We start from the raw sequence: 57,093 nt of genomic DNA on the forward strand, positions 1-57,093 counted from the left end.
GGGTCATTCAGATGAAATTTAGTTGGTAACCCTTATTTTGAAAAACAAACAAACAAACAAACAAAAAAAACCCCTCAATTTAGATTTTTCTATGTAGTTGAGGGAGTGGTAAAATTTCTCTTTAGCTTGCAGGGTCTCAATTGCCTTTAGCTCACAACAGTCTGCATCCCAGGGGCACTTGGTTGACTCAGTCAGTAGAAGATACGACTTTTTTTTTTAACTTGTTTTAATGTTTATTTATTTTTGAGAAAGAGAGAGACAGAGAGAGAGAGAGAGAGAGAGAGAGAGAGACAGTGTGAGTGGGGGAGGGGTGGAGAAAGAGGGACACACAGGATCCCCAGTAGAACACGTGGCTCTTAATCTCAGGGTTGTGAGTTCGAGCCCCACATTGGGGATAGAGTTTACTTAAGAAAAATAGATACAATAAAAAATTTTGGGGGCGCCTGGGTGGCTCAGTCGGTTGAGCGGCCGACTTGGGCTCAGGTCATGATCTCACGGTCCGTGAGTTCGAGCCCCGCGTCGGCTCTGTGCTGACAGCTCAGAGCCTGGAGCCTGTTTTGGATTCTGTGTCTCCCTCTCTCTGACCCTCCCCCGTTCATGCTCTGTCTCTCTCTGTCTCAAGAATAAATAAACGTTAAAAAAATAAAATAAAATAAAATAAAATAAAATAAAATAAAATAAAATAAAATAAAATAAAAAATTTTAAAAACCCAGACTTTAAAAAATAGTCTGCATGCCAAAGCAGTCCATTTTGAGGTGGTCTGCCCTTGATCCTACAAGAGTAATATATTGTTTCTGCAAATGCCACTTAGTCTACTTGTGACCATATTCCTATGTTTCCTTGTCAGCAGTGGCAACAATGGATAGGGTGTTGCAGAAGTAGAGGGACCTCCTCTTGGGCTCCTCTATGGCTTGTGGGCACTCCCTTCTCCCCGAACATCATATCCTTTGCAGTATCTTCTGGACCAAACAGAAACTGGCAAAGATTTAGTGGACAGAACTTCCTTTGGATTCAGAGTGAATATAAGACAATTAGAACACAGAACAGAAAATATATTAACAAATGCGGATAGGTGTTGGATAGAAGGGCAATAAGTGCAAAAAGTTATCAGACAGAAAGAGCAATGATGGGGGAAGTTTGAACTTCAGAGAGAGAAGAAAGTCGATAGGGATGCTCATCCTTCATTTCATCTCATATCTTTCTCCTGGTAGACTTTTGTCATTTTTCATAATTAGCAAGCAGTTTCCTTTCCCTATCTTCTACTTACAAAAAGTCTATGGTAGAGGACACCACAGCACACTCCAGACTGAGACGCAGCAGGGGTGTACTGCTGGTCAAAAGAGGATAGGTCGACGTAGGGCCAAAATTCTTTTTAACAGGTTAAAAAATTGTTACATCTTCATAGAAAAATATCAATGGGTACAGAAGGTCATAATACAAATTGCAAGAGTCGTGGTGTCTCCAGCCACTGGTTCCAATAGAAGAAAATAGACATATCGAAACCTTCCTATGCACCTTCCCAAAGATTATGCTTATAGCAATGTGTGTGTGTGTGTGTGTGTGTGTGTGTGTGTGTGTTTTCTTATTAACCAAATAGCATTTTATTCTATATAACCATTAAAAAATTGAGGCTAATTACATTCATATGTCAGTTGTTTATTGAACAACATATTATTCTGTATTGTTATGTATCTTTTTCCAGAGTTGTAGAGAGTAATAGGCTATTTCAATGGTTAAAAATCAATAGTTAATACTAAATAATGGCTTTGTATTTTAATTATGGTATAAAGTGTTCCATTGTATAAAAGACTCTAATTATTCTATCCTTTCATCATTGATAAAATCAGTGTTTTTATAAGTTATTTGTTGTTTTGTTAGTTTTCTATATAAGTATTTCTTTATCAATTACACTTCAGCATAGGTCTCTGGGTACCAATCCCAGTACAGTTTTATTGCTTTGGCATTTTCTCTAATGGTATTGAGATTGTTCTCACAGTAAACTGTTCACATTATAGAATAGTGTCCTGGCTTCTCAGGTCCACTTGAGACTGGTGACCTAGAAGCAATGCTTGCTTTTCCTTCCTCACTTTTGACCTAACACTAGTTAACCATATCCATGCACATCAGGCACAGAGTTTTAATCAACAGACAGTTCCTGTTCCTCTCATCTTTTCTCTGCGGTGGGGCTCAGAATATTAACTAACCTGAGTGCCTGGTAGAATGTAGACTGGGAGATAGATTAATTCAAACATTGCTCATTTTGTACTGGGCTTTTTCCAGTTCATGTGTTACCTTTCAGAAAGAGGAGGAAAATTCAATTCTGGACGGTTAAAAACTCCCTGGAGTCATGGATACCGCCTATGGGGTGGGGTCAGGTGTCCCATCAGGATCAAACACAGAACACTGAATCTTGTAGGGATGTTTAGTAATGGGCAGAGTTGGGTTTGACACAATGTTCACCAAACTGTATTATTATGCTCACCAAACTCATTATTTTAGCTGGCTCACTCAACTAGTCTCATTAACTACAAATAATATGTGTTAAGCTCAGTACTATTAGCTTTCAGTTTGCCAACAGCTGTTGAGGGATCAAGCCACAAAGGAAATTCTTATCTGCAAAACAAGGATGAACACGAGGATGCTGACTATGGGGCGTATTCCTTTTTAGGGCTTGACCATTGCAACACACACACACACACACACACACACACACACACACCCTTAGTTTTTGTTACCCCTGAAGGCAAGTCTTTGCGTAAGAATACATTTGGTGCGACCACAACAGCTGCAATCTTCCTCACCCAGAATTCATGCAAGAAGCAAGACTGGAGCTTCTCCGTCGTCATTGTAATGGCCTCAAATAAAAAAACCTTGTCACCAGGGCGGGGGTTGGAAGGCACTGGAGCGCAGCAGCCCTGCGAGCAACCGAATTCCCTCCTCTGTCGCTGATTGGTTGAAAACTGGGAGGCAATGACCAGCCTCCAGCGGCTCGACTCCTCATTGGCTGCGAGGAGGTGGCAATCAGGGCCGGCCCAGGCGGCTGCGCCGCTTCCAGCTCTATGCTGCCGCCGCGGTCCTGTTGCGCTGTCGCTGCTGCAGCCGCCACCCGGGTCCCTTCGGCCGTGCCTCTGCGTGGGGGCTGCCTCTTCGGCTCCGGTCGCAGACACCATGGTGAGTGCTTCCAGCCGGGTCGGGCTGGAACATCACACCGCGCTGCGCCGGGCCTGGTCGCCCAAGGGAGCCGGCCGCGCCACCGGAGCTCGGCGCGGGGGCCGGGGAAGCGCACCGTGGGTCGCAGGAGCCGTCTCGCCTTTTTGCCTGTGTCCAGGGCGGGGGGTGGGGGGTGGGGTGGGTAGTGGAACGCTGGGGGTCGCGACAGGGGCGGTGAGTGCCTTTGCTTCTTAGGGGAGGGTCCGCCACTCTGCATCGCGCAGCGACTCCCCAGACTCGGGAAGGGAACGTGCGGCTGAGGCGCGAGGGCTTCTCGGCTCAGGCTGACCCCATCAGTGTGAGTGGCTGAGGGCCAGTGGCGGGGAGGTGCCGGGTTCGCGTCCCCCTCGCCACATTTTCCCGGATGCCCGACTTGCCTCGGACTGGTGACAGGTGAGTGGAGGGGTAAGAAGGTGTCCAGGCGGTGGGGCGGCCGGGGACGGAGAGGATCTGCCCTTTATTGGGGCGGAGGTGGCGCGCCTCGGATGCCCCTCTTTAACACCGAGTGCTTCGAACCGAGCGGAGCCACGGGGTAGGGCACAAGGTTAAACCAGAGCCGTGGCCGCTGAGGCTGCAGCCTCGCCCTCAAGCCCCTGCCCACCTACTGAGGGTCCCTGACGCTCAGGTTTCCCCTGTCCCTGCAGTACGGATTTGTGAATCACGCGCTGGAGCTGCTGGTGATCCGCAATTACGGCCCGGAGGTGTGGGAAGACATCAAGTAAGTGACTGGCTCCCCTAGCACGGGCTCTGCGCGCGCGCTTGCTCGCGTGTGTGGGGCGGCGGGGGCGGGGGGTGGGGGCAGGGTCGGCGGGGGTCCCGGGGCGGCCCCGGCGCTGCACCGCGCGCCTCGCTGCGTCCTCCGCTTCCTGCCTGGGTCGTGGGCGCGCATCCTCGGAGATGCCTCCGGCCGCCGCTCCCGGCTGCAGCTGCGCTCCCACGCTCCGGAGCTGGGACCCGGAGAGGAGGGGCGGCCGGGGCGGGGCTGCGAGGGCGAAAACCAGGCGGAGGAGCCCCTGGGGTCACCGCGGCCTCCCGACCCGGCCTGAGCGTGGGAATGCTCTGCCAGCGCCGGGGCGGTTCCGGAGCTCTGCAGGCTGGGCGACTCCCACGCGGAGTGGGGCCCGGGGGACCACTAAGGCTTCCGCGACGTTCAAAGAGCCGGAGGCCTTAGGAACTGACGGCAAACCTGGACTCCTTTATGATTGACACACCTCGCAGACCCATAAAACAGCTGAGCCTTTTTAGTGTGCAAAAACTCAACTTATCTTGAGACAATTTCTTGAGCAATTGAATCAAGTGCATTTATTCATTTGAAATGAAGTAAAATTGGAATGTTTTTTTTTTCTTTCATTTTCTCAAAATTTTGGTGTCTACTGTGGCGAAGGCTGCCTCGCAGGAGAGCATCCTAGCGCGGGGAGCCCAGTACTTTGGCTGTGGACCGAAATACCACAGCCACCTGAGACTTTAAACCTTTTGGAACGATGGGTCATCTCTGCAGGCACGTTGAGCATTTTGATCTAACAAAATTCTCTCCCTTTTTCTTCTCTCTTATTCTGGTGAAATTTGCATTTAACTTGTATGGATGGGCACAACCAACTAGATAAAGCAAAGCCATATACTGTATATGGGTTTTCATACTGGAACACCAATCTGTCACGTCGAAATGGAGATACAGGGAGTGATTACCTGGGTGGGCAGAAGAGAAGAAACACATTGTTATTCTCTGCTTTCATTTCCTAACCTCACTGATTTCATTTTGTTATATCAAGTGGGTGATGCTTTCATGCTCCCCCCCCCCAATATATTCCAATCATTAGCATTCAATCCTAACAGGTCTTATTATGCAGTCACATGATAATGATTTCTTTTAAATATCTTTTTCCATGGAAATGGTCAGGGTTAAATATTAAGCACTAGAAATAACTTTTCCCTTCCTTGGGTTTGTATGGTTGAGCATGGTTTCATGTTCCATGAGCCATTTCTGTTACTCACAGGGCTCATTTACATATTAAGAAGAGAAGTGGAGATTTGGAAATTATGGCTTAAATCAAATGAGTATTTAGGCACTAAAGCTTACTTTGGGATTTGAATCTGTCTGCCTTATTAATACCTTCGTAATTTTTATTTTGCCTGGTAGAGTTACAGAGAAGGCAGACATCAAAAGCAAGATTTTAAACAGTGTAACTTAGTATAGGGTTATTTTTAAGCCACTTGCTTTGTGAATTTATGAAAGCATCATGCATGTCCCCACAGGTTTTCCCATCCATAATATAGAAATCCCCAAATTTCTGGATGAAAATCCTATGACAATAAGTTTAAAATTTTGAGAGCACAGTAAAATCTATCATGGCTAAATAGTCATTATGTGTTTTAACCAGATTTAGAGTGTATGTCCTAGCCATTATCAATTTAAATCACTGCTAAATACAAAGATGAAAAATTACACTTTAAGAGGAGTGTATCAGCAGTTTTCAAAAATTAAATTATCAAGTGATTTGTTTGGATTGGCCATATTTTCCCCAGAGAAGGTCAAACTATCTAAAAATATTCAAACTCCACTGGTGTGAGAACTTTGTCAAAGTAGGCTAAGAATATTGTTACATTCTACTTTACGAAACAATGCATTTTTAATTACACATCAGTATCCTTTGACTCACTAATTTATCTTTATTTCTGAACAGTATTCTTAACCCATTCAAGTGTTAATAACTTAAATCATTCAAAATGTTTTTTTCCTGGTAACATGAAACAAACCATATGGGTGTGTGTGTATATATATACATATATATGTTTACATCAAGAATTATGTACCTCTGCAAGAAGAATACTATTAGTTAAACTAGTGTTGTAGTGCAGGTGTTAACTTTGATTCTTTTTTTGTCTGAGCATCCCTTTTGTTGGAGACCATATTGTCTTGGGTACCATTTAGTATCTGGAATAGAGAACATTGTTCAGTTTTCTGTGTTGAGAGGGATTAAAGCAGCTCATTGGTTTCCAACCCAGTCAGCACCTCTGAGGGGTTACTATGCTCTCCCTGGAAGAGTATTTGCTTAGCACAGCAAAGAGATCTCACTTCCTGGGGGCTGGAGAGGAAAATTCGGAGGAGCTTAACTTTAAAATGCTCCTTGGGAGATTCTGATGCCTCCTCTCAACTTCATCCTCTAGTCCAGGGAGGATCACTGCAACCAATGGTACAAGACACTTCCTGTTTTAACTTTTTATGAAAAACTAAATCTGTGATTTGTTGTGTGTGTGTGTGTCTCAGTAAGTACCAAACATCTCTATCTTCCTCTTTGGTCTTTTTGAGAAACTACATAAATTGTTGTTTATAGAAGTTATATATAACACTTTTTGTTTGTTTGTTTAGTAGGAAATGGCCATATATCCTCCATGAGAAGGAATACCAAACATTTAATGACAAATAAAACTCTAAGTAACAGATTCCAGACAGAAAATTTTCAGCGGTAGGAGCCAAAAATGCTTCACTGTAAACTCCATATACAATTACACTCTTACCAATCATGTAACCATTTCACACAAGCTTTAAGTTCCTCTTTTTAAGAAAAAAAAATCATCTAAACTAAGGATCAGCAAATGTTCTCTTAAAGGGCCAGATAGTACATAATTCAGGTGCTGTAGGCCAAGAGTCAATAATGAGGATATTATGTAGGTAGCTATATAACTGTTAAAATGTAACCATCTAAAATGTAAAAATTATTCCTTGCTCTCAGACCAGACAATCCAAGGGGCAGTGGGCTGGATTTAACCCATTTACTAACCTCTGATCTAGACCCTAAATATATATGAAAAAGCAAAAGAGACCTCTGAATCTACCTCAAATCTTGTTTTGTTGGTTTTTCAATCTTCAGATGGTCTTTTCTAGAAGCCATGGTTCCAAAGTGATGAAAAAAAAATAATCATGATTTCAGAGAAAACAAAGTCAGGATATACATAATAGAAGAGCACCTAAGCACTGGGTTTAATTATCTCTGTTATCCTTCCGTCATCCCTGGCAAAACAGATAATTGCATCAAGTTAATGGGTGCAAATTTAGATTGACCTAACTTCACTGAAGCATAAGGATGGATTCAAAACACTGAAAAAAATCTAAGATGGTTGAAAGTTTATAAAAAAACAAACCAAAAAAGTACCTAACAACTAATTATTTTGCCTAGAGTTGAGTGGTCCAAGAAACGAATTAAAAATAGATGTGAAATTCTCAAGTGCTATTTGGTACATGTCTTATCCCTTCTCTGTTTCACTAAAAGGTATGAGATAAATACTTGGATCAAAATTTTGGTATGAGATTTGAAAATAATGTAATCGCATTGTTAGTTGATAACATGTTGGAGCAAATTCCTCTAGAAGGCTGTTGATCATCTTGAGTAAAGAATTTATGTATGTTTAGTATGGTTTTATTTGATGTACCTACAGCAGGGCAGCATACTTTTTCATTCATTGATTTATTCCTTTTTTCATTCTTTAGTTAAGCTTGTTTTTAATGAGCATAGTGTAGTCCTTCAGCCACTGAGGGTAGAAAAGTAAGATGTGCTCCTTTGCTTCAAATAAAGTCTTATCATACTACTAACTCTTATCAGAGTTATCAGGATATTTTCTGCCTGTAACTCAAACATAGAAACATTTGGACCTTCCAGTTTTGAAATTAATGTATCTAGTTGAATTTGCTAGTCACAAATCAGTCATTATTGTTCATATTCCCACGTTGTCTCAACTATCCAAGCCTCCCTGCGTAAGAAAACATTATACCTACTGTATACAGTTGTTGTTATAATATGTCGAAAACTGTCTGAAAATGTTTAACACAGATTTTGAAAAGTAACTGCTTAATAATAAATGGTAGCTATTATTAATTTTACTCTAGAGTCAGAGTTTTTTGACTCTTCTCTTCCCCAACCCACCTGAAAGATAATGAAGTTCTCTTTTGAGTAATAGTAGGTCATTGAAGTCTACATAGACTAAATGTTCCCTCATTGGTGTAGATGAGTCACTTCACTGTCACTGTCACTTGTTTTTCTCTTTTGTCCATTCTGTGCAACTGAGACCAGTTCTTTAAATTTGAAGTGCCTCTTAGACTCTCTTCTTCTTTCATTCTGGTTCTTAGCACTTTCTTTTGTGCTGCTCAAACAGCACCCTGGTTGGGTTCTGTGTGTCAGGCTTGTCCCAGTCTCTCTATTTTGCGGATCAAGGGAAGACTGTTACTTTCATTATGCTGGTTTTCTGCTCACGTCCCACTTTGGAATCAAACTTACATTATACTTTTCTGGTTCCCTCTCCCCTCATCCCTATGCATTGTTTGAAAGAGTAGCAGCAGTTTCTCCTTATCTATTTTATGAAAATAAATGAGAACAAACAAAAGAATGCACCATGTTTTGCCATGTTTTAATAGATTTTCATATTCATTGAGGCCATATAACTAAATTTCTATATCATTCTGACCCTTGTTCAAGTAGGTTGTTATCTATTAATGGTACTCGATATTATAAAAATTGTTTAAAACTTCCAAAGTCCTTTCCTCTATGCACTTTCAGTTGAGTGCTGAGATAGGAAAAGTCATTTCCAGCTCATTTTTTCCCTGCTTTATTGAGATATAATTGATACATAACACTGTGTAAGTTTAAGGTGTGCCAGTGTGTTGATTAGACACATTGATCAAGTGTGAAATGATTGCCACCATAGCATTAGCTACCACTTCTCTCCTATCACACAGTTACCCTTTCTTTGTTCTGGTAAGAACATTTAAGATCTACTCTCTTAGATCTTCAAGTATATGACCCAGTGTTATTAGTTATAATCAACTTGTTAATCTTACAACTGACTGTCTTACCCTTTGCACAATAACTCCCCATTTCCCCCACCCTCACATCCTGGGAACCACCACTCTGCTCTGTTTCTCTGAGTTTGCCCTTTGTAGACCCCACATATAAGTGAGCTCAATGTTGTTTGAGGCTTGTTTTTAATGATCGAGCTGAGTTTCCAGAGGTGAAATGACTGTCCTGGGGGATTATATGTAGGAAGCTGAAAGGTCAGGGCTCCAATCCTGCTCTTCTGGTGTCAGTTTACTGTTTTTTTTTTAAGATGGAAATAGGGGCAAATATAATATACGTATAAAAAGGAAACCATATTGTCATACCTAGAAACTTCTTCAGTACAAATAAACAAATTAATATGCAGATAAAAATGGGTAAATTTGATCATTGTTAGGATTGAGACCTTCTTCTGTAGAAAGACCTGCCAGTCACCCCGAAAGATAGAGGTAGGCATAGTGCATGAGCTGATAAGCTCACTAGCATTTGAAGTTATTCTTGCAGGTGGCAGTAGATGTCCGTGTGTGAACCCCCTCGCATGCCTGCCAGTGAGCTCTTTCCATAGGGCTCTCCCAGAACCTGGACCATGTCTGCTGAGCAGCCAGGTGATAGGCCAGGTCCTAGCCTTATCTTGGGGTTTTTCTTTGATGATTTGAAGCATCCCCCTGAAATCAAGCCAGGTTTTTGTTTTACTTGAGATACTTGCAAATACTTTCTGTAATTTTCGAGAATGAAGACGAAGCATAGAGACAAATTATTTAATTGGGTGTCTCAGAGAAGGAGCTTCGCACGGTAAAATCAGAGCCAGAGGCGACATTAGAAAATCTGTATTCTCCCTTTTAGCACACCCAGACCTAGTTGGGGCAGATGTTAGCTAGACATTGCTGCTGTTCGCAAGGAACGATGTCCTTTTGGCTCTCTCTCCTGTCCACAGGATAAGGGACTTGAACACATGCTTCTCTTCAGTGTGCTGGAAAGCAGTAGGTATGAACTGATGGTGTGTGCACATCAACAGGAAAACACACTTTAGGAAATCTGTACAACTGGCCCAGTTCAGAGGGTGACAACTCAGAAGACATGAGTACTTGCAGCTTCTCCATCTGCTTCTTTTCCTCCCTGTTCATTAAAGAGGAAATGGTGGGAAAACGGTGTTTTCGTGTCTAGTAAAACGGAGCACCTTTTTTATGTCAAAAGATACTGAGGTCTGCTCAGCAGACATGATCCAGGTTCCGGGAGAGCCGTACGAAAAGAGCTCACTGGTAGGTATGTGAAGGAGTTTACACACCGACATCTATGTCCGCCTGCAAGATCTTTCTATTCCAGGCACAGGCAAATATTCTGCAGTATTTTTTGTATCTCCTTGTCGCTGTGGCTATGGGTCCATTGCCTGTTCTGATCTGCTTGCCATTCATTGTCGAATCCTGAAATATTAAATTGTTGCCTTCTTGGAATTCTTTGTGATCAGTTTTCAAATCACTCAAACATAGGGACCTTTCGGTCCACAGCTCCCGCTTTCTCTCAGCGCTCAGCCTCAATGGGCCAGTTTTCAGTTCCTGAAAACTTTGAATTTTATGTGTGAGAATAACACCTGTGCTTAGCAGTTCTCATCTTCCCTCTCCCTATCCCCTACCCATAAAAGGAAACATCTTTCAGCCTTGAGATGGCAAAACAAATGTTACCTCTTTTTTATTTCTTTTTTAAATTTTTTTAATGTTTATTTTTGAGAGAGAGACAAGAGGATGAGTGGGGGAGGGGCGGAGAGAGAGGGAGACACAGAACCCACAGCCGGCTCCACGCTCTGAGCCGTCAGCACAGAGCCCGATACGGGGCTCAAACTCATGAACTGTGAGATCATGACCTGAGCTGAACTCAGACGCCCAACCAACTGAGCCACCCAGGCACCCCAGAACAAGAGTTACTTCTTAAAGGAAAGCTTCTCTCACCTCCAAAGCTGATTTTTCTTCATAGTACATACCAGGGTTTATGATCATGTATTTCTACTATTGGTTAATGTTCGTTTTGTCTTAGTAGATTCTAGCCTTTGTAAAAATTTCCTAGGGAAGAGCCTGGTAGATTGTTGTCCTTTTCTTCTCTCTCTTTCCCTCAGTGTATGTGTGTACGTGTATGTATATATATGTATATTTATAATCCTTCACATTTTTAATTTCTAAAGAGTAGAACACATACATATTCACAGACTTTTTTTCTGTAACCAGTATTTATTATGTCAGAATTTATGTAACCAGAATTTATTACGTCACTATTTTTTATGTCACCATTTAACACAATATAAGCTCTGTTGAAATGGACTTTTTTTTTTTTTACATATCAGCAAAGGCAGAAGATAGAGCAGTATATTATAGCATCTCCTTTTGGAAGAGTCAGAGTTCTTTTATGTCATTTCTCTGTGTACATGGATATAATGAAACAATTAAAAACACTGCTGTTGGATTACCAGTTTCATATACCAAAAACAGTTACTGGATTGGATTCAGGACAAGGTTGAATCCTTTCGCAAGTGTCTAAAAGTCGGGTAGATGTGGCGCTGTTTAAAGTCAGTGCTATAGGGGCGCCTGGGTGGCTCAGTCGGTTGAGCGTCCGACTTCAGCTCAGGTCACGATCTCGCGATCGGTGAGTTCGAGCCCCGCGTCAGGCTCTGGGCTGATGGCTCAGAGCCTGGAGCCTGCTTCGGATTCTGTGTCTCCCTCTCGCTCTGCCCCTCCCCTGTTCATGCTCCATCTCTCTCTGTCTCAAAAATAAATAAATGTTAAAAAAAATAATAATAAAAAAAATAAAGTCAGTGCTATAAACTGTAGATAAATGTTTGTAATGCCAAAATTAAATGTAAAAACCAGATGAGAATGCTCATCAGGTCGTTCAGTTGTGAATGTAACAGCTCATATATATTGCACACTTACCATTGGTTCCTCAGTCACAGTCCTAAGTGCTTTATACTCATTGTTTCCCCTAATCCTTACAGCCACTGTAGACAATAGATTTGTTCATTGTCCTGATTTTATAAACAAGGGAAATAAATGAGTCTTCAAGACTTTAAAACGCTGTCTCAAATCCCTCAGTTGTTAATCATCAGAGCAGGGACGTGAACGCAGGTAGGCTTGCAAGAATCACATTACGTGCTTTTCCCTAAAGAGAAGGACCTATGACCTTCTTTCCAAAGGAAGCCAGTTTAGCATCGTCATTGGCAAGATGCATGTGTATTAGTACTGCTCATTTTTTGTTTTGTTTTCCTGGACTTTTCAAGCACTTTCACAGGTGATTTTAGCTATGACTTTCTTAAAGGTGGTTTTATTCACCAACTCGCACATCTATTGCAGAAACTCAGAGCCTCAGAAATTTTGAGCAACCTATTTATCTTAAAAGAGCTGTGACTCTGCTTACAAGGTGAGTTAATGTTGAAGGGCACACAGAGGGATCTAAGTGAATTCATGTGTCTGATGAAGCTACTGAAAAGGGTTCATGTGAGACGTTTGTGGACGTGTCTTCAGAATTCAGGCAGTTACTAATGAGACTCTCATTAGACTCTCATGGCAACTTGTACAAAGGAAAAAAATTGCAATTATATATTAAGAATGATGTCACTTTGCTGCCATCTGTGTCACTCTTGACAGCATTTACTGTTACTGTTTACAGTACTCAGATGAGCAAACACCTTGACTTCAGGAGGAACCTTTACTAACTGCAAGAGACTCCAAGCAGAGAGCTGTCACTGCATTTAAAGGGTCTGTCTCTCCCTGCGGTAGCTGCCTCAAACCAGTTTCTCTGGAGATTCAGACTTAGTGGGAATCAACTATTGAAAATTGAGAGGTCATTAATACTTCACAGCCACTCAGAAAAAAGAAAAAAACAATGTGAATTTTTAACTGTTTAGATATTATATATAGTTATCTGTGTTTTATAGTGGGAGATTTCAATTTTAGTAATGGTTGGACACCATTCAGCATTTATGATGTGCTTACAGTGCACTAAAATAGACCACCTTGGGGTTCATTGTCAAGACAACATCTACGGTCTGTCTTTTAATTAAGCATGTTCTGTCATGATGGTTTTTAAAGGTTCAGTACCCCTTTAAACTGCCACTGGTCAGTTTGATTGTATCATGTATGCTGGCCTTTTCCTTCTGATTTTGAGGCTTTATTTTCAAAATGCCTGTAATCAGGGTCTATCATCACAGAACACCCGTTTCCATACCTCTCTGGGAAACTTCTTTACCTGAAAGCCAGGTCCCTCTGGCATACAGCAGGAATTCAGTGACCAAATATGGATTCAGGTTTTGTATGTTCCCATTTTACAGTTAAGGAATATCTCCTCAACTCTGCTGTCAGAGCAGAGCCCGCTCGGATCCTCTGTCTCCCTCTCTCTCTCCCCCCCCCCCCCCCACCGCTTGCACGTGCTCTCTCTCTCTCTCAAAAATAAATAAACATTTTTTTTTAAAAAAAAGGAATATCTCTTTAAGTATGGAACTATGAAAAATGCTGCCTGGATATTTCTGACAAATTGTGTGCCTACTCTTTAAAAATTAAATAGTAGTTTGAAAACAAACTGTTTACTTTTGCCAGTAATGTTTGATTGTTTGATTTTTAGTAGGCAGTTTAGAAACATGTGAGGGAAATGTGTTTAATTACTCCATTCACCTCTTTTATTTTATTTATTTAAAAAAATTTTTTTAACGTTTATTGAGACAGAGAGAGACAGAGCGTGAACAGGGGAGGGGCAGAGAGAGAGAGGGAGACACAGAATCTGAAACAGGCTCCAGGCTCTGAGCTGTCAGCACAGAGCCCGACGCGGGGCTCAAACTCAGGGACGGTGAGATCATGACCTGAGCCGAAGTCGGACGCTCAACGGACCAAGCCACTTAGGCGCCCCTCACCTCTTTTAAAACATGTACAAATTTATTGAGCACAATGCTCTATTCCAGGCATGTGGGTTAAGCCCCAGTGATTAAAAAAGCAAAAGGTGAAAACCAAAACCACAAAACATCATAATAAAAATACCTACTATTCTTTTGGGGAAAGGCAATTAGTGTAAATAAATGATCAATTTAAATTCCAACAAATAGGGGCGCCTGGGTGGCTCAGTCGGTTAAGCGTCCGACTTCGGCTCAGGTCATGATCTTGCGGTCTGTCAGTTCGAGCCCCGCGTCAGGTTCTGTGCTGACAGCTCAGAGCCTGGAGCCTGTTTCAGATTCTGTGTCTCCCTCTCTCTGACCCTCCCCCGTTCATGCTCTGTCTCTCTCTGTCTCAAAAATAAATAAACATTAAAAAAAAATTAAAAAAATAAATAAATAAATTCCAACAAATAGCCATTTTTAAAATTAAGTGGGAAATTACTACTGGGAAAATTTTTCATGTACACCTACTTAATTTTTAAACAATTATTGTGGCTACAGATACATAGAATAGGATGATTTCTTATTTCATCTCCAGGTGAGAAGAGATAGGACTTATTTGTTTTCAGCTATTTGAATTAAGAAAACTTACCATCTAGGGGTGCCTGGGTGGCTCAGTCGGTTAAGCCCACAACTTTGGCTCAGGTCATGATCTCACGGTTTGTGGGTTCAAGACCCGCGTCAGGCTCTGTGCTGACAGATCAGAGCCTGGAGCCTGCTTCAGATTCCTTCTCTACCTCTCTCTCTGCTCCTGCCCTGCTTGAAGTCTGCCTCTCTCTCAAAAATAAATAAACATTTAAAAATTTTACAAAAAATAAAAAATGAAAGAAAACTCACCATCGAATCAACAACAAATTAAGTGTACCTTTAGTTTGACTCTTTTGATGCTAAATCAAAATTCCCAACATTTGGTTGTCATTTCTTTCCTTCTCTTCTTCCACCTGCCATTTTGTCTCCCTCCTTCAGCCCTCCTCCCTCATCATCTTCAACAACTAGACCTCTGTTAGCTGGGTGTATTGGGCATTAAGTCGGTGGGAAACACTATTCTAAGCTCAGTACATAGGTTAACTTTGCCAACCAACACAACTCCATGTAAGTACTGCTGTTCCTCTGTTTCCCAGATGAGGAAACCAAAACCCCAGAGGTGAACTTGGCCCAGGTTAGTGCAATTGCATGTGGGAGTAGCTTAGCTGGTGCTTTTGCGCACCATGTGAGAAAACGCCATGACTTACCATACAGATGGAGCCAAATGGGCTTCTCTCTATCTAGGTTTACTTGTTAACCAAAGAAAATACCTTTTTTTTTTTTTTTAACTTCATCAAACCTCATTTAAGCCATTTAAAAAATGAGCCTCTAAATATGTCTTACTATCAGCTGACTTCTTTTGTTGAGTAATACACTACTAAGTAGAAAAATTTAATGCTTAATCCAAACACAGTTCTTGCATATACAGGTAAAGATAACACGAATGCCTGCAAGGTATACTATTTGGAAATAGGGGAAGACTATATTCTTTTGGGGTCATCCAAGCAATATTTAAAATAATAGGAAGCAGGAGGATGTAATAATACAAACGAGGATATATGATGATAATAGTTCTGTTGGTTGCCATTTGATAGATGAGCACTACCGAATAAATTTTAATTCAATTTACTTCTGGTTTTATATGATAGTTGCTGTGATCTAAAAGTTATTGGGAAAAAAATACTTAATTTTTGAGAAAATTTTAAATTATGTTTCCCAGGGAAGCCTGTGTTTTTTTCACATGTAAACTAAATATAATTTTTAAACTAAATATAATTTAAATAACAGAGAATTACATAATTGCTTTGTGTATGCAGCAGTTTAAACAAAATTAAGGCTCAGAAAATATATTCTGAAAGATAAGTGAGTCTAGAAAATTTGGTTAGTGTACTTGGCTGAATTTGGATAATGTAGGCACAAAAGAAACTCTATCCAGAAAATAAGCCTTAAATATTGTTAAATGTCATATCTATATACTTGATGCATCCTTTACTTTTGCTTTTATGAAAAAAGCTAGAAACTTATGGAGATTTATGAGGTGAGGTCATATTACTTGAATTGTATAAATCATTTATGTAATCTGAATATCCTCTTACTTCCCAGCTTTTCTCACGTTTGCTGGTTACCCTCTGTGGTTGTAGGTAGCTAGTGAAAAAACATCTCCAAAACCAAGGAGATAAGGTCAGAAGGAAGCCCATTGAAGCTTCCTTCAAAAAAATAGTGGCAGACATATCTTGAAGATGTTTCTGAGATATATTATTGTCACATCTCTGCATCCTCTGGAGGTTAAATCATTTGACGGTATAAAGTCTGAACAAATATAAATTTGTCCAGAAGTTAGAAGAAAAATAGTACTGAGAATGGAGACACACTGAGTAAGCATTTCTAGTAGCTTCAGTGACCCTATTGCCTGAAATTAATTCCTTTGCGTATTATTCCTTTTGCACTGTAAATTCTCCTGCTCAGTCTAATGTATTAAACCATTTTGCACTAAAGTGTCTGTGATATCCCCAATTCACTTTTCCCCCAAAGAAGGAAAAAAAAAATGAAGAATGAGCTCCAGAAGGAAAGAAAATGGGTCCAGAAAGATTAGGTCATGGAGATCAATTTTACCTGCTAAAATTTTGCTTGGAAATTAACTTCTCCAAGGAAACTCCTCATAATCACTATATTTAACAGTGCATCCTTCCTCTTCTTCCTACATCCTTACTCTTATCCTTTTATCCTAATCTACTTTCTTTTGTAACATTTATCACCTCATGATAGATTATAAAATTTGAGGATACGTTTATTGCTCATTGTTTCTGCCAGTTAAAATGTAAGGTCTGTGAGGGCAGGAATCTTTATTTCCTTCATTGATATATCAAAAGTACCTAAGAAAATGCCTGGGGAGTAATAGGTGCTCAAATATTTGTGGCAAAATACCTCCTCCTGGGGCTGGGGGTGGGGAGAGTAATTAAAGGGCCACCCAAAATTCCAAAAGATTTCTAAAATAAATGTAAATAAGGAATTCTAAGTATTTTAAATAATTAATTAGAATTTAGTGTAACATTTTTCAAAGAAGATGATGATTTCCTTCCATGTACTACTGTTTAATTTATAGTTCAGCCTCCCTCTAGGGAACATGTGGGTCTGATCACTTCAGGAAGTAAAACTTAAAAGATAAGGGAGCTTATTTTATTAAAACAAGAGAAAGGAAAGAAGGAATGCATTGACTCATGGTTAGGGGATTTCTAGGGAAATGGCCATTCTTCTATTTTATGAAGAGAGATTGAGTATACTGCTTATACTTCATTCATTTAACTCTTGTTATAGATTGGTGAGTGTTTCCGAGAAAGTGAGTTTATTACAGAAATTTAGGTCATTTGATTTACCCCATTGGAAGAGGGCACAATGAAAATAAATTAATTTATATTTTATTATATTGTATTTAATTAAAACATATCTATATTTTATTAGAATGCCCTAAGTTAGAGGCTTCAAAATTCTTTTTTTAAACATTTTTTTTTTTTTTAGATTTTTTAATGTTTATTTTTGAGAGAGAGACAGAGTGCAAACTGGGGAGGGGCAGAGAGAGAGAGGGAGACACAGAAACCAAAGCAGAAGTAGGCTCCAGACTCTGAGCTGTCAGCACAGAGACCAAAGCGGGGCTCGAACTCATGGGACTGCAAGATCATGACCTGAGCCGAAGTGGGATGCTTAACCGACTGAGCCACCCAGGCGCCTCTACATTTTTATTTTTTTTTTTGAGAGACAGAGAGAGACAGAGCAGGGGTGGGGAAGGGGCAGAGAGAGAGACACACACAGAATCAGAAGCAGGCTCCAGGCTCCGAGCTGTTAGCACAGAGCCCAGCGTGGGGCTGGAACCCATGAACCGTGAGATCATGACCTGAGCCGGTAGGATGCTCAACCAACTGAGCCACCCAGTCACCTCAGAGGCTTCAGAATTCTAATCTGTTGAGCAATGCTATTTTGTAATAAAATGTCAGTGGCAAAATGAGAAAAATTAGGCCATCCATATCCTTCAAATCAGCAATTCCGTTTCTAGGAATGTATTCTATTTTTACACAGAAATATAATCAATTAGCTACAAAGGTACGCATCAAAACATTGTTTATACTTGCAAAAAATGGAAGCAATCTAAATACATACTAAAACTTCAGTGTGCCTACACGTGCAATTTTATGCAAAGTATAGAAATATATTTTTTGACATGAAGAGATATCCATCAAATACTAAGTCTAAAAAGGAGATTTTAAAGCAGTTTAATCTGGTCCGTGATATACATACAAGTGTATTGAAACATGAACCACTCTAATATAATATTAACAGTAGTTCTCTCGGAATAATGAAGGATTTTTAAAAAGTTTTTCCTTTCCTTATTTTATATTTTTACACAATTAAAAATTATAATGTGCAAGACACATAATAGCATTTATCAAAAGGTAAGTCAGTGTTTGTACATTATATCTTCATAATTTGGGGATATTTCACTGACTTCTGGTATTAAAAACACTTACGGTTTGGAACATGTGTTTCTTTTATTTAATAGCTGTGCATGTTCAGTAAAAGGAAGATTTCCACATCTTATGTACAGCTGTGTAATTTTTTGAATATGTAGACATAGGAAGCCCTATTGTCATTAATTATATATATATATATATATATATATATATATATAATATGTATGTATAATAATATGTGTATATATGTGTGTGTGTATATATATAATAATGTGTGTATATATGTGTGTGTGTATATATATAATGTGTGTATATATGTGTGTGTGTATATATATAATAATGTGTGTATATATGTGTGTGTGTGTATATATATATATATATAAAATAATGTGTGTATATATGTGTGTGTGTGTATATATATATATATATATATATATATATATATAATACTGTGTGTGTATATATATATATACACACAGACTCCTCAACAACTTAGAACATACTTTTGCATACTGTCTCTCTTACAGTGTAGGTGTTGGGTTATATTATTGCTCTTGTTTTTAAAAAGTGAGGGTTTAATACTCAAGTGCTTTGTGTGATTTGTCCACGTTTATTCAGCTGGTGAATTCCAGGCTCTGAAAGTCAGATTTTCATACCTACCGAAATCAGGCTCTCTTGTTTCGTTTTGTCTTTTACATGCACTGTTATGCATAACTGTAAGGAAACATGTAGTATACTATGAAGAACACAGGGTACTTTTTAAGAATAGCTACATCCCACCTGGACCTGAGACATGCCACCATTTGGAGCTTTTCCCCTGAGCAGACACTGGTATTCCAACCATGAACAGCAGCTGTGATACAGATTACAGCAGCTTCCAGAGAGAGAGAGAAGGCACTGTGGCCTGCCTTGGCAGCGTTTCAAAAGGAGCTATTTGAGCTACAGTGTTTCACGTTCCCCCGATGACAGTGGCTAGTTGGTCTTGCATTCTTCTGGCAGCACACAGGGATTTAGAGGAATTGGATTGGGAGTCACATTGATACCCAAGCTCCACGTACTTTTGTGAATTTAGCATTGGAAAAGATATCTGCAAACTTGTCAGCTCTCTTCTACAGCTGGCAATGTTGTGAATAATAGATTTCTCCTTTGGACATGTGTTTGAGAAAATAATCCAAATCCTATCAAAATACATATATTTATATATGACAACTATTAAAAATGAATGAATACTCTATATATTTTGAGCTACTGCATGTAATAAGCTAAGGATCTGTTAGCAGATTTTATCAGTCCACTTGGCACCTCAAACGTGTTTAAAACGTAACTCTTGATCTTACCTCCCCTCACCCACACCCCTCCAGTCCACCTCCAACGGCCTGGCCTTTCCCAGTTTCCTGTTGGTGACAACACCCTTCCAGTTTCTCAGGCTACAACCTCGGTGTCATCTGTGTGCCCTGCCCTTCTCTCACACCCTGGATCCAATCCATCCGTAGATCATGTTGGATTTGCCTGCAGAATATATTTCATCTCGACCACTTCCTCTATTCACTGCTTCCACTCTGAATCAAGTTACCAGCCTTTCTCGCCTGGGTTTTGACAGTTGCCTCCTAGCTGGTCTCCTCACTTTGTCCTAGACCCTTCTGGTCTGGTCTCAATGCAGCAGCACGATTAAGTCCTTTAACCTACGCCAGTTTGTCTCACTGCTCGTATCACAAGGGCCAGAATTATCCATCTCTTTCAAGTAAATGTCCACCCGGCCTCCTTGTTACCACTCTGATTCATTCTCTTACAGCTACTCTGCCCCCCACCTCTGTTCCAGGCACGCTGGGCTCTGCTCCAGTCTGCTGGTCCTCAGACACCCAGACTGCTCCTGCCTAGCCTGCCCCACCTTGCTCGTGGCTCAGTCCCAAAGCTTCTTCAGACTCTGCTCAATTGCCAGTATCTCAGTGAGGCTTCCTGGCTTTTGTACTCAAGCTCCCTCCCCCTCTACCTGTCTTTATTTTTCTTCACACTGCTTGCCATTATATGTTACGTATTAGTTTTATTCCTGTCTGTCTCCCCTCCTAGAATGCATATGTTGCAAGAGGTCATGTATTTTTGTTTAACTTGCTAAAGGTTCTATGCCTAATCCCTGGAACAATGCCTGGTACATATAGGGACTCAACAAATATTTGCCAACCATTTGTTAAACCAAAACTTATTTCTTGATTCTGTTTACTATCAGGTATTGCATTGGGCATTACTATATACATGTAAGTCTTGCTAAAATATGCTTAAATATATCATTTTAATTTGAGGAGGGGAATGTGAAATAATCCCTTCTTGAGCACTAGACTTTTAGGCAAATGACATTGATTTCAACAAACTTGCCAAAAATATCCTAGTTCAGGTATAAAACCATGGTTTATGCAATCATTGTAACTGTGGTAGCTACTCTTTTGTTTCAACATTTTTCCCATCTCTTGTTTTTGTTTTCCAGAAAAGAGGCACAGTTAGATGAAGAAGGACAGTTTCTTGTCAGAATAATATATGATGATTCTAAAACTTACGATTTGGTTGCTGCTGCAAGCAAAGTCCTCAGTAAGTTGAATGTGACGTTCCTTCTTTGTCTAAGTTACACGTAGAAGCCCAAAGGAATACACGAACCAACATCCCATTGTATAGTTATGCAGGTTGTACACTGCACAATGGTGGAGGGAAGGCCCAGGCTACACTGAGTCCTAGTTTTCCTTTACAAGCCCTTTGGAGAATGGAGAAGCTCTCTGCACCCCCTCACAGAAAGCCATCTGTTGGGGGAGGAAAAAAATTATTACACTTAATGTCATAATAACTTTAGTTTTGGTGTCAACAACATAGTAATTACAAAAGGGTAGCATGCGGAAACTGTCCTCAAATCTCTCTTGCGATCATGGATTCTGTGAACTCTTGGTAAAGGAAACAAGAAACTGAGGTCTATGTCAGGGAAAGCTCATACAAAGTAGACAAAATTTAAAAACAGCTTCACGGAAAAAAAAAAAAAAAAGTTGATCTCAAAGTTATTGACACAGTGCTTAATTTACAACCAGGCTACAGTTTGGGTAGAATAAAAAGATGCTTTTTAGCTCTGCCAACTGTAAGTAGAAGAGCAAATGTCTATTGCAGAATACAAGAATTACAAAGAAAGTACAGTAAATTGTTAATAATAAAAATATTCAGCCTCATTAGTAATCAAAACTGAAAAAAATCTGAAATAAGTTTTTCATACAAATTTGGCAAGTTTTAAAAAATTAAATGTTTAGTGTAGTCAAAAGTAGAGATAAAGGGGAAATTGCACACATTTTTCATCTGATGGTAAATTAACACATTGTAGAGAATAATTTTGCATCATTGGTCAAAGTCTCTTAAATAAATCTACAAATCCTTTGGGAATTTTTCATAATTATTATGTTTATTTGCGTTAAGATTTATGTATGTTTTCACTTCAGGATTACTTGTATTATCAAAATTGGAAAAGTCTGCATTTTCCATTAAGAGTAGACTGATTAAATAAATTGTTGTGTCCCTGTGTTAATGAGATAGCAATTAAAATTGATGTTATAGAAAAAAATTGAAGATTTTAGGAAATATTAATAATTGAACATTAAGAAAGAAGAGAATATTGGGGGACACACTATATGCAACCAACTTATTAAATATGTGTATTTACCTGAAGAAAACCATTTTTCACCATAGTATTAAGTCATGTGCATTCTTGATGATTTTCCTTCTGTACTTTGCAGAACAAATAAGTTAATACATTAAATATCTGTTTTAAAAAGCTAGAAATTAATTTAGTAGTTTTTCGTGAAAGCTGAGAAACTGATTATTTTACATATAAGTACAAATTGACACTGCTTACATGTTAATGTGTTGTCTTCAAAGATTTCATTGTATTGTTCAGGCGATTATTTTCTCTTGTAATCTATGTCTACTTGCACAAAAATTGAGGATGTTTTGACTTTACATTACGCATCTATTTTCATTCTTCCCACTAACAATATTCTAGCTATAATATATTTTATTGTTGTTCTCTCAAACCTATAAAATAGATCTCAATGCTGGAGAAATCCTCCAAATGTTTGGGAAGATGTTTTTTGTCTTTTGTCAAGAATCTGGTTATGATACAATCTTGCGTGTCCTGGGATCTAATGTCAGAGAATTTCTACAGGTAAGCGATTTGAGGTCCTGTAGTTAAAAGTTCTGAGTTAGGGATTCTTAAGCAGAGGCTTTAGAATACTTTTGCTCAGCCAACTAGATGAGAGTTGTCTTCCTACCAAAATGGAATCATAGTGACTTTTTCTAATTCATATAAAATTATGGTTATTGGGTAGTCTTGAATACATTTTAGCATTTTTGTTTCATATTTTTTCTTTAACTTTTGATTGCTGATCTTGAATATTCAAGTTGTAAATTAATGATCTCTGAAAATCTCAACATGGTCTGTTGTGATCTGTTTCACTGCCTCCTTTTTAATGGTTTGTATGTACTGGTAATTGTGGTTTTATGTTTTAAATGTATATAATGTGGTCTTATTTTCTTTTTCAAGGCATTCTAGTTTGTATAGCATAATTAAATAGTACATCAGTATCTGTGAAGTTTGACCTGGGCTCAACGTTGAGGAGAAAGCACCGGAGAAAGCACGGTGACTTTCGGGAGCTTTCAAAACAAGTGTGAGAAACATTGCTCCCAGTCACATATTAATTAGCCTACTGTAGAAAGGAAAGTAGGAACGCTCTTCCAAAGTTGGTTTCAGGTGAAATGAAAGAACTAATGTCCCCAGAGGCCTTTGTCTTCTATTCTTGTTTAAATTACTTTAAAAATTTTTACCAGTAAATTACACATTAGATGAGAGACTATTTTTGGATTGACCGCCCTATTTTAAGCACAGGAATTTGTAAGACCCTCTTCTTGAAATGTGTTAAGGTTGAAAATTATGTGGTTGTTTGTAAAGGATATTTCTACACCAGCTGCTGAAGGCAGCCAGATCTTGCTGGAAAATGATGTCAGTGCAATACTAGCTGAACCAAAGCCCAGTTTTGAGGGAATGTAAACTACTTTCAATCCAGCTGCATTATTGATTTAACAGCCAAAATAAGAACTTTCGTGTTTAATCAAAATGTCTGCTGTTTACATAGTGACATTTTTCTTACAAACTTAAAACAGCATTAAATCAAGATGGAAACTGGTTTGCAATCCCCTGCCATGGATTTACAGAACTACTGGTGTCAAAAAAAAAACCAAAAAAAAAAAAACCTGCCACTTCCAAATGAAGTCGCTGCCAGGAGATTTTTAAATTAAACTTTAAAAGGCTGTATGTAAATGAGTTATTTTAAATGGATTAAAGTTTGGTATTTAAAGTTTATTGGGATTTTGGATTTTTGAATACATAATTCCATTTTTTAATACTTTTGTTGCCTTTTGGCACCTTACTAGCAAAGTTTCAATTTGTGATTCCTCTGTCTTACTTTTAACTTTTGTTCTCAGTGGCCACATCTGCATAAGGAAACAACTATCCAAAGGATCTTAACAATTTTTTTTTTTAACATTTATTCGTTGACCTTTTGCTAAATTTGTAATGGCCCAGGAAGGGAGCAAGCAGCCTATTGGTGCGTTTCTCCAGGTTCTAGAACTGCACCATCCAATAGGATAGCCGCTGGCCACATGAGCCTAATATGCATTTGAAGATTTTTTTTAATGTTTATTCATTTTTGAGAGAGACACACATACAGGTGTGAGCTGGGGAGAGGCAGGCAGAGAAGGAGACACAGAATCAGAAGCAGGCTCCAGTCTATGAGCTGTCAGCAGAGAGCCCAAGGCAGGGCTCAAACCCATGAACAGTGATACCATGACTTCAACCCATGAACCATGAGGTCATGACCTGAGTCAAAGTCAGACGCTTAACCCACTGGGCCATCCAGGCGCCCCTACTACTATATTTGAAATGTGATGTGCTATGTGTAAAATACACAGGAGATTTCAAAGGCAAAAAGAATTACTAAAGGAACATAAAATAGCTGATAAGTATTTCATATAAATTACATGTTAAAATGATAATATTTTGGATATATAAAGTTATATAAAATATATCACGAACATTAATTTTGCCTGTTTCTTTTTTCTTTTTTAAACATGAAGGCTAGAAAATTGAACATTACACATGTGACTAGTATTTGTGGCTTGCTTTAGTGGCTATAATTGCCTTTTGTTTCCACTGGACAGTATTATTTCAAAGAGGCCTAGGTCCCTTTTCCTCAAAGTCAGTAGGCAGCTTTAGTTAACATGTCTTTAAGTTGCACATGATTTTGTCTCCCAGTGTGTGAAAATGAAGAAACTAGAAAGTTAGAATACTGTGAAGTTTTCACCAATATTATATATTTTTTATCTAATTCTTTTTTTTTCCTCTTTTTCAAATTGCGTATCTTAACAGCAAATTGAATGTACTAAAATACTCCTTTTCTTAAAAGTAGGTATTTATCTTATGATTAGCCTATTTCTATAGAAATTAAATGAATATTTTTATTCTGTGTAAGTGATTATAAAATAAAGCAACTGATTTCAATAAATTTTTTTAAGATCCTATGAAATAAAGCCACTGATTTTCATAAATTGTCTTCAGATCTTCATTCACATATAAAAAATTTACATTTTTTGTTACATAAATCAACAAAACATTAGTTTTTGTAGACTTTAATCCTTCACCAAAGAGAAAGATAAACTGGGTCTCATTTTAAAGAGAGTTTAGGGGCACCTGGGTGGCTCATTTGGTTGAGTGTCCGAATCTTGCTTTTGGCTTGGGTCATGATTTCACAGTTCATGGGATCGAGCTCCATATCAGGCTGATAGCAAGGGGCCTGCTTGGGATTCTCTCTCTTGCTTGCATGTTTTCTCTCTCTCAAAATAATAAATAAACATTAAAAAATAAATGGAGTTTAAAAACTCTTCTGTCTTTTTCACCCCCTGATTTTAATCAGTAATCAAATCCTTAGAGTCTGTTTCTTAAATACTGTATTTTGAGAATTCTACCACTTGTTTTCATTTCCTCTACCCTTCCGTGGGAGCTATCATTCTCTAGAGATCAGATGGTTACCCGGCCTCCCTTCAAGACTCTTCCAATCTCTTTTCCACTCTACTGGTTTTTCTGAAATGCAAATATATCTCATTATATTATTTTCTTGCTTAAACCCTTCAATGCTTTTCAGTTACTCACTGGAAAATGTAGAAAGTACTTAAAGCAATTCAAACTACTTACATCTCCTATCCATCCTTCCTCTTCCTCTCCCCCAGCCTAGCCAAACAGAATTTCTTTTAGGATCTTTGTTTTTATCTTTTTGTCTCTATCCTCTGAGTTTTTGCACCTGCTCTTCCCTTTGTCTGGAGCACTGTTACTGATACTTTTCATCTAAATAAATCCTGTTTATCTTGCTGGTCAAACTACTTGTCCAGGAAGACACCACTCCTCTCTCCAATCTCTGGCCTCAGGGCAATTGCTGTTTCCCATGTTTTCATGTTGCTCAGACTGTATTATCATTTCCTGTTTGTTGGGCTGGAATGTAAACTTCATGGAGCCAGAGACCATGTATAATCTCTTAATGATGGTATCTCCACAGATACAGTTTGTATCTGGGAAAGAATAAATACCATTTTTGAAGATTGAAGAATGAAGGTTTGCTTGTTTCCACAAAAATAGGAAGCAAATACAATAAGAGCTCAAGATTAATTCTTTTATTAAAGATAAAAAAACTCATTTTGAGGAGACTCTATAATTTTATTTAGAGATGAATTATAGTTTGAAATGTCCATCACATGGGACAGGGCAAATTAGTGTTTATTAATTAACGTACAAGTTACATTATTTGTATCTATGGAAACTTATAAAGTGATCATCCTAATATCTCCATTTGGAATTCCCAGGCAACAGTATAAAAGCTACTGGAATTACAACATGGGAAATCATTTGGCCATGCCTTAGGCTGGGCAGCTCTGACCATTCATCATGGTTCTAAAGAGGATGTCCTTGGAAGTTGTCTGTCCTCAGCCTCTCAATTGTACACATTATTAAGAATTTAACATATATTCTATTTTTGCTTTTCCTGAAATAATTTTCAAAAGTTTTTAGTACCAAGAACAGCATATAATAAGCAATCAATAGTCTTTGTTTTTGTTTTTGTTTGGTTATTGTCAAGCTGGCTAACATACAGTGTATACAGTATGCTCTTGGCTTCGGGATTAGATTCCCATGATTCATCGCTTACATACAACACTTAGTGCTCATCCCAACAAGTGCCCTCCTCAATGTCCATCACCCATTTTCCCCTCTCCCCCACCCCCCATCAACCCTCAGTTTGTTCTCTGTATTTAAGAGTAATAGAGAGTCTTTGAATGTTAGAATTAGTTAATTCTGAATGTGTGTGTGTGTGTGTGTGTGTGTGTGTATTTGGCTCAAGCTATTTTATTCAGATAATTCTTCTCTTTTATAGAAATATTATATTTAAGAACACACTGAATAGATATTATCTGTCTTTTAGTTCCAGAAAAATGTTTCTCATGTTAATTTTATCATTTCCTTTGATTAGTCAATTGAAACAATTTAATAATTTAAATTTAACAATTTAAACAGTTTAAATAACGAACAGATCTTATTTAAAAGGCTTTGCTACTAATATCAAATTTGTGACCCTGCTTATCTTTTGTGCCTCCAAATTAAATTTTAAAACATTTACACCATGCTTATTTTTATTTAAAAAAATAATTTCTTTTTAACGTTTATTTATTTTTGAGACAGAGAGAGACAGAGCATGAACGGGGGAGGGGCAGAGAGAGAGGGAGACACAGAATCCGAAGCAGGCTCCAGGCTCTGAGCCATTGGCCCAGAGCCTGAGGCGGGGCTTGAACTCACGAACCGTGAGATCGTGACCTGAGCTGAAGTCGGTTGCTTAACCGACTGAGCCACCCAGGTGCCCCATACACCATGCTTATTTTTAATCTACCTCAAGACTTAACAAAAAACATCTAAAACTACTAAATGGCTAAGTATAGGGAATACTTATTTATTTATGTTTTTCATTTATTTTTAAATGATTATTTCTTTTTTGAGAGAGAGAGAGAGGGAGAGAGAGAGAGAGGAGAGAGAACACCATGGTGTAGGGTGGGGGGGGGGGGAAGCAGAGGAGAGAGGGAGTGAGAGAATCCCAAGTAGGCACCATGCTGTCAGTGCAGAGCTCCACAGGAGGCTTGAAGCAGGGTTCAATCCTACAATTGTGAGACCGTGACCTGAACCAAAATCAAGAGTTAGAAGCTTAACCGACTGAGCCACCCAGATGCCCCAACTGAGGAAACATTTTCAGAAGAAACTTTTTAGAAACATTACACTTCTAAACATTACATAGTTTGGAATTGTTTTTCTTTAAATCTCTTGTGAAACCATCGATTTGTGGACTAGTGATAAAAGTAGGTAAACTTTGGAATTTATTATTATTCTTTAGGTGATTTAGTAAATGGAAAGAAACATGATTTATCAAAAAGAGATGAACAAAAACAGGAAGACATTTTTAATTTTGAATTGTATACATGTTATTTGAATATGTTGTCCTAGAAATAAGACCTTATATCAGCAAGGTTTTCTTTTATTCTGCCATTTTCTTATTCTTAAATTAAGAATAAAACATGTAGTTTCATGCTGCTACTGTAGTAAATATCTATTTGAAGCCTCTACTGTATTGATTAAAATACCACAGGAAATATGTAGGATTTGAAAGCTTCATTAAAAAAAAAAAAAGAAAAAAGAAAAAAATAGCTAGTAAGGAACGTCCAATTTGACAGCATTTCCACTTAATTTATGCTCATCTTACTTCCAGTGTCCTGTTTGCATTATTGTAGAGCGTATTTTTCCAAAAATCACTGCATTAATATCTCCTATGTCACATGCTCCTGTGCAATATGATTTTGTCACTCCCATCAAGAGGTGGAATTTGCCTTACCTTGAATCTGGGTTGGCTTTAGTGATTATTTGACCAATGGAACATGGCGGTATTTTGATACTTCCTAAGCTTGTTCATAAGAAGTCTTTATGTTTGCACCAGAGTGTCTTGGAATAGTTGCTCTTAGGATGCTCCCTCCAGGACCCCAGCAGCATGAAATGAGAAGCCCAAGCTACATGGAGAGGTCATGTGTAGGCTGTCAGCAGCGCGAGCTGAACTCCCAGCAAAGGGCCAACAACCACTGTCAGCCTTTTGAGTGATCTATCCTGGGAAAACAGCCTGGTAGAGTATTATGATGACACCATCGCCAGCTTCATCTGACTCCAACCCAAGGACTTCCTGAGTCCAGAAAATTGGCAGAACCGTGAGAGATATATTATTGTTTCAAGCCAATCAGTTTGGGGTGCTTTGACATGCAGGAATGCATAATTGGGACAGCACTCTGCGTATTGTTTGCCTCTTTATTTTTTATGTCTACATAAAAAAAATTACTGTTTATTTTCGTTACTACATATATGTACACTTATATACATATTAATGGATGAGTCAAGAGCTTTGAATAGGCCATGTTTGATAAGGATAATATATAGATAGCCTTGGGGAATGAAACCCAAGTCAATCTATAGCACGGCTACCAATTCATTCTCAGTGGTGTTACATTATGATTACATACATTATATATTCTTTACCTCCCTAATAATTTTACAGAGGTAAAATGAAATTGCAATGAGCATGGAAAGCTGCCAGGGTTGATTATTGAAAAATTAATAAATTAATAATTGAGCAATTTGCCGTCTTAGAGGTTAGCCACGATTGAAATGATGAGCTTGCTTAAATAGGCATCGGAATCTCAGTTGAATATCAAACACATATTCTGTTATTGTCTTCTGGAAACACCGGTTCCTTCCTTAATTTTGGTATGGTGGCAGTTTCACTCATTCATTCAGTTCATATATGTGAATGTTCCTCTACAAGCACCTCTGTTCAGGCTGCGATGGGATTTTCCTCAAATTCATGTTGGCTCAAGGTTTTGGCTTTTAAAGCACAACGTTGTGCTTTGGCCAACCCACCAGGAGCAATCTGGGATTGATGACAGATCTAAAATTCTTCAATGTTTGTGCAAAATGCTATTTTGGGAAATCTGAGGATTTTCCTGAACAGCTGTGAAATTCTAATACTTCCCTAAATTATTTACAATATTTCTTAGACAAAAATGCACCATTCATTTTATTTTATTTTTTTTAATTTTTTTTTAACGTTTATTTATTTTTGAGACAGAGAGAGACAGAGCATGAACGGGGGAGGGGCAGAGAGAGAGGGAGACACAGAATCGGAAACAGGCTCCAGGCTCTGAGCCATCAGCCCAGAGCCCGACACGGGGCTCGAACTCACGGAGCGTGAGATCGTGACCTGAGCCGAAGTCGGACGCTTAACCGACTGAGCCACCCAGGCGCCCCCATTTTATTTTTAACTTTTGAATTTCAAAAGGAACTTTTTCTCAACATCTAAAATGCCAATTTCTTTAAACTATAATTTTAAAATTGACAAGTAAGGGAAGATGAGTATTTTAGAATTGTAAGATATTTTTTCTCTTTGAGTAATTGGTATATTTCTTCACAAAATAACCAGGATTTTTTTTTAAAACATGAATTTAAAAACAGTAGAATAAGTGAAAGATTTAGGCAGGTAATTTTATGACTATTTGTCTTTTTTTCTTTAATTGAAATATTGCTCTTGAGAGGATGGTAGTGATAATTATATGTAGTTTTAAAAATATTACCAGTGAAATAATTTTAGTGACTCTGATAACAATTAAAAAAATTTTTTTTAATGTTTATTTATTTTTGAGAGACAGAGAGAGGTTGGAGGAGGAGTAGAGTGAGGGAGACCGAGGACCCGAAGCAGGCTTTGCATTGACAGCAAAGAGCCTGACACGGGGCTCGAACCCACAAACTGTGAGATCATGACCTGAACCGAAGTCGGGCGTTTAACCGACTGAGCCACCCAGGCACCCCTAATTTTTTTTTAAATATACCCTTACATTATTTTTTTTTAAAAAGATTCTCTGTGTCTTTCCAGTTGGAAGGCTATGTCGCAGGAAGTAGCACCAAGAGGCAGGAAGAATATCATTAAAGTGTTAACTTTTTACTTGTTCTGATCTCATGCTGTTCACACCCCAAACTTGGTTCTTCCCATTATACAGGGTTGAGTTTTCCACTTTATTTAGAGCCTGCTTGTTTGAATTTTTTTATGTTCAAATTCTAAAATGACTTATTCCTTATCAAACTCGACAAAATATGTTGCAAATTGCAGGCTGTTTGTAACAAATGGTGTTGGTCGTGTTTCTCAGAAGTGTAAGAAGCAAAATCAATGGAGATACTTTATCTCATTTTCCTTCCTTAAAAAGAGGTTTGAAATGACTGCTTTTTAAGATTTCTTCCCATTCTACACTTCAGTAATGTTCTCAAATAACACAGGCAACTCCCTTTTCCCCCTTCTCTAGGAAGAGGCTACTTGGAGACTGAAAAATCTCTCTCAAAACTTTCAAGGAAAGGACTTACTCCACCCACTTATGTGGATCATTTAGAGATTTTTCATTAGATGCCAAGGAAGGAGGGAAATGAGGTAGTTAATTCCTGGAAACTTTGTCTCTGTAATTATGTATGAAGTTATTTTTACTGTGCATATTACAGAGACAACTTGCATTTATTTTGAACCATTCCAAGATCTTTGAAAATATGGAACTTCAAAGTATTTCTCAAAGGAATAATAAATACTCATTTGTTTCCTAAATCTGTGGATTATACTGAATCCAGAACTCCAGCACAGTTTTCCAGGATGAGAGCACTAATTTTTCTTCTGTAAATAATAAATGCTAGGTGACATGATGGATTGGACTTATGGATAGCAGAATTCCTGAGTAGAAAACGTATATTCATTTTGCTTGTAGAAAAAGCAGTAAAATGATATCAGAACATTAGGAAGTGAATTCAGAAAACCTGACCGACCTTTTTGGCCTCTTGAGGGAAAATAGATGAATGGACCTGCTCCCTATCCCTTTTTTGTTTTCTAACATTGTAAAGCTAAGAAGAATGAAGTCAAAGCATATTTGAGGTTTGCTTTATTGTTTCTTGGGAATCCACTGTGCTGAAATATGTGTATCTATATATATTTTTTATGTCTCTTTTATGTATATACTTCTTTGTAATTGGTCATTCAGGTCTTTTTTTGTAATCCTACTCCCATGGGTACATTTAGAAATAAAATAGGATACCAGTTTTAATATGAAACTCTTGTTCTCTAGAATACATTGCTACAGCCATGTGGATGAATAATTAGCTTTATATAGATAATATTAGACAAGGTGGACATGGTTTTCCCTTGGCTTTTTTGAGAATGTTTTTTGTGGCCTTTGAGGTTGCTGCAAATAAGTACAATCTAACTACAAATAAGGCACATTTTTAGCAATATAAATATACTCAAATGAAATCAATTTAATTTTTAAACATGAATTCTATTTCTAATATAACAGGCTGCGGTCCTCACTTTAATTTTGAGAGAATAAAACCAAGTAAGGAAAGCTGTAACTAAAGAAATCTCAAGAGTATTTTTTATGTTAGATACAATCTAAAGAAAATCAATATTACATTAAGTGGTGTTAAATTTTTTATGCTCCGGGAAAGCACTTTACTTGTCCATTTAATTAATAACAAATTCAATAAAACAGCAAATCTCTGGAGAGCTGGTTACCACAAAAACTTCAAAGATGAACATTCTGACTTGATGTGTTTTAGTGGCCCTCTTGCTTTGGAGTGACAAATTTCAACACGATTTTATTACCAATTCTAATACCTTAGTATTATAAGTATTTTTATTTAAATTAGAATGGGTCCACATTAAAAAAAAAATTAACATTATTTTTGAGAGAGAAAAATAGAGAGAGACAGGGTGTGAGCAGGGGAGGGGCATAGTGAGAGGGAGACACAGAATCTGAAGCAGGCTCCAGGCTCCAGGCTGTCAGCACAGAGCCCAGTGGGGGGCTCGAATTCATGAACCGCGAGATCATGACCCGAGGCAAAGTCAGAAGCTTAAAAGACTGTGCTACCCACCCAGGCACCTGAAAATGGGCCCGCATTTAAGGTGCAGTGCCTGTCTCTGTGTGACTCATGGGAAAGCAGTCTTGGGCTATCCTGGCCAATCTCTGACCTTCGTTAGCATCGATGGTGCTGCTTAACAGTAATGGTGCCAGTTGTTACTGCCTCATGTCATCTGTTTAGCTGCATATAGAAATGTGCTAATGGCACAAGATGAAAATAGGTGAGTATGGAAATGATATTGGCCTTGCTTTATGATATATTTAAACATTTTGTAGAGGACAGTTTGAAAAAAATTAAGATACATATTTTCAAGTTCTTGTTGGACTCCACTTTTTTTCTTTGAAATCAGCCATAGCATCGTACGTTAGGGCTGATTACGTTAGGATGTTTCCTATAAACACAGCAAATAGCTCAATTTTTACTTTGAGAGAAATGGAAATAAGTATCAGGCTTTTTCTGGTGATTTTCCTTCTCAACAGATTTTCTGTCACATTTTTTGCAACACCAGTAGTAGTAGAAGGGCTCTTGATGTCAGACAGTCTTTGTGCCTTCCCTTTTCGGGAAGAATTTTCATGAGGAAAACTTATAGGAAGAACCTCATACTACTCAACCAAATAAAACAGTTTTAGGCCTTCAGCGGCTTGTCGTTTACATAAACTGTTCAATACTCAGGGTTTGCCATATTCGATTCCTTTTATATGGCAATAGCAACCTCTAGAGGCAAACAGGACGAACTGAAATTTTTGTCAAGAGCTGGCCTGAGTTGATTATAACCGGTGTAATTTGTAGAAAGAAAACAAAAATCACTTGGCATGAAGACAATTAAAAAATAAACCAGATTCACCCAATCAAGAAGACTGTTGAAACATTTATCTGAATCAGAATGTCAATCTTTCACGACCTAGTTGAGGGCTTTTCTTCACTTTGAAGTCTTTGGACCCCACTCTTTAAGTCTGAGTTATTGGCTCTCATATGTATGCATCAAAAGCCACTCTGTACATTTCTTTTATGATATGAGCCATGAGCTGCTTAAAGTCAAGATTTATGTCATGCAGATTTGTATCTTAACCTCTACCCTGCCACCAGCCTGTACCACATACGGTTCATAATATATAATGCATATGAAATAACTTTATAGAATGGATGAATCATTGAAAGGAGAGGAGAGAAAATTAAACCACAGTGCCATTGCTGCCTTGGTGGAATATTTCTCAAATTTGGGTACCCATCGAGCTACCTTGTATTCACCTCTTAATATCTTACTAGATACTTTTGTTTCCCTAATTGACTTCTTTGAGACATTTGGAACTGGAACTGTAGTTCAATTTTGGCCTATCTCCAGCACCTTTTTGATGAATTCTTTTATGCTCATGGCATTCTGAAACTATTTTATTTTACCCATTTGTTTTTAGTGATAATCATCAGTTATTGATGGATTAGTATTTGCTTGGTGTATTAGTTTTTATTGCTATCATAACAAATAACCACAGATATAAAGGTCTAAAACAACAACAAATTTATTATACTATATTTTTAGAGGTCAAAGTCCATTAAGGTTTCACTAGACTCTAATGAAGGTGCCAGCAAGGCTATGTCCCTTAATGTAGTCTCTAGGGGATAATTGTTTCCTTTCTCATTTAGGTGTTGACAATTCAGTTCCATGCTGTTATGGGGCTGAGGGCAATGTCATGTTTTAAATCAAAGTCTAAATTCTAAAGCTACCTTGTTCTTAATTCTTATACCATGCTATGTTGTGGGTATCCTACCATATATGTGTAACACACACCCACACATACACTCACACACACACATACACACACACACACACACACTAACACATTATCAACTGTTATTTGAAAAACCATGTTGGACTAAGGAAAACATATTGTTTGCACCATTTCTCCTGGTGATGTTTATGCAAACAAGTTTTGTGTATTAGTGAGTAACGCATGCATGCTAGTTTGGCATGGTCTATTAATGGCAAAGCTGCAAGAACAGAAAATACTTACTGGTAAATTTATTTGTTTTAGTTTTCCAAGATTCAGGTCCAAAAGATAATCATTTCACAGGTCAGCTATGAAGCTGTATCTTGATTGGAGGCTACTAATGAATATGAAGAAATTCTGCCACTTTAATTTAGAAAATGTTAATTCTAAAATATTACTTCACAAAGTAGTATGCTTATATTTTCATATGCTTATCACTCTGATATAGTGTTTTGAATGAATGATTTTTAGGTTTGTAATGTAAACAGAGGGTAATATGGGGTCACTTTTGGCATCCGTATTGTTTATCATAACATGCATATACAACTTCCCCAAACTCCTATAAATACGTATACTTTGCTTTAGTAAAGCATTCTTTTTACATCCCACTTGTTTATTTATCCTTTTTTAAAATGTATTAACTGATAATAGGCTCAGATATTTTTATTAATTCTACTACTTTAGCCTTAAGTTCTCTCCACGTGTGGTTCTTGCCTTGTAGTTGTCTCCGTGCACAAGGGAAGGCTGTGTTATGTGAATGTTTATTCAGTCAATCCACCAACTAAAGTCAAATTGGAGCCTTGTTTCCTTATCTTGCTTTCTCAAAGTCAGCTGCCATTGTGGAAGCATTATTTATTCACCTCATTTCCTCTTTATTACAGAATCTTGATGCTCTGCATGACCACCTCGCTACTATCTACCCAGGTATGCGTGCGCCTTCCTTTAGGTGCACTGATGCAGAAAAGGGCAAAGGACTCATTCTGCACTACTACTCAGAGAGAGAAGGACTTCAGGATATTGTCATCGGAATCATCAAAACGGTAGCTCAACAAATACATGGCACTGAAATAGACATGAAGGTAATGGTCAGTAATGGAGGCTCTTCTGAACACATCTGACATACAGAATATTAAACATGACACTGTGAATTTACCTGTAGCTGTCACTTCTAGTGGACCTCACCAGAGGCATATTTATGAGCCATAACAGTGCTACACCAGCAATATTCTATATTTGGCCTTGGAAATCATTATACAGGATATTTTTTCCCTATGGCAGCAGAAATCTCTCTCCAATTATACATTGCTTAAGGCAATGTGAAACCTAGCTCGCATTTCCTGTATGCATCAGCTGGGTAGCAGAAGGAAAAGTGACTGGTTAAGCTGTAGCCTTCAGAATACAGAAAACCCAAAATGTGGATAGTCAAATTCTAAGATATATAAGATATACATATATAATATTAGATATTGTTTTACCGATCATTGTCTCTTTGTAGATTCTTTTTATCTGTTCCTGAAATAATAGTTGGAATCTTTCATTTTGTGATCTAAAAATTTTGTTCTTTTAGAAAAAATTGGATTACTTGGTGAAAGAACTCAGGTCTTAATATTTAAAAAAATCGTTGCTATTGATAATACGTGCTCTAAGTTTTGAGTGAAAATATCAGGGTAGTGCTACATCAGCTGTGTAATAAAGAAAACCATTGTTTTTCTCTCTTTTTGACCCTGCAGTCTCTCCCAGTCACCTGCTCGGTGTGTGCCTAGAATGTTTAGCCTTACGAGCCATTTTTTAGTTGCTCGAAGTTCGAGAGAATTAGGGAGAGAGATATCCTATTTCAACTTTTTTTCCTTATGGCTATTTCTTAGATGTCAGAGTTATGTTCTAGCACATACAGGAAGCCCAAACTTTAAGTACAATATTATACAAAATAAAAATTGTCATCTTTAAATTGTTTATATTGGAAAAGTGTCCCATATATTTAATCTAGTAATGCCATGTTAGATTCGGTGGTTTTCTTTCTTTCAAGAGTTGATGTCAATTCTTGGTGTGACACTTGTGGGTGAGTCCCAGGTGCATCCTTAATTTTTCTACAACTAGAAAGTAGGACTCTGTGTAACTTGACATTATCAAATCCAGAGACATTTAAAAAATTAAAACCGTGGGTAGAGAATCAACATGTATCCATGGCTAGGAATCTCACTGGAATTTAGCCAAAATATTCTATGCCTTTCATTTCTTATTTTTGATCCTGACCCCAAACTAACGCTACACTTATGCCTAGTGAGCCTTTGTCAGGGGCTTTTAGCATACTGTGTCTACTCTTGTGTTTGGTTTTTATTTAGGCAGGTTGAGCAAAGACAAGTACGTAGAAACTTGAAGAAAAAAACACAAATCAGGGCGCACTTGGAGATTGCAGTTGCTATGGTTATCAGTGTACTTGGCATGGGAGATTGGCAGCCGTGAGCACACTCTATATAAAATTCAAGATTTTACTTAATTGCATGGTTTCCTTTATACAATATTTTGTTGCCTTGTGACCTTCATGTATTTAAGTGCTCCAACACAGACTTCTGGAATATTTTCAGTTTTAGTTATATTTGGTATATTTAATTTTTGTCAAAGACACCTTTAATTTCCTGAAGTATTCTTATGTTGAATCTGTAAGCTTAACGAGTCCAGGGTTACCAGATAATTTAACGACTTAAGGAATATTATACCGTGTCAAGAAGTGATATGCCAACGAGAGCTTAAAAATATGATCAGAAAGCAGTTCATTTAGGGGCACCTGGGTGGCTCAGATGGTTAAGTGTCTGACTTTGGCACAGGTCACGATCTAGTGGTTCATGAGTTCGAGCCCCACGTAGGACTCCGTGCTGACAGCTCAGAGCCTGGAGCCTGCTTCAGATTTTGTGTCTCTGTCTCTCTCTGCCCGTCCCCTGCTCGCTCTCGCTCTCTCTCTCTCTCAAAAATAAACATTAAAAACATTTTTTTTTTGAAGAAAGCAGTTCATTTTGACAATTTAATCAAAGCAAAGGAACAAGATTGAGGAATTAATTAGTAAATTTAGGTTGCACATAATTCAGTTCCTTTAGCTAAAATGGAACCAGAGCAGACCATCAAAATTGGGCTTGAATTTGAAGACTGACTCTTATTTTGTTCATGAAACTTTAGAGAAAACAACCTTAGTAAAGCAGACTGTTTAAATCATCGATAAAAATACTAATATTTAGCCAGTGTAGTAGGTGAGTGTGACACTCAAGGGAGTAATATCCTAATTTCATCATGAAACGATTTGAAAGAATATGTACAAGAGCGTCACGTTAATTGTGATTTCTTCTTAAGTCTCAGAGTGTGCTGCTGTGAATGCATGAGCAAAAAAAGCCAAAAAGAGCAACATTCTGCCTTCATTGAGCTATAACTGAAGAACTACTGTGCCCACTACTTCCCATTTGGATCTGGCCACAGTTGAGATACAGTTTTTCCTTTTAGAACAGGATGTGTTGTTTCTGGTTTCTTAAACTCAAAAGAATAAACATCTTTTCTATACCTTAATAATGTATTTGCCTATGCAAAATATTTCAGAAATGTCACTATTTATGTAAATTATAGAGCTTTACTCACTATTATGATTACTTCCCTAGAATGAGTTCCTAGACTTGTAATTAAACTGAAGAATGCACAACGTTTTAGGGATTACTTGTATATTATCAATCTACCCTTCAGAAAATTTAATCAAGATCCCCTCCCACTTGTGGTATTCGAGATAACTCTTTTTCTGTATCTTATTGGTACAATTGGTATTTTGTATAATTGCTATTTGACGGATAAAAAGTGACATTGGATGTATTTTTAAATATGTAGCTCTATTATTTCATTTCCTTCTGTTTGCACATATCATTTTTCATCATATTAAATAAAACCACTTTGTATGGTTTGTGGGGTATTCACTGTACAATTGTACCTGGCTGAGCGGGCTGAGCCTACCAGGACAAGGGGGTGATTTTCTCCCAGTTCTATCAAAGAAGCCATCTGGGCTGCTGAAGGATTCATACCAGATTTGCAATTTTATTGTAAGTAATTTTTCAGTCTTCAAATTGCATAAGTCAATGTCCAGAAATAGTTTCCTATTTAAGACATGCATAGTATTTGCATTTATGCATATTTTAAAATTAACTCTCTAAATGCAATTCTCATAACCAGTTTCTTAGGCATTTAGGATTTTAAGTAAACTGAAATGCAGGCAATTAACTCATCTCCCCCTCTGAAAAATCCAGGTTATTCAGCAAAGAAATGAAGAATGTGATCATACTCAATTTTTAATTGAGGAAAAAGAGTCAAAAGAAGAAGATTTTTATGAAGATCTTGATAGATTTGAAGAAAACGGTACCCAGGAATCACGCATCAGCCCGTATACCTTCTGCAAAGCTTTTCCTTTCCACATAATATTTGACCGGGACCTGGTGGTTACTCAGTGTGGCAATGCCATATATAGAGTGCTTCCCCAGGTAAAATGATATCACACTTCCTTGAGGTCTGAGACAAAGGCTCTAGATTTGTTCTATGTGGCCATTTATTCACTTAATACACTGATTATATATCATGTAATGTGCAGTACATCGTATATCACATAAGATTTTTAAACTGAGCTAAGTGTATTTAAGCATACTGCAACTTTCCCTAGGACAGCTATTTATTCTTTTTCTGTTTTAATCACTCACAGGGACAATGGGAAAATTACATGGGGATACTATTGTTTTAATGAGAAAATGGGTAACTTTGTAGTAGTAAGCAACTCCCCTACCAAATGATTATGATTTTCTACTTTAAAGTCTTACTGAGCTGGCTTAATCTAATCTCAAATCGTAAGAATTATTTCTACTGATCACATGATCCTTTCTTTTCATCCACATTGTAGCTCCAACCTGGGAACTGCAGTCTGTTGTCTGTCTTCTCTCTGGTTCGTCCTCATATTGACATTAGTTTCCATGGGATCCTTTCGCACATCAATACAGTTTTTGTATTGAGAAGCAAGGTAATCAAAATATTATTTCTTTCAATGTGAGTAAGGGATGTTATATCTTAGAAGTGTGCCTGAAGGAAAGTTACCTACTATACTATTCTATTATATGGAGAAGGTATAGAAAAATTCAAACCAAACCTCAGAGGGAGTCCTGTTTCAAAGGCAATATTATTGATTTTTGGTTTGCCTGAGCAGCACTGGAACTCTTACTAACTGATCAAAATTAACAAAAGTAAATTTTGAGACTGTATTGTTGGGACAATGCAATTTCACATAATAAAACAAATATCTTTTACTCCCTGTACAGCTACCATGTACTATTTTAGACATCAGAAGAACTGATAAAAAAAAAAAATACACTTTTTTAACTTCACCCAAAGCCACTGATTTAATTCTTCCTTCAATTGTCTATTATTCTTGGTGCCATTTTTGTCGGAATTTAAAAGTGATAAAATATTCTTTTGGTTGAATGTTTAAGGAGTACCCAGATCTCATAGTTTCCGTTCTTGGGAGTGATACAGCAAACGTGTCCTAGAATATATATTTTGTCCTTCCTGAAGCCCTTGGAAAGGTCTTACCCACACATACTTTATGTATTTGGAACTACTCCCAGCCTCTCTGTGAATGCAGGTATGGGGAATAGAGACACTTGGTTTCTTTTTTTTCATAGAACTTAGTATTATATGTTGGAGCCATACTGGAAAATCAGAAATAAGATTCACAGTAGCTTTAAAACAATATGCAAGCATAGTAAGACTATTATCTTTTTGGGTCCAAAGGAGATAGTCAATTCGTTTTTCTGCAGTGTTCGCAAGGTAATCACTTTGCTTATTACCTGGCAGTATTTCTGTGAAATGCCCTTCCTGATCTACTTGGTGTCCTTATTCCCCCTGGACACTTTGGTGGGAAATGAGGTATACATGTCCTTCTTTTTTTTTTTTTTAACGTTTATTTATTTTTGGGACAGAGAGAGACAGAGCATGAACGGGGGAGGGGCAGAGAGAGAGGGAGACACAGAATGGGAAGCAGTCTCCAGGCTCTGAGCCATCAGCCCAGAGCCCGACGCGGGGCTCGAACTCACGAACCGTGAGATCGTGACCTGAGCCGAAGTCGGTCGCTCAACCGACTGAGCCACCCAGGCGCCCCTACATGTCCTTCTTTTTGCTGACTTGTTGCGTAGGGAGAAAGATACTAGTTTAATAGCTGTGTCTTGCTTTTTCAAGGAAGGACTGTTGGATGTAGAGAAATTAGAATGTGAGGATGAGCTGACTGGGACTGAGAGCAGCTGCTTACGTCTCAAGGGGCAGATGATCTACTTACCTGAAGCCGATAGCATCCTTTTTCTGTGTTCACCAAGGTAATCATTTTTAGATCAATTATAATGGATAGAAATACCCATTTTTAGCTAACAGAGAAATCCAAAAGCATCTTATTTAATAATGTCTACATGTTTCAAGTATAATTAGGTATTACAACCCCTGTTCATACAGCACTCTAGTACAAGGATAATTTCATTTAACATTTGTAACAAGCTCAGAAGAAATCCTGTATTCTTTTTTTTTTTTTTTAATTTGTCCTGTCTTAATCAATGTGCCAAGTGTATGTGCCATCAGATCGTGGAAAAATCTAATCTGCAGGTAGCTAATGCTTAGCTTTGTACCTTCCAAAGAGGCACCACGTAGAAAAGAAATTCCATAAAGCATTTAATATGATGACATAAATACATGGGTATATTTGGCACCGAGAAATTACTTTCTACAATTATTTCTAGATTTAAAATATAACTACCCTATATTGAAAATATTTAGCTACTCTAATCAGGATATACTATTCAAAATATATTATTACATTGACATTTATGTAAATTATGTTTTTTGTAATGAACATCAGAAGGAAGTAAAACTGTAGGATGGTATTTTTCCAATTTGAAAAAACATTTTACCAAAAGATGCATGGCAACTCAGAATAAGAAAAACATACCTAAATTTACTTAGAAAAATAGAAAAAGGTAACTGGAACTTTTTAGGTGGTATTTTGTGTATTTATAACTTTGTATGACAGAAACCTATGCACATTATTTAGTAACACATTCACTACAGCATGTTTTGCTGAGCTACTGGCTAAAAATTTAATTTAAAGTCCACCATGATCACTCTTCATTTAAAGATACTGCCTGAAAATTTCTGAAAAATCTAATGAACTTTATAACTTCCTTTAATATTATTAATACACTATTTTTTTAAAGATTTTTTTTTAACGTTTTATTTATTTTTGAGACAGGGAGAGACAGAGCATGAACAGGGGAGGGTCAGAGAGAGGGACACACAGAATCTGAAACAGGCTCCAGGCTCTGAGCTGTCAGCACAGAGCCCGACGCAGGGCTCGAACTCACGGACCGCGAGATCATGACCTGAGCCGAAATTGGCCGCTTAACCGACTGAGCCACCCAGGCACTCCCTATTAATACACTATTAACGACTACATAAGACTAATGATTATTTTTTCCTGAGAATGTGCATCATGAAAATAAAAGAGACAAACTTAGAGAATATCAACCCTTTATATCTTTTTATTAGTCACTTTCATTGTTCTAACTATATTTTTATCTGCTATCAATGTGGTTTTTTTTTTTCTTTTGCCCTTTTCAAGTTGAGCTTTAGTAGAATGACAGCTGTTCAATAGGGACAATTTCTTTTTTTTTTTTTTTTTAAATTTTTTTTTTTTCAACGTTTTTTATTTATTTTTGGGACAGAGAGAGACAGAGCATGAACGGGGGAGGGGCAGAGAGAGAGGGAGACACAGAATCGGAAACAGGCTCCAGGCTCCGAGCCATCAGCCCAGAGCCTGACGCGGGGCTCGAACTCACGGACCGCGAGATCGTGACCTGGCTGAAGTCGGACGCTTAACCGACTGCGCCACCCAGGCGCCCCACAATAGGGACAATTTCTATTCATGGAGATAAAGGTCTCTTTGGAAACAGTAGCAGAAAATTTGGAGGCTCTTTGTTAATTACCATATGAAGAAATTGGTCACATATTGACACATTCACAATTTGTCATATGGTACCTGTCCGTGTATTTAGAAAGATTTGTACTTGTGTTAAATGAGATCCACTAAAAGCAGTTTTACTTATAAATAATTCTAAGATGATTAGTTTAAATTTAGGGGAAAAATGTTAGTAGTTCATTAAGATAATAAGTAAATTTTTAGAAAAATGAGACATAGAGGCACTTTGGTGACTCAGTCAGTTAAGCATCTGACTCTCTTTTTGGCTCAGGTCATGATCCCAGGGTCATGGGATTGAGCCCTGTGTGGGGCTCTGCTGAGTATGGAACCTGCTTAAGATTGTCTCCCTCTGCCCCTCCCCCACTCCCTCTTGTCCACACAGGTACTCTTTCACACACACACACACACACACAAAGTGAGATATAATTTTATTGTTTTTAAACTCCATACAAGAATTTTTATCCATTTTTATTTTAACCTTATAATCTTTTTTTTTTTTTTTTTTTTTTTCTCTGTTCACGGGCAATTCTTGTATATCAGCTAGCAGGTGATCTGTCCTCTTTTCAGATGAGTCTATTCTGCCATTGAGCCGAGTTGTTCAAGGTTAACATACATATGCATTTTAACAAAATCTAAAGAAACCATATGGCTCGTTACTAAAGTCTTTGATCATTTTATTTTTCTATATTGACATGCTTATGTTGGCTTTGATTTGTGGACATTTCTGCTGAGAATGTATAACAAGGAGACATTTTATTAATCCAAAATTCTTCAGTAAAGTCACAACTCTTTATGTCATTTTAGAGAAATTCTTATTGTGAATGCCCAGAAGTTATTACTTTATATTTAAAGAATTCAAACCAGTAATATAACCTTAAGATATTTTAACCAAAAAATAAATTTTTAAGAAGCAGTCACTTATCAGATCATCACTGAATCAATACAATTAGGCTATTCTTTTTTTTTAATGTTTGTTTATTTTTGAGAGAGAGAGACAGAGGAGGGGCAGAGAGAGAGGGAGACACAGAATTTGAAGCAGGCTTCAGGCTCTGAGCTGTCAGCACAGAGCCCGACACAGTGCTCTAACCCATGAACCATGAGATCATGACCTGATCTGAAGTTGGATGATCAACCAACTGAGCCACCCAGGTGCCCCTTTTATGCTAATCTAAAAATAACTTTGGTAAAAAAAAAAAAAAACAAAAAAAAAAACATAGGTTACAAATATGCATACACTTTAGTAAGATTATATAATGTTTCAAAAATGAGAAAAATTTTCAAAGCAAACAAAAGCAGTAGAAGAAATTAGAATGAGAAGTAAGAGTAGCACGTAAAATACATGTCATAAAGTTATAAGCACATAAAATACATGTGGAAGATAGGTCATAAATCTGATTGTAAACTTTTTATCACTGCATCTAAAAGAGAAAAGCAACCAGTTACAACAGTCAATGGATTTATAAGGCAACAATGAACTGGTTTCTCAAAAGAAGCATTATCATCCCTGTTACAGAGGGCAAAAAGAAAGTTTTCTTCATCTCTTTATAATGAGGGGAAAACGTGATTGCAGTCCATAACGGCCACGTGTTAAATACCAGGTTAATTTTCACAGGATAGTTTTCTTCTTTACCTTTCAGTTTAGGCTGATGGAATCAAAAAGTGAGATTTGGCAAAAATGTATGTCAAGTTCACTGCTCCTTGATAGATTTTTTTTAATGTTTATTTATTTTTCAGACAGAGAGAGACAGAGCATGAACGGGGGAGGGTCAGAGAGAGGGAGACACAGAATCCAAAACAGGCTCCAGGCTCTGAGCGGTCAGCACAGAGCCTGATGCAGGGCTCGAACTCGCGACCCCAAGATCATGACCTGAGCTGACGTCGGACGCCCAACCGACTGAGCCACCCAGGCGCCCCTGCTCCTTGATAGATTTTTAAATATATGAAAGAATGAAGTTATAGTCTTCATGCAACTCTCCATTTTTTTTTTTTTTTTGTCTTTAGTCTGACCTATTGAATCGTAGGAGATGACCAGATTTTACTCCTTGACAGTAGTCAGGCTTGATGTTAGCATGTACACAAGTTGGCACTGACTTCGCCTCATTTCCCTATCTACCAGTGTGATGAACCTGGACGATCTGACAAGGAGAGGTCTGTACCTAAGTGACATCCCTCTGCATGATGCCACGCGCGATCTCGTTCTTTTGGGAGAACAATTCAGAGAGGAATACAAACTGACCCAAGAACTGGAAATCCTCACAGATAGGCTGCAGCTCACATTAAGAGCCTTGGAAGATGAAAAGAAAAAGACAGACACGTAAGAATGTAACCTTGTGGGTAAGGAAGGGCGTTGTATATTGTGACCCTACTGTGGTTAAGTTTGGTAACCAAAGTAGAAAGGCATGGAACCTGTTATACTCTGGAGTAGTAGGTAAGAATCTTCCATATCACTTAGAAAGAAATTTTGCATACAGAAATACATCAGTCTTAATGGTAGTGGAAATGTGTCTTCTAGTTTTAGAAACTAAGTTGAAAGAATAAATGCCATAATACCTCCCTGAAAATCAATACAGTAATCCAAGTGTGTATTTAAAGGTGAAGTATCCATTCATTCCTTCCTTCATATGAGAGATCTGTTTGAAGCATCCTCTGGGTGCCAAGGGCTGGCTGGGTTCTCGGGGTTGCAGTGAACACTGTGCTTAGAATTGGCCTTCATTTTCAAATAATTCATTCAGATATGCACTGTGCATACTACTTGGCCTTGCTTGTATATATTCGTTAAAGGCACTAAATCACTGGACATTGATGAGAGATTTTACCCAGGGTCTTGGGTATTCATTTTTGATGGCTTGTTGGAGAATTGAAGTGATCTGTCTGACTTCTCCTAAGAACTATTTCATTCTACTTGAACACCCAGAATATTGATAACAGCATCACTTTCTGTACTTTTCTTTGCGTTGATATGTGTGTGGTTGCCCTGAAATGAATGCTGTGCCCACACATAAACATGCCAGTTAACTATTTATTAATAACATGGATGAAATAGAGAACGACATTTAATGTCTGTCTATACATAGCTTCTTAATTCACTTGTCTTGACCTTTGTATAGAGAAGCTGAAAGCTATATCTGGTTTCTTTGATGCCTCTTTACTTTCCTTGTGGCCCTCAACAGATCCCTGAATCCCTCCAGATATTTTGCAGATTTCAAAAAGAATATGGGACAGGTGGCTCAAATTCCTCCCACTGCTTAAAAAAAATTCAAACTGTAGGTTTTATTGGTATGTGGTACAACTTCATCCTTGAAAATAACACATTGTATGAAGCTTGTAAGATTCAACTTAGCACAGTACGTCCTCTGGCTTTAGGGAAGAAAAAGGTAGGGAGGCATCAGTTCTTCCTCTGGGTCCTCATGCCAAGAGCCATCGGTTACCCCAGTTTCTGCTTCTGTCCTGTCAGTCCTCGGCTCTCACCCTCCTCCCGTTGTGCTTACCACACTTGTCCCTCTGCGTGGTACCTGATGCCATCGAAAAATCGCAGGATTGCCTGTAGAAGTACAGTCTTTTCTTGCCGAGCCCAGGCTCCACCTGTTTTTTCCGTTTCTTCCACGGAAGAAAGAGGCATGGATGAGACTGGGAGGAGATCTACTTGGTTTAATGGTATTTACACAAATTCAGGTAAACTTCTTATTCCTGAGAGATAAACACGGTCCTGGTATTATACTACTCAGACAGTGTTCTAAGTGCTGGTAATGACAACTTTCCTACTGTGAATACTGTAATAACAGGTCAGAATTCAGTACCACGGATGAAAACTCTGACTTCCTATTGCCAGGGTTCTGCTTTGCCTATTTGGTTGCCTTATTTCCATTTAGTTTGAATTGGTTTGGATTTGGAGGTGTTGCATGTGATTAAAACAAATAAATTATGGTATTTTTGAAAACTCACATAGATGGCTAATAATGGGTGTCTTATAAGACTCCAGGTTTTTACGGTACAAACGACATCAAAACTCTGTGATTCCCAGTATTTCTTCCTGTGGCTCTTTCCCCATCCCGCTGAACAGGCTGTTGTATTCTGTCCTCCCTCCATCCGTTGCCAATGAGCTGAGACACAAGCGTCCAGTGCCTGCCAAGAGATATGACAACGTGACCATCCTCTTCAGTGGCATTGTGGGCTTCAATGCCTTCTGTAGCAAGCATGCATCTGGAGAAGGGGCCATGAAGATTGTAAACCTGCTCAATGACCTCTACACCAGATTTGACACACTGACTGACTCCCGGAAAAATCCATTTGTTTATAAGGCAAGTCCAGACCGCATCCTAATGCAGTGCCCTTCAGAGTCTGAATTTTGAGACCCTATGTTCCGAGGCACCATTCTCTGACTATAGCCCTACAGCCTTGGTGCAGTAGGCCTCCATGTACCCACTGTTTACCATTTTCTTAAATAATTTACCTCTTGTTGTAAACCTTTCTCTTCCCTGTAACCAAAATGAATAGAGCTGATGGTTCCCTGGTTCAAATGAAATGTTCAGCAGCTTTTTGCACTTACATTAATGAATCTGCACAGGTTGTTTCTCACCCATCATGTAAACATAGCATTTGTTTTAGTGCTCTGTCGGAGACATTTTTATTGAAATACATAAATGCTTTGCATAGTAAAGAAGTCTTAGAGCATGAGAAGGGGACTGGGGACTCAGGTTTGCTTTTAGATTACACCGACCTGAAGATAAACATTTATAAGGCATTTATGCGCTTTGTTTCAATTAAAAACAAATATAATATTGGAAAAAATGAAGTCAGGGGATTATTGCTTCATAAAAGCAAGAATGTTAACCAAACCATCTCCAGGCATCTAGAGTAATAGGAGTGCCACAAGGACTATTTATTTTATAGTGGTTTTCTGAGGTACAGTGTGACATTTTGTGAGCACATCATAAATGTAAATGGTTATTGAACATGATAAACCATTGGACGTTGGGCAGTGGCTCTTGTGTCATAAACCATCATTATTTTAGGGAGATACTGGTAATAAATTGTCCTAGTGAATTATAAGCGTATCTGAGATGAGAAACCAGGAATTACTAGGGGGGAAATAATGCTGTGTCCATGCCTGGCTGTAATCAAAGACCTCAAGTGCTGTGTGCAAGTTTCAAACAATTACAAGGTTTCATCTTGTTGGAATTGAATGTATTATAATTTTAAACGAATTCATGGGAGGAAAGTTTAAAGTTACTAGTAGCCTTGGGGAAATGTTGTTTATATAGAAGGGTAGCAAATGAAACAGTAATGTTTATTCTAACCAATGACCATGTAAATATATGTGCTGTGTTAGGTGGAGACAGTTGGTGATAAGTATATGACAGTGAGTGGTTTACCAGAGCCATGCATCCACCATGCACGATCCATTTGCCACCTGGCCTTGGATATGATGGAAATTGCTGGCCAGGTTCAAGTAGACGGAGAATCTGTTCAGGTTAGTAAATAAAGTAGATACTATAATAGCAGTAGCAGACCTTTGTGGTCAACCGACTCACATTCTTTGGCAGGCAGTCATTACGTCTAAGGGAAGACGTCATCATGACAACAGACTATAATATTCTTGAACCCATTGTATTGCATTTTTTTCACAGAGATGGGAAATCTGTCCACCTTTTTGAAACTACCTACTCTGTTCCATGTACTGAAATCAAGAGGATGAGACCAAACTTCCTATCCTTTCTGGTTTATTTTTTAAAAATCTCTTTCCTGCGTCTCATATAAGTTGCCAGATTCATATCTTTGGAATCTTATGACTTTAGAAAAAGAATATTTCCCTTGGAAGACAGATTTTGTGAGAGTTTTTTTTTTTTTTTTTTTAATATTAATGCTTGATTTTTTTTTACCTTTCCTTTAATCTCTTTTTTTAATTTTTTTTTTAATTTATTTATTTTTGAGAGACAGAGAGAGACACAACACAGGTGGGGGAGGGGCAGAGAGAGAATGAGGCATAGAATCTGAAGCAGACTCCAGGCTCTGAGCTGTCAGCAAAGAGCCTGACGTGGGGCTTGAACTCACAAACTGTGAGATCATGACCTGAGCCGAAGTCGGTCGCTCAACCGACTGAGCCACCCAGGCGCCCCGAGAGTTTTTTATTTTGTCTGTAATACACTTGGAGTTCTTCCAGAGAATTCTTATGATTTCTTTATGATGACTTTACGTTATTCTATGACGTAAAGTAATCAAAAATTAGTGTTTTGGTGATCGAGCTTATTGAAACAAAGCTTTGATTTCTGCAGATAACAATAGGGATACACACTGGAGAAGTAGTTACTGGTGTCATAGGGCAGAGGATGCCTCGATACTGTCTTTTTGGAAATACTGTTAACCTCACAAGCAGAACAGAAACCACTGGAGAGAAGGGAAAAATAAATGTGTCTGAATACACATACAGGTAAGAGAACAGGTCTTGGTATTTACTGATTTGCAAGAAAAATGTCTCTTCACATGTGGTTTAACTCTCTGCATGATTTTGTTACTTTTAAACAGTCATCACTTATGCTCTTAGGATTGTTTATTTTTTATTTGAGAACGGATCATCACTCCCACTCTCAATGAATCTACACCACCTTAGGAATTCCTTGCATGACCACCATTACTAAAATCCTGTTACTTTTAAATACAATTTTAACATGTGTCATTACTGTCTCGATTTCAAACTTCGGTTCATGTCCCTTTCTCCATACAACCATAGTCAAGACGTCTTTTCCTATTCCCTGTCCCCTATCTTTTAGATGTCTTATGACACCAGAAAACTCAGATCCACAATTCCATTTGGAGCACAGAGGCCCAGTGTCCATGAAGGGTAAAAAAGAGCCAATGCAAGTTTGGTTTCTATCCAGAAAAAATACAGGAACAGAGGTATGACTAATCAGCATGTAGTTACGTTTTTTAAAGACAGAATATAAATACAAGGAGCTAAATTATAATCACTGAAAATATGTCTCCTTTGAAAAGAATTCTTGCTTGCTGAAATGAACTCTCAGGTAAAGCAATGTAAGTACTGAAACATTAATGAGCCAGTTAGAACAATAAAAACTTCTTAGGGGATACTTTATTGTTGCCGGCTTTTTACCTCTAATGAAATTAAACTTAAAAGCACCAGACGGGGAAGACCAGTTTTTGGTTCTTCCTCCATAATCTGGCTGAGGTGAGAGGACAATGAGGGACTCCCTGGCCTCTTTGCTTAGCTCCATAAGGGGTTCTGAGATCACCATCTGGCCAGAGTCAGGACTGCAAGTTATGGGAGGTTTCTTAATCACGAAGCTTCAGATCCTTCTAAGGGCCAATCTATCTCCCTGTGGAATGTTTGGGGATCTTTAGACATCCTAGGCCCTTGTGCGTTTTTCCTAGAAAGGAGAGCGATTTATACTTTTCCATAACCTATATGATTGCATAGGGGAACCTCAGGTTCGTGCTAGTCCTGTGGTTATACTCCGGCTGTACTACTACGTGCTAGAGTTGACTTCAGACACTAGCCCTCCAAACTGGAATCCTGATTCACGCTGGGCTCCTACACACCAAAGCCATGCCCACCTTGTTCCCACACACAGGCCGCTATATCAGAAGTAAGGTTGATACTTTGTTCCCTGTTGATGTAGAGGTTCTTTAGAGAGGGTGAGACTACTTGATTATATTTCTTTTTCCGAACGTATACATCCCCTAAAAATGCTGGTAGAGCATAAGTCCTAAAAGGAATGGAATGCCAAGTTTTAAAATATTTATCTTTATCTTCTTTCTGCTGTTTTTACTTTAGATAATTTACTTGTGGTTTTGGCATGCTTACTGAGGCTCTTCTGATAAATTAAGCCCTACCTCAAGTGTTGCTCGTTTTAGGTGGGTGGTCCTTGTTTCACCCAGAATTATGGTGGGAAGACTTAGAAAAACAGATGTGCATGCATATATTAAAAAAAAAAAAAAAAAAAGAAAGAAAAGAAAATCTTTGGGGGATACTACAAGCTTTATTATCACTGAAAATGAACCCCTATTTATTCCACTCTTTAAAGGAACCAGCACAAGATGATAACTGAATTTCAGACTGTGGGATGACGGGGACCGCAGAATGGGCTCCAGTTGTCCCCTGTCACACACCAAGCAATTATTCCCTGTGGATACAGATTTCGCTTTGTCCTTTGCAATGGCCCCAAGCCTTTCTCTTAGGCATAGCTTTCATATTCGTTATTCAACCTTTGCTCTGCTTTTGGTAATTTTCAAGGTTTAGTATATTACCTAAAGTTTGGCTTTAGATGTGGATAATGTGAATTTCATGTGTCTTAAGATCTACTACAAGCATTACTTAACATGGTAATTTGCAAGTGGTAGGCACCCAATAAGTAGTTGTTGAATTTAATTAAATGACACTGAACAGTATTTGGTCATGTGTACATATCATATCATGGTTTGCCAAATCTGTTTAGTGTTCCATGTATATGTATATGTATATTTTAATGACTATAATAACATATAACAAAGTTTATATCGTGTTGGTGTACATCATCATAGAAACCATTTTCTAAAAGAGTGAATTCTAACTTTTAGGGGAAAAAATGCAATTTATTTTCAGATTCCCAAAATAAGAATTAATATACCATGCTAAGAAAATAATGAGTATTTTGAACTGTGCTAATTTTTCTTCAAAAATATAGGATGCGCATTTCTGTTCTTAAAATATTTGGTTGCTCACCCAAATCATGTGGCATTATAATTCCTCTAAAATTCTGTAGTTTGTACTATATCCCTTGTATTAAATCCCTTTAACAACATGTTATAAAAAGTTGCACTGTTTCACAGTGAGCTATTACATTAGCTTGAGATAAATGTCAGGGCTCTAACCACATCTGAGAATAAAATTGGAAGTACTACTGGGATACTCCTGTAAGAGCCATTTCTGGCCATTTATTTCCAGAAATGAGCTTCTTTTTCTTAGCTTGGAAGAATGTGGTTATATCCAGGCCATCAGGTTCAGAAAAGTTAACTTTAATTTTGACATAGAATGCATCCCTATTGGAATAATTGGCCTGTTGTTCTTAAATAATTTATTAATATCTACCTTTATAAAATATAGTGCAACTACATTTGTGTAAGAGTGTTTGTCTTTAAATTTAGTATTTCGTATCAGCACAACGATACATGTACAAATGTTCCATGTTCCTGTGTAAGAAAATCTGCAATAAATTATTTTTTCCACTTGTCTCTAGACAGTTTTTATTTCACCAAAAATGATATTAATGTCATTATTGGCCATGTTATTAATGCCATTTTCATACATACATTTAATAATTTTCCCTATTTTGCACTTTAATTTTGATTCGGTGTTGTTATGAAGTTGAATGGCTCCTCTTAGATAGGCTTAGTCTCAGATGCTCTTTTTCTTCAGTACCAACTAAACGCAGAAGCAAGACGAGACCCGGGGGGGACAGATCCATGGGTCGATAGGAAATGACATCATTCCTTGAGGATCTCAGTCTTTCAGGAGTGAAAGACACATGTACAAATAATTACAATATATGATATTTGTAGTGTTCATCCAATTTAAGAAACTGAGAGAATACGTAGAGAATGAGAAAGGAGGGGATCAAGGTAAGACGGGGACAGGGGGCAGCAGGGAGACCAGGCAGGGTTTTATGAGGGTCTCACTTAAAGATGAATCAATGCCATGGGAGCGAGACTCTAGACCTCTTCCAGCAGTAGTGGATGCTCAGGAAGTGTCTCCAGATTCTCTCCTGCCTAATCCTCCTGCACAGCACGCATTCTGTGCATTCACTTTGCTCTGCATATCTTCCAAATTTCTACAATTCCTTGACGTGTCTCTGTTCCACTGACCCTGATGACCCCTTCACGTTTGTTTGTTTTCATCCTCTTTTTATTGTTTCTGTTCAGTTATTTCACAAACATTTTTTTGGTAAGAGTTTTAAAACATGAAGAAAAGGTTAAAGGATATAAGGCACAACCATTCACCAAGCACCTGGATTCTACACTTCTTAAAAATTTACTAAATTTTTGGCAACTCCCTTTTAATTCATATTCTGGCTTTTTGTAGTCTGCTGGGTTTTATTTCTTTTGTTGAGCGCTCACCCACATACTATAAAATTCACTTTTTAGAAGTGTACAGTTCACTTTTTAGAAGTGTATTCACAAGGTTGTGCAACCAACTAATTCCAAAATATTTTCATGACCGCCCCCCAAATCCTGTAATCATTAGCAGTAAATCCCAATTAACCCCTTCCCCCAGCCCCTGGCAACACTAATCTATTTCCTGTTTCTAAAGATTTACCCATTCTGAGCATTCCATATAGCAGAATTGTACAATATTGGCATTTTGTATCTGGCGCTTAGCATAAAGTTGTCAAGGCTTGTCCATGTGGTAACATAAATCAGTATTCCGTTACTTGTTAATGGTTCAGTAATATTCTATTGTATGGATTCGCCACATTTTGTTTATTCCTTCATAAACCATGGACATTTGAGTTGTTTCCACTTTTGGTTAATATGAATCACACTTATGATCATCTGTACAAGCTTTTGTGTCCATATATATTCCCAGTTCTCTGGTATTAAACCTAGGAGTTTCATTTCTAAGTCATATGGAAATCTAGGTTTAACTGTGGCAAGCTGCTAAACTGTTTTCCAAGGTGGCTGCACCAGTTTTCTTTCCCACTGGCAGTGTATGAAAGTTGCAATTTCTCTACATCCTTGACAACACTTGCTATTGTCCATTTTTCTGATCCAAGCCATTCCAGTGGGCGTGAAGTGCCATCGCACTGCGGTTTTGATTTGTATTTCCCTCATGACTGCTTATGTTGAACATCTTTTCAAGTGCTGGTTAGTCATTTGTATATCTTCTTTTGAGAAATTCCTATTCAAATTATCTGCTCTTTGGGTGGGTGGGCGTCATCAACCTGCCCTTGGGGTCTCCATTGGCCGCCTGCCGGCTGGCCTCTGCCCTCAGACTGGCCTCTGCCCTCAGGCTGGGCTCTGTCTTGAAGGCGTGAGTGGAGGTGCTGCTCCGGAGCTGGAGAAGGAGACACCCAGCAGCACTGTGGAGGATCCAGGGGATCTGCAACGTCCCCCCAACCTTCCTCCCCCCCTCCCGCCCCCTCCATCCCTGCACTCCCAGCGCCCTCTCCCCACCTGCGCTTCTCTTTGGGCGCTGGCGCCCAGGGTCGGCCTCTCACAGTTCCGGAAAGGAACCCACGCAGCTCTCTGGCGCTGGGGACTGGAGACCCCATGAGGCCCCACAGAGGCCCAGGGGCGGTGGTGATTGTGCGAAGCCATGCTGAGCTGCGCTGGGCTTTGGTGAGGTGCGACAATTTATCTTTGACTGTTGAGGCAGGAAAATGTGGATGATTACTACATCACGAGGGGGAGGAACTTGGCAGGGGCTAGTCAGAAGGCCTGTTAACATTTCTGAACCTCGGGGTATCATTATCTGTAATACAGGAATGATCATTTTCTCCTCTTGGGAGGGATTCGTTGGGAGACTCCTGGTATTTTGTTTTCTCTCACCATTTTGTGGACATTTTTCCTATCCCTGCGTTTATTCTGCAAAATGTTATTGATAACATTATCCATAAAAGACATTTAGGTACTGAAAAGTTGAAAAACACAGAAATTATTTGCCCCTTTGTAAATGGAGTTATTTGCTTTTTTTAGAATGTTTATTTATTTTGAGAGCGAGCACAGTGGGGGAGGGGCAGAGAGAGAGGAGGGAGAAAATTCCAAGCAGGAGCCATGTCAGCGCAGAGCCGAAGGGGGCTGGATCTCACCAACTGTGAAATCATGACCTCATGAAATAATGACTTCAGCTATGGGATGCCTGTGTGGCTCAGTCAGTTAAGCGTTGGACTGTGGCTCTGGTTATGATCTCTTATGAGTTCGAGCCCTGTGTCGGGCTCTGTGCTGACAGCTCAGAGCCTGGAGCCTCCTTTGGATTCTGTGTCTCCCTCTCTCTGAATCCTTCCCCACTCACACTCTGTCTCTCTCAAAAATAAGTAAACATTAAAAAAAAAAAAAAATCATAACCTCAGCTGAGTTGGAGGCTTAATCAACTGAGCCACCCAGGCGCCCTGAGTTATTTGGTTTTTAATTGTTGAGTTTTAGGAGTTCTTATATTCTGGACACTAGACTTAATAAGATCATGATTTAGAAATACTTTTTTTTCACCTAATATGTCAGTTTTTTCACTTTCTTTGTAGTGCACTTTGAGGCTCAAAAGGTTTAAATTTTGATATGGTTAAATTTGTGCACATATTTCTTAGGCTGCTTATGCTTTAGATAGCATACCTAAGAAACCATTGCCTAATCCAAGGTCACAAAGATTTACACCTGTATTTTCTACCAAGAGCTTCATAGTTTTGTTCATAGTTTTAGCTCTTACATTAGGTGTTTGGTGCATCTTGAGTTAGCTTTGGTATATGATGACCCTGGGAGTCCAAATTCATTCTTCTGCTTGTGGCAGTCCACTTATCCCAGCATCCTCTGTTGAAAAGCCTATTCTTTCCTCATTGAATTATCTGGGCACTCTTCTTGAAAGTAAATTGACCGTAAATGTAAGGGTGTATTTTTGGACTCTCAGTTCTCTCCCTAGATTTATGTCTATCCGGGTGCCAGTACCACTCAGTCCTGTTTACTGTAGCTTTGCGGTGAGTTTTGAGATTGGGAAATATGAATCCTCTAACTTTGTTCCCCAACAGCTCCTTTAGGCACTGATGTTTCTCAAGATTTCTTCCTCATATCCTTGAATAATCTCACTTGTCAAATCTGTGACTACCAATAATCTTGGCTAACAGGAGTTGCACATCTACCTTGTGCAAGGTTTTCTCCTTGCCACTTTAGATGGCTTATTGTATCCACATCCTAACAACCTAAATAAGTATGTTTTATCTTTTAATACGTTACTGTATTTTGTTTCTAACATTTCACTCTGATGGTTACATCCATTTTTATAAAAAAAGGAATGGTTTGTAGTTGTGTATGTTTTGTCAGGTTTGGGGAATTAATCATACATTTCCTCATAACAGATGTGAAAGTTTGCCTAATATTTTGGGGGGATAGTTAACAGTTTGGAAAAAAATTTCCAGTGAAGTTGTCCAGATTTAGTGCCTTTGTTTTGTTTGGTTTGTGGAATAGCTCTCTAATTGTATTCTTTGTTGCTTCTCTGGGAACTGATTTCTTTACCTTTTCAATTTATTAGACTTAACAATATTAGTTTTTAAAAAGAAAACTATCCATTTCATTCAGATTTTTAAAAGTATTTTAATAGGCGCACAAAATAAACCTTTTTGATACTTAATTTTTTTCCCACTTTTGAAGATTATTTTGCCTCAAAGAGTGTTTGTTTTCTTCATTCATCTCTTAATCCTGTTAATTAGCGACTTTTTTCCATTTTCAGAGAACTTGGTTTTGGATTGGTTAGTTTTACTATTTTTCTATTTTCCAACTTTTAAATTTCTGCTTTAATCATTATTTTCTTCCTTCTATTTATTTAATTCAGTTTTTCTTTGTCCCACGATTTCGAGTTATATGTTTGTCTTAAGAACTGAACGCTATATGGGGCACCTGCATGACTCAGTCAGTTAAGTGTGCAACTCATGTTGATTTTGGCTCAGCTCATGATCTCACTGTTTGGTTGATGGAGTCGAGCCCTGTGTCAGGCTTTGCACTGACAGTGTGGAGCCTGCTTGGGATTCTCTCTCTCCCTCTCCCTGCCTCTCCCCTCTCTCAAAATAAATAAACTTAAAAACAAAAACAAAAACAAAGAATTGAATGCTGTACAATTTCTTCTGATAAAAACATTTGGACCAAGTATTCTGATACATCATGTTTTGCTATCATTATTATTTTTGAATTCTCCAGTTTTACGTGGTATTCTTTTGTTCCAGGACTTGTTTAATCATGTGTTCTTAATTTTCCCTTTTTCCCCCCGTATCTCCACTTTTCTTTGTCCCAACTCTGCTGTCCTGTTCAGTATGCATTTTATTCCTAGCTCCTTCTCTGTACAGGTGTTTGTTCTGGCAAGGAGAGTTTGTTGATTATTTTCAGATATCATAGATCCCATCCCATCCCATCCTCATCAGACCTTCCCTTGGGCTCCTTATGCTTACTCAGTGATTGATTTCTGTCGATTGTTCTTCCCCATTTTGGTTGCTAAAGTCTCAGATTAGTTGACTGAGCTTTCTAGTATGTATTTGAGATATCTGGATTCTCTGATTTTTAGCACCCAGTTTCTTCCTCCTATTTCCTAGATAATAACACCATCTGATGATTTTAGTTATCAGTGTTTCCCAATCCATAGGTTTTGGGTACATTTGGATTGCAAGTAAGTGCTTTTGTTTTGGCTTAGGCACCTGTGGGTTTTTGGCTTTGCAATTTTAATTGCTATGCCTATTTGTAAGGAAGATTCAGGAAGACTCAAAAACTACCGTGGCACTGCCATCTTCCCAGAATCCAACATATATTTATTGAACATCTAGTTGTGGCAGGCACTCTTCTAGGTATGATGTTTGGAATGCATCAGTGAACAAACATCTCTGTGTTTGAACCACTTAAATTCCAGTTTTTGCATCTTGAATATTTTTTAAAGTCTTCTTTATTCTGCCTACATTATCTTACTTCAGGCAGTCATCATCTCTAATCGGAACAGTTACAAGATCTTCTTTATAAGTCTTTCTACTTCCCATCATTCTCCCTCTGCATTCCACACTCCCAAATTGCTGCCAGAGTGGTCTCTCTCAAATCCAAATTACTCT

The 57,093-nt window shown here is 38.2% G+C and overlaps 1 protein-coding gene across 1 annotated transcript; it reads left to right on the forward strand.

Moving 5' to 3' along the window:
• The first annotated feature begins 2,938 nt into the window (after positions 1-2,938).
• On the forward strand, positions 2,939-51,537 carry GUCY1B1 (guanylate cyclase 1 soluble subunit beta 1). Its single transcript, XM_049632323.1, has 14 exons — positions 2,939-3,172; positions 3,856-3,929; positions 20,909-21,009; positions 22,497-22,615; positions 35,169-35,366; positions 38,562-38,792; positions 39,203-39,319; positions 40,531-40,664; positions 44,430-44,627; positions 46,374-46,611; positions 47,643-47,783; positions 48,586-48,740; positions 49,081-49,207; positions 50,353-51,537. Exons 1-14 carry the CDS (start codon positions 2,972-2,974, stop codon positions 50,374-50,376), a joined length of 2,058 nt encoding a protein of 685 aa, XP_049488280.1. The 5' UTR covers positions 2,939-2,971; the 3' UTR covers positions 50,377-51,537.
• The last annotated feature ends 5,556 nt before the right edge of the window (positions 51,538-57,093 follow it).

The sequence above is a fragment of the Panthera uncia genome, chromosome B1 (assembly GCF_023721935.1).
Source record: "Panthera uncia isolate 11264 chromosome B1, Puncia_PCG_1.0, whole genome shotgun sequence".
Taxonomy (NCBI): domain Eukaryota; kingdom Metazoa; phylum Chordata; class Mammalia; order Carnivora; family Felidae; genus Panthera; species Panthera uncia.

Excerpts from the sequence above, each read along its gene's own strand:
- GUCY1B1 (XM_049632323.1), top strand. The coding sequence starts at position 2,972 with ATGACCAGCCTCCAGCGGCTCGACTCCTCATTGGCTGCGAGGAGGTGG. Across the intron at positions 47,784-48,585 it reads TAGACGGAGAATCTGTTCAG|ATAACAATAGGGATACACAC; the intron begins GTTAGTAAATAA and ends TGATTTCTGCAG. Across the intron at positions 49,208-50,352 it reads GAAAAAATACAGGAACAGAG|GAACCAGCACAAGATGATAA; the intron begins GTATGACTAATC and ends CACTCTTTAAAG.